The sequence below is a fragment of the Miscanthus floridulus genome, chromosome 19 (assembly GCF_019320115.1).
Source record: "Miscanthus floridulus cultivar M001 chromosome 19, ASM1932011v1, whole genome shotgun sequence".
In the NCBI taxonomy this organism is placed as follows: domain Eukaryota; kingdom Viridiplantae; phylum Streptophyta; class Magnoliopsida; order Poales; family Poaceae; genus Miscanthus; species Miscanthus floridulus.
In genome coordinates, this window is record NC_089598.1 from 90,956,558 (window position 1) to 91,028,268 (window position 71,711).

A 71,711-nucleotide genomic window follows, 5' to 3' on the forward strand; every position below is an offset into this window, starting at 1 on the left:
TTCCCAGCGGGGCTACGTGTGCTCGCCGTCGACGAGGACCGCGTCAACCTGGTTGTCTTAAAGAGAGTGCTAAAGGTTTGCGACTACAACAATGGTGAGTGATTCTTTCCCCCGATTCCATTGTGGTCGAGGCTGAGGCTAGCCAGATGATGAATCCTTTGAATTCCTTTTCATTTTCGTTTGAATCCTTGTTTCTTTCACCCCGATTCCATTGTGGTCGAGGCTGAGCTCAGATGATGAATCCTTTGGATGAATTCCGATCCTTTTCATTTTCGTTAGAATCCTTGTGGTGTGATGCAGTGACGACAGTGGCAGACGCATCGACAGCACTAGACATGCTCAGAGAGAGGAAGGATGGAGACGACCAGTTTGACGTGGTCATCAGTGACTTCTTCATGCCTAATGGCATTAACGGCCTCAAGCTCCTTGAGCTCATCGCCCTGGAGATGGATATACCAGTCATCGGTATAGCCCTTGCATTGCTCAAACTCAACTACTACCATTTTTATGTGCATAGCAATCTTCTGAGTTCGGATGCTTCTTAGAGTAGCAAACATGATTTGAGATAGGATCGGAGTTCTACTTGTTTTCAATATGGTTTTGGATTGACTCACTGAATAGGCCGTAAATACCTCTCTGTTAGCACCTAGCACGCAATGTCCAGTAGATCTGTTGATTATTGTTAACGACTCAATGTTCAGGTGTCCTCGTTGGCTAATAGGATACCAATGAATGGTTGTATGGCAATCATATGGCCTGATTTTGGGATGCATGTCTTCAGTTGCAAACTTGCAATCAAGCTAATAGGAACTACTAGTTTTATTTTGTTGTTTGAACTTTTTAAGCACTTCGGGTTAGCCGAACTGACTACTTAGTTTTGTAATTTATAGTTTGACTAGCATTATGCACGTACGTTGCAATGGGTATTGTTCCGTCCACTTGAGAGTTGAGAGTTGAGACTTCCCATCAAAATATATTTCTTAACTTCGCAACATTATGAGCATCTATCTTGTCAAGTATGCTAAATTGAAGATTTCCTCACTATAGGCAGACAAAGCAGGCCTAAGTGCAGCTTTCAAATTCTTTGATTTGCTCATTCTGTGGTAGTTGTCCTCAGTCCTCACTACTTGCTTATTTCATGTTCTCTGGTCCGAAAGTTCAGCATTTTGCCCCTCTATTGCAACCTTATTGGGGACTGATCTCTTTGTAGTTTGTACTAACTTCTCTTGACGGTCCAATAACAGCCCTTGCACTGTTGCTTGTAGCCTGCAAATTAAAAGGAAATGATTAAAAACATATGATTATTTAGAAAACAATTTCGACACATAATATATGGTGTCATCTTATAGATTTTCACTTCAGTACAACTCATGAATGGTCCACATCTGTCTTGGGGAAATGATCTTTTTTTCTTTCTACATGAACCTGACCAAACAAGCAAACACATAGAGGCAAGGAGTAGATGTGTAATATGTAGCAAATAATTCATCAAGTGTGGCGCGCGGAGGCAAAACCTGATATTTCTTTTACCTGGATGGCTACACTGGGGCCTCAGCTAAACCACAACAATTGGTTATTTTTGTCCCCAGCATACCCCCAATGATTTCACCATTAGTAAATTTAAAAGGAAGACATGCACGCATCGTTAGCCAAAAAGTGAATCCTAATTAAAAACACTTAAAGATTTTATACTCAAGATTCTATTGTGTCCAATGTGTTGCAACGGGAGCTAAATAGTTGACACTGGATACATGTCATAGATCAATACGAATAAGAGCAGCTCGAGTTCTCTTTCCCACAGTTCCATCAGACCTGACCAAATCTAGGGTTCACCTAATTAATTATCGGGAACAAATTATTTATGAGCTCTTTTACAGTAGTTGGGGGTATTTCTGGGTTCCTCTTAGTTCCTAAACAATTAATTAGCGCTAATTAATTTTATGAGTGGAAGGTTAATACGGTAATTGCGGCTCCCCTCCCCCCGCTACCCCTCCCCCACGCACGACCGAACCCGCACGCCTCGCCCACGCGCACCCGAAGGACGCAAGCAGTTCTGTATTGAGCGAGGCTTCCCTGCCGTCGGCCTTAGCCGCGGCCGCCTCGCCCTCAACCTCGCCATCGCGTGGCGCCGCCGCCACCGGCCTGCCCTCGCCACCACCGGTCGCTCCTCCCTCCTCCCCCCGGCACCCCTCGCCCACGCACACCGCCGCCGCCAAGGACGCTCCTCTCCTGCTCCACAACTACAAGGCGGCGACGCACACGCACGACTTCCTCTCGCTGTACGCCGCCGCCAAGGACGTGAGGTTGCGCACAAGACCTAGCCGCCGCCACCTCGCCCTCGTCCTCGCCATTGCTTCGGGGACGCCATCGATTAGCGCGGCGTCGTCCGGGATCGATCCGAGCACGCCCCTGCCGCGCTCCGCCTCGGTTCAGTTTGGCCGAACCTCGTCGTCGCCGGCCCGCTCGGCTCGATCGTGCTCTCACCGGACGCGATCGATTTGAAGGTGCGCACATCCGTTGCTCCTCATTCGCCCTAGCACGTGTCGTGGTCGCCTCGTGATCTAATGCTTCTGTATTATGCTTGCATCTTTTGGGCTCCTGTCTACTGTCTAGTGCTGAATCCATGTCTTATATTTGTAATCTTGCCGTTACCGTGAATCCTTGCAGCAAAGCAAATATTGACGCACAAGCAATACTCAGATCCAGGCAGTGCAATTTTGATTTGGGTAGCCACTTGGTGTTCCTCATAGGTTGCTGTGTTGCCAGATCGAAATTGGCCAGATCGGTTTGCCTTGTGTTAGATAGTTTACTCAATGTGTTAGTGGGGTCCCAAAAGTGCCAAATCGAAATTGACCGGATCGATTTGCCTTGTGTTAGATAGTTTACTCAATATGTTAGTGAAGTCCCAAACGATCTGGTCTATACTTTAGTAACCTACTCCGATCATATTAGTTAGCTGTTTTGTATGAGTGCCACCTTGGCAACCTGCATTCTTGGATTCCAATTTTATTTTTAGTTCTCGCTATTAACGACTGAATACCCACCTTATAAAGTAAGAAGTAATGCTTCTCAAAATCTCATTCCATCCTTTGTTTTAGTACATGGTTGTCTCACACTCTCTTATATTGCTTTATACTACTATTTCTTATGGGGAAATAGTTTTAGATTGTGGCCTCACTATTCTCTATTTTGCTGTAGGTTCACGGGAGGTGCTCTTTGTAATCCCAGTAACTGAGGTATGCACCAGTTTGAACTTTAGCTCTGATAACCTACCTGTCCCAATTAATATATGGACCTTCCTCCTATTTCTCTTCTACTAAACAGCAGCCAGATTGGCACACACCATCATCCTTTCAATCGGTTGGTGCTCATGCTGGATACTTGATAAACAATTTTAAAATCAACTTTTTAGTTGTAAATCTTCAGTTCCTACTATTTATTTGGCATATGAAGTCACACAGCACAGCTCATACCTGCCAGTATTTCCTATGAACTATATATAGTGTCTTCATAGGCCATTGAAATTTCTTGTTCCACAAAAACGTTTATGTTGGATCAACATAATAGTCCTTCCAATATTATATCACAAAAATTCTTTTCAGGACTATTACAGCATGATCACACTCAAAAGTTTCATAAATATTTAAACTGATACCATTTTCTTTGATTTTCCTATTTGGATTAGCTACGAGATTGGATGGACTGACTGCTTGTGTTTTTAGAGTTCTATCGCCATCAGTCTACATATAATCTGCATACTTATTGTGAGTATCTACGTATAATTAACCTCCCAGTCCACAAACTGATTGTAGCTGCCCACTGAAGCTCTTTGTTTTCCACATTTAAATTATTGATTTTTTGCCTTTCAAAGTTGTGTTCAATACTTAGTGCTACATTGATAGTGTGGCTATATTTACAACTTCAATGGTTTTGTATTATGCACTTATGTTATTGTTTTTCCCTTTAAATTTTGAGGCCCTAGACTAAGCTGATCAGCCTACTTCTACTGTCACAATATAATACTGCAAAACCATATCAACTTCTACCTACTTGCTTCTAAAAAAATCTACTTGCTCAAAGAAGCAAACAAGAAGATAGACTCAGATTACCATCATCATCAAATATAATATTGCTAGCTTAGACGTTGTTACGCCAAACTTCTTTGGAAGAAAACTGTTTTTGCACATCTCTTTTCTTGTTGGAATTTACTGTTCCCTATTGCATAATATACAAGCATCTGTACAGGAGGAAATGTCAGATCTTGAGTCTTTGCTAGAGTACAATGAAATTGTCAAGAAGTTGTTTGCTACTGAAGAAGAAGGATTTCAGTTCTATAACAACTACGGTTTTGAGAAAGGATTTAGTGTGAGGAGAAGCTATTGTGAGTGGGACAATGGCCACAATGAGATGACTCTTCGGAAGTTCGTTTGCAGTCGTCAAGGTTTCCGTGAAGAGAAGCAACTGAAGAGGGCGATTAAAAAGCGGAAGCCGCGGAATATTACCCGTGTTGGATGTCTTGCTAAATTTGTGATTGCACGAGATCAGACCACAGGGCAGTGGTATGTGAAGGATTTTATCGATGAACACAACCATCCGATGGCGCCAGCAGAGCTTACTTGTCTGCTACGTTCACATAGAAGAATTAGCGATGAGCAGAAAGCTGAGATTGTGGAGATGGAGAGTTCTGGGATCCGCAAACACAAGATAATGGATATTTTGGAAATGCAGTATGGTGGGTATGATAAGGTTGGGTGTACAACAAGGGACTTGTATAATTTCTGCCATCGCTATAAGGTGGAGACAATTGTTGCCGGTGACGCTCAAACAGTCATCAGTTACCTGATGGAACTTCAGCGTAGAGATCCTGATTTCTTTTTCAAGTACATGGTTGATGGGGAAGGACACCTGAAGGGACTATTCTAGTGTGATAGTCAATGTCTGCTTGATTATGAAGCATTTGGTGATGTTGTTGTATTTGATAGCACCTACAAAACTAATCGGTACAACCTACCCCTTGTTCCTTTTGTTAGGGTGAATCACCATCGAAGCACAGTTATTTTTGGATGTGGAATTATTTCTCATGAGAATATTGAGTCATATGTGTGGTTGCTGAGTACATTTTCCGAGGCCATGATTCAGAAGCATCCGATCTCCGTGATCACTGATGGAGACCTTGCTATGCAGAGAGCAATCAGGCTGGTGTGGCCGAATTCATCGCATAGGCTCTGCATATGGCATATTGAGTAGAACATTGTGCGTAATCTTAAGGATGATGTTGTCAAGGATGAATTCAGGAGTTTCCTTTATGATTGTTGGTCCATAGAAGAGACCGAGAGAAAATGGCAGGAATTTTTGGATAAGCATAAGGTTACAAATAAGGAGTCATGGTTGTATCAGATGTATGATATGAGGGAAATCTGGTGTGCTTCGTATCATGCTGGTAAGTGCTACTTAGGACTGAGGAGCAACCAACGGAGTGAGAGCCTAAACTCTAGGCTTCATATGCGTCTAGATCGTAAAATGACACTGCTTGACATGGTAAAGCACATGGAGCACTGCCTTTCAGGGCTACGCACAAATGAGGCAAAGTTGGACACTAATGCATTGCAATCTGAGGCATGCATAGAACCAGATGCTTCAATTATTGAGATAGAAGCCATGAAATCGTTCACTCCAACAATTTTCGCCACGGTGCAGTTCAGCATAAAGGCAGCCAAGAAGTGTTTTTCGATTGACATTCTAGATGGCGATAATATGAGTGAGTATATTGTTGGCAGGAAGGATAAAGGAGACATGATGTACTATGTCAAATGTCAATTTTGTGATGAAGGCAATCTGAAGGGAATTTCTTGTTCTTGTGGTAAGTTACAATCGATTGGAACCCCCTGCTCACACATCTTCTTTGTATTGGGTGATCTGGATGAAGACAAGCTTCCAGACTGTTGTGTTTTGAAAAGGTGGACAATGGGGGCGAAGAGTGCATTTCCTCCAAAAAGGAAGAGCACCATGTATGACTATTCCGAAAGCCTACAGAGGTACCGTGAGCTACGCAATATCAGTCAAGCTGCAGCCTTCGCAGCATCTCATTCACTTGAATCATATGAGCGGCTGAAACACGTTCTGCAGGATGAAGTTGCTATGAACCTGCCAAATGAAGGAGATAACAGAGGCAAGAAATATGGTCCGGTGCTGCCACAAGCCCCGGATGTTGCTTCTGTAGCGTTCAATAATGTGTTGGATCCCTTGCATGTGCCTGGAAGAGGGGCCCCAAAGAAAAATTGAAGTCAATTTCAAATACGAAGAAATCTAAGGTCAAATGTAGCCTGTGTAAGGATAAGGGTCACAATCGGCGAACATGCTCCATAAGAAAAGAGGTAGTTCATCTAAGTTGAAAACAGGCCATCTACGAGGCATGTGTAGTTATGACTGATGTTTGTCCTCTTCATTTGTAGGAATCAAAGCTCCCTGAAGATGTGCTTGATATATGATTTGCCAATGATGAGGCTTATCTGGTGGTCTTATCATTGTAATCCATAGAGAGGCTTCCTCTATTACTGTAGTCTTCTTGACTTTGTTGCTATTTGTAACTTTGTTTGTTCAGGACTTGAGTGCCTGCTAATTGTACCAGTTGCTGAATTATGGGAATAATTGCCAGACCTAGTTTTTGTTTCTGTGTTGAATTATGGGAAAAGTTGCAACTGGATTGTGGTTCATCTTCACCATGAGGATGTGCTGAGTCTGGTTTGAAGAAGGATGAGCCTTCATAATTCTATCTTGCTCCATAACATCTGACTAATGTGTTGGTAAACCATGGCAGAGAATAACAATCCCTGAAATACTGGAGGATGAGTGGTTCAAAAAGGGCTACAAGCGCCCGAAGTTTGATGAGAAATATGACACATCATTGGATGATGTGGATGCAGTCTTCAATGATTCAGAAGTGAGTAAATGGTGCATTTATATTTTCTATCTCATGCAAAATGTCACAGATATGACTTACAGGCTACTTTTCCAATTGTTATTTGACCTCATTCAGGAGCACCACGTGACAGAGAAGAAAGAAGAAGAACCCGTAGCTCTGAATGCATTTGAACTGATTTCAAGATCAGCAGGCCTAAATCTTGGGAACCTATTTGACTCGGAGCAGGTATGAAATGCTCCTGACTCCTCTATAGTAACCTGGAATGTTGAAAGTGAAATGTGTGACAAGCTTAAGTCACCATGATTTTCTAAGGACATAGCCTCATGGCTGTTATATGAACTTGAATTTCCTTTGGTTTTCTTAGTTTATTTTTTTTCTAATTATCATGCTTCTGCAACTTACTTTAGAGGAATTCAAAAGACAAACAAGGTTTACATCAAAATGTCCACCGAAAGAAATTGTATGCAAGATTGAGGAAGCTGCAAAACCTCTAGGATTTGGTGTTCAGAAGAAAAATTACAAGGTTCCTCCCTGCAACTCTATAATAACTGATTATTTTGATATATTCTTGAAGTCCTGACTTCTTGATAATAAGTACTAAAGCTTTAAAAAGATCATTCTGCGCCCGCCATTCTGAAGTTCTCTTTTATTGTGTGACCAGTTGAGGCTCGAGAAAGTAAAAGTAGGGAGGAAGGGAAACCTCAATGTTGCTACCGAGGTTATAAAAAATCATGAACTGCAAATAGTCTAAGAAAACTTCTTGTAGGGTTGTACCTAACATTTATTATGTATTTTTCATTCAGATACTGCAAGTTGCACCCTCTCTTCATATGGGTAGAAGTAAGAAAAGCAAAAGGTGACACTCTGGAATTCCAAAAGGTATACCTTGCATGCAAAGATCATGCCAACAAATGGAAACACACGTATTAATGTACTGAAGAAGTTACTGAAATTCACAATGTTACATTTTTTTCTTTTAGTGCCTTTTCTTATTTAGGAGGAAATTTAGCATCTTTCCTCTGAACAATATTGTTACTTAACTGTTATTTTACTGCAGTTCTACAAGAACCTTTCCAAGACCTTAAAGGACGTTGTCTGGAAATCTGAAGATCTGCAAATGCAACCTGCTTCTTAGCATCCACTTGGGAAGGAAGATGGCAAACTATTTGTGTTCCATCTTCCAAGCAAATTTTGCTTTCGTAGTCTGGGTCTGCAGTTTTGTTCACTGCGCTCTGTGTACCAGTGGGTGGCTTGGCATTTTTAGAGATTGCATTGCTTGTAGCCGGGATGAAGCCTATGCTATCCAGTTGGTTTTGTGAATATGGTGAGTTTTGTAAATCTATATGCCTATAAGTCATGTTGTAAGCTGCAATAATATGATCAGAAAACTGTGAAATGTAGAAGCCAAGTATGTTCTTTCTATGCTGCCCCATTTTCCGGCACTTTCCATGCATTCTGAATGAAGGAAAAAAAGGGGCAAACTCATTGATATTTGTATTTGGCCATCATTTCATTTTTAGGCTTGTCTCTGTAAATTGGGAGCCTTTTCTTTTAGGCTCCTCTTTGTACGCTATTCTTAAATGCGATGAAGTTTGTTATAAAAAACAGCATATACAAATGAGCGGCTGCCAAATTTTCCAAAACAAACAAAGCCGGCAACAGACTGCCAACCACGCTCTACGAAGGCTGTCGTCCTTCTTGTCTACGCTATCATGCAGCAACCATCGGTTGATAACTTGATATATGCTGGGTCAACTACCATCCTAGATGCTGGCAAAAGCATGCACATATTAAATCTTATCATATATCATAGAATGTTAGCCAACCATAATTTTCCCATCATGCTCGAACATAACACACTCAACACAAATGCGAACTAACACTCAGGATACACCACTGCATAAACCTGGAATTATAAGCTAGGAGCCCTGCTAATAGAAACACCTATGGCTCAGCAGATGCCATTGCTATATCAGTGTTGCCAGGAATGGTTGTATCAATGTTGGTAGGCATCAACATGTTGAAGCCGTCAATTGCCGTTGATATGATCAATGACGGTATCTGTGGGTGCCAGTGCAGTTCTTTCAAGTCTCTCTGGCCCTACTCATACAAAACAGTCAGTGACATGTGATTCACTCTTTACAAGCAACAAAACTGTGCAAGAAAAATGATACAGCCACAAAAGATGACGCCATAAGTCGATTAATTTCCAACAACGCAACTAACACAGGCAGGCAGGTTCATGAAAACAAGTCTGCAAAGTCTTCAAAAAAAATGAAAACAAGTCTGCACTCAGTGAAAGCCCATCTTCTTCTTCTTCTTTTCCAGATACCAATCATTATTGTTTGCTTAATCATGGAGTCAACGTTGTTCTTCTTCATCAAAGTAGCCTTGTTCTTCTTCCTCATTGTAGTCTGTTTCCATGTCCGACATGTCCTGCATTAAGTTGCTGTCATGTTATACATATATGATTGTATGAAGTAGTTTTTTTTGTGGAGAGGAACCAATACTCACGCCGTACAAATCGTCGTTACATCCTTTCACTAGGTACAGATGACAAATTTTAGTCTCCTCTTTTTCATGAGCAAGCACCAATTCATTTACCTCTTCTTGTCCATCAATGTGTACTAACCCAGTTGATGGCTGACTCCCAGGAGCAGGATTGAGGTAATACAAGTGTCCGTCTCCTCTGTATCCAAAAGGTTTCAAAGCCCCCAACATCGTGACAAACTCAACAGAAGTGGCTGGTTTTACAATTGTAAACTGGCCTAATTCTTCTCGACTATCGTAGTACTTCTTCATATCCGAATAAAGTTCCTTAACTGAGTGAAGGATAAATCGCATTACAACATCTTGCACGTATAGATTAGACGAATAAGGACAATTTGGCCACACGGAGTTCTTACACGGATACTGTACAAAAATTTCATATACCGGTCCACACTCGTTTTCCAATAATATATGCATGTATTTCCGTGGTATGTAGATCCCATCTTGTACCTGAAAGTGTAAAGATTCGAGGTGTTCAAATGGCTATCTATGTAATGCAAAATATGAAATACTAGCATACTGTAGTTACCTCTACATTCATGTTGGCACGGACCTCCTCTTCTTGGATCAAGGACAGGCCCTCCTCTTGTTCGATCAAGGACTGAATCATTGACTTCAATTTTGAGCGCTCATTTTCCAACTCCTTATCCATTTGTTCCCCTGCCTGCTTAATCATGGAGTCAACGTTGGCTCGCTCTTTCTTTATGTTGGCATCAACTTCTTCAAGGACCTTTGATAAGGATTGATTTAAGACGGCGCGTTCCTGCTTCATCTTCTCGGCAAAGGCAGCATGCTGATCATGTAACGCTTGCTTCAACAAGCGACCCAGTGCGACCTCCATTCTCATAGCAACGTCATTCTGCTCAATGGTTGACCCTTCGTCCAGCAGTTTTCGCTGAGAAATTATGTACCGCTCATTTTGTTGTCGCACTTGTTTTGTTCTGATGTCAGCGTCGGAACGGTCAAGCTGTAACTTCAATTTCATATCCTCGAAGTCCGCCTTTAGTTTGGTACCCATCTCGTCCCACTCCTTGAGGTGGTTTGCAAGATCCATGGTACCTGAAGTTTGACGTAGCAGTTTCGTAAATCCATCAGAACAGCATACATGTACTTGACGAACCAGTGATAAATGCATGAGGGAAGAACTGAACTTGCATGATATATTGACAAAGAAAGCGTGTAAACAGGAAAATAAAGCACTCAGTATTGTTGCTTTTGTTATCACGGTCGCATCCCATGATGCCATCAACCTACCATGGATTGTGGGGAAGAACTCAGTGGGAAGATTTCCATTTTGGTTAGTGTGATTCCATCAGTCTAAGTTTCAAAGCATGTTGCTTAGTGTGATTCCACCATTGTAGCCTATGCGGGTAACTAGATGCCTAAATCCAGGTAGTGGTCAAGATCCATCTAATCCAAAGATTACAAATATAACGGATCAAGAATACTATAGCAACAATATATTCATGAAACATGCTTATACTGATCTGAAACAAGTACCACGGGAGAAAGGAAAAGCACATCATCACGTGCTGGAGTTCAAAAACAGCACGGGAGAGAGCGAGAGAGAGGGCGGGGCGGGCACCAACGGATTGCTCACCTCGCTGCGAAGGTCGTGGAGGGTTCTAGACGCCGGTGACGTGGTGAAGGCGGAGATCAGCGACGGCGGCGGCGGGTAGAGCTCCGGGCGGCGGCTATGGCGTTGCGCGGCCTAGGGCTAGTGCTCGGGGCGGCTCCTTTAGGGTTAAAAGGGGGCGGCGCGGTGCTCTGGGCCTACTGTTTATTGGCACGGGCGTGGGGAACCTCGGGGGGTGCGGGTGCGTTCGACGGATCGGTCGGCGGTGGATTCACCCGGTTGATGCGGCTCAGCGGGGAAGAAGGGACCTGTAACTGGGCCTGCCCATCAGGTCATGGCCCAACAAATCCAATTGAATAAGGCAGTCAGCCATCTACACTAGTTTAGTCCCACCTCGCTCGCTGACCACGCAAAAACGCAGCATAAAAGAACCGTAGAAGTAGCAGCGATCGAACTACACAATACCTACTCTCACTCGTTACCTGGGCCAATTGGGTTGGCGCGGCCTGGCTGGGCTCCCTTCGTGGTCGAACCCAACCTAGCTGATGCTGGCCCGTGGCAACAATTTTTTTTGCCACCATTTATTTTAAAATTTAATTCTTTTATATATCTGCCGCTACGGAGGCTATCACCATTCATATCCACATTCTATGTATTTTATTTATTTTTCACCCTCCACAATCTTTTCCTCATCCATAATCCATGCTAATTGTTTTGAGTTGCGCTACTAATTTCTAATAAAAAGCCAGAACTTAAAAATAAGAAAAACTCGCGTTCACACTTTAAAAAACACATGGTTAGAGTGTTCGGTTTAAATTACTATCATGTTGGTCTATTAGTGCACTCGGACGACACGTGCAAGTGGCGACTTAGTTCCTATCATGTTATGCCTAGTGGTTCATCACTCTAGAAAGACATGAGACCGATCGATTCACTTTCCTATCATGTTAAGCATATTAGTACACTCGGAGTACATGTAAGAGTGATCGGTTCACTTTGGTTCATGTTAGGCCTATCAGTCATAACCAACAACTTGGTAGTCTCACTCGTAGGTATATGTCGTGGTGGCGTAGTGATAGTACCACGTCATAACCAACAACTTGGTAGTCTCACACGTAGGTACATGTCGTGGTGGCGTACTGATAGTGCCACGTCATAACCAACAACTTGGTAGTCTCACACGTAGGTACATGTCGTGGTGGCGTACTGATAGTGCCACGTCATAACCAACAACTTGGTAGTCTCACACGTAGGTACATGTCGTGGTGGCGTACTGATAGTGCCACATCATAACCAACAACTTGGTAGTCTCACACGTAGGTACATGTCGTGGTGGCGTATTGATAGTGCCACGTCATAACCAACAACTTGGTAGTCTCACACGTAGGTACATGTCGTGGTGGCGTACTGATAGTGCCACGTCGTGACCAACAACTTCGCCTGCAGTCTCGTCCTATCGAGTGCCATGTCATATGCCATCGAGTGCCCGATCGTGTCCACCTACTACCATGTTAGTCCTACTTGGACGTCACGTGACAATAGCGGCTTAGTTCCTATCATGTTAGGCCTATTGGTTCAGTTGCTATCATATAGGCATATATATAGGGACAAAATAGAGGGATATGTTTTTTTTCAAGAATTAGGAAACCATTCTAAAATGTAAGTTGATAAAATTATTTTTAATTTTTTTTAAGGAAGAAAATTATTTTTTAAATAAATGATAAAAAATGGCAAATACTACTATGTCAGGGCGTCGTACCGATAATGCCACGGCATGACCAACAACTCGGTTCAGTTGCTATTGTACATGTCGTGGTGTCGTACTGATAGTGCTACGTCATGACCAACAACTTGGTATGCAGTCTCGTTTTATATAGTACGAACCTCGATCTGCTTACTATTACTCGAGATCTTTTTCAATCGATCAGTCAACATCAACAACCATCCGTCAAACACGATCGAGCTTACGACACGTAATTAGCACGGACGGAGTACATACGTACGAATGTACGATCAACTACCTAGGTACGTAGTAGCTAGCCCCAAGCCGTGCCCGTGAAACACTGGCACGTACACGTACACGTAGACGTACAGCGGTAGATACATAGTAGCCTTTCGTGCACGTACACGTGACTGCATGATGCATGCTACCTTCTTTGTTCGTTCCTGCGACGTACACGTGACTGCATGATACATGCTACCTTCTTTGTTCGTTCCTGCGATGTACGACGACTGATGATGCTGTTCGTGCGTGCGTGCAGGTTTTGACGAACGGGAGCATGTATCATCGGCAAAGGCAGCACGTTGGTCATGCGAGCCACGTCGGCCCAATATGGCCCAATAGCGGCTTACCCTCTCTTCTCACCGTGGCCATTTCAGTTCCACTTTCCTAATTTATAGGATCTCAACAACCAGCGTACTTCTCTCCGTTCTCAGTTTGTTTCGGCAGTTTCCCTCGGCGGCACAGGAGAAAGAAGACGGCACAGTAATTCATCTCCTGGCAACGGCACCAGGATCGAAGGTAAATGATATACATCTCTCCTTCATATTCATTTGATGTATGCATTTGTGCTACTACGATGATCTCCATGATTCAAGGACGAAAACCATGTACTGCTATTGTGCCACATAAACATCATTGCAATTAGTACTAAGATGTACTGCTATTACACATGGCTTCTGATTTGTGAGACTACGAAAGAGCATTAGTGTCAACATATAGAGACAAACAGTAAAGAGTAATTTTCCTGATTTGAAACAGCAATGGCTACGACAGAATACAGAGGCCAGCCGAGTCCATCGTCTGGAATCGGCACCATGGATACGGCGGCAGATGGAGGCCAGCTCCGTACTCCAATCGGCAACCAGGTTCAAAATGAGTCAAAGATTACTGGTAAGTGATGCATCCCTATTCCAGTGATTAGATGTATGAATTTGTGTTTGTTCGGGCACTAGGATAGATCGGCGCCCACTTCCAAGTTTGCCCTGTTATTTTCCAACTAATCACTATTGGTTGCTGATGATGGAGATGACGCAGTGCTAAAAAAGACAACAGAAAGAAGTACAATTACAAACTGCTCACACGATAGCTGTAAATCACGACATAAATAAATGAAATTCACCTGGTAGGGCTGGAAAGATTTTCAGAATCGTCCTTCTCTACAAGCACGAGATCAAGCTTGTCAATGTTGACCTCAAATGGCTCTAATTGCACATTTGATACAGATGGTAACTGCAGTGGTAAACAAAAGAATTCAGTTACCAAAACTAACAAAAGTAAGGTTATTAACCACACCGTATATGCTGTTGTTAACTGCAACTCAGGATTATTACACATGGCTTCTGATTTGTGAGACTACGATTGAGCATTAGTGTCAACATATAGAGATGAATAGTAAAGAGTAATTTTCCTGATTTGAAACAGCAATGCCTACGGCAGAATACAGAGGCCAGCCGAGTCCATCGACTGGAATCGGCACCATGGATACCGCGGCAGATGGAGGCCAGCTCCGTACTCCAATCGGCATCCAGGTTCAAAATGAGTCAAAGGTTACTGGTAAGTGATGCATCCCTATTCCAGTGATTAGATGTATGAATTTGTGTTTGTTCGGGCACTGACCTCAATTGGCGCCTACTTCCAAGTTTGCCCTGCTATTTTCCAACTAATCACTATTAGTTGCTGATGATGGAGATGACGCAGTGCTAAAAACGACAACAGAAAGAAGTACAATTACAAACTGCTCACACGATAGCTGTAACTGACGACATAAATAAATGAAATCACGACATAAACAGTGAGACCAGAAGGAGTCAGAGTATTCATTAGATACGTAGTAATACAAGACAAGGATTGAGAATTGTAGTATCATACATTACCCAGAGCCAACAAGCCCCTATCGAAGAAAAGGATAACACCAAGGAATGAGAATAGGATGCCAAACCCCACGAGACCTATGCCAATCTCTTCACATTGAAACATGCGGAATAAAATAGAAACTATTAGTACTTCAACTTAAAGAGGCAAATAGATGAGATCAACAAATATGAACAAGTGACAACTATAATATAGCAACAGTCTTTTCAGTAATCAATGTAGAACGAGAGTTCTGGTAGTTTATTATTAAATTGTAAACAGGTAAGGCTAATGCCTGCAAGTTTGAGAAATAAAGGAAAGGCTAATGAAAGCACATGGATTACTTTTACTAAGTAACAATCTTAATTGAAAATAAAACATTACTTTTGATTTCACTAATCTCGTAGGCCATGGCCCCAGCAGTTGAAGATAGCAATACAGTTTCACTTCAATGAACCACTAACTGAACCTGCAAAAGATACCAAATATTAGTTTCTTAGAAAGCAACTTCAGTCAACAACTGAAGAAAGGAAAATCAAGCTCATAAGACTCCAATATTGAACAGAGTGCAGGAAATGTAACATGAATGCGGAGCTAATACAAAGAATAACTTCATGGAACCATCGTGTTAACACAACTGCGACTGTACAACTCTAATTTGCTTAGCTGAGAAGACAGTCTACCGCGACTGTCAGTCAGAATCCCAAGTTCAACGCAATTACCACATTCTATTGCCCACGAAGTACAACTAGAGTAGGTGGGAAACAAAATTCACCGGAACATATCAAACGTTGGCAACTTGACTGCAGCATGGGCAAGCATCTGCCAACAATGCGACTCCAGAGAGAGAAACAGCAAGGCAGCTAATATACAGAGAGTTACAAGCGGGAGGGTGGCGACATCTTATCTTACCGTCATCTGGAGCTTCCCGACACGCGCTGTGTCGACGGCGAGCGCGGGAGGCAGCCCCAGGCTCACGTGCAGCGAATCGCCATTGATATCTGGGACGCCCACGCTATGATAGTTAGAAGGATTAGCATTCCTTTTTCTAGGCACAAACATTGCAGCGAAGTGTAAATGGTGGAATAAAATTTAGACAAACAAACAAGAACCAAGATATGCAAAGGAATATAGTAAAAGGGCACCAAAATGCTGAAATATACGTAAATACCATGTTGCATCTCCTTGACGGCGAGCCCCTCGATGTGTTTCCAGTAGCAGGTTAACAATCCCTACTTGCACTGTTATTCCATCTGCAAAAGAATTGATCTTTACAAACTAAAATCTATAAAGTCAAAAGATTAAATAAGTCTAAAAATTTACCAATGCCCTGTTGCTATCACTGTGGTAGAACTGGTATTCCTCGCCTGCTGTTGCATTGCTACTATCCTTCAAAATAAAAACAGACTCAGTGAAAACCTATTTTTGCACATAACCAGATTACAACTGCAGCATTCATTATCAACATTTCTTATTCACATCATTTGATGCAGTTGACAGTGGTAGCATGGTTCATACTCAAAAAGTGCAGGGAGGGACCAAGAAGCAGGTAATTTCCATATCCAATATCCAGTTCCTATTTTTGTGCAAGTTGCCTTTGCATTGTTAGCAACTTATCATCGACCAACTGGTTATTGCAGAAATATATGCATTTAATAAACTCATCTGTGAGTTTTGTAAACGCTGTAAAAGCATTATCGAGCGACCACAAGGATGCTATTAAGTCTATGGGATTTGGGGGCTACTTCATATGCCAGGGACGTGTCTCAGAAGACAAATGATTGACAAAATTGCAAACAGATACGAAATCAGCAACCAATGCTTTTTTATATGTGGTAAGAATGTTCCTATTTATCTAGAGGATGTCAGGGACATAATGGGACTCCGGATTGAAGGCATAGATGTTTTTAAACATGTAAACCAAGAGGAGGTCAAAGATGAAGACAAAAAAGTGGACATTGAATTGATGAAGAGGTATGAAGATGCAGACCACCTTCTCACGATAAGCAAGTTGAAACAAATGATGATGAAATCAGGCACTCCGGATGATGACTTCTATAGAATATTTGTCTTGTTCACAATTGGTGTCATTCTAGCACCAAACGTGAAGCCCTATGTTAAAGCTAGTTATCTACCCGTGGTTAGAAAAGTATCAGACATTCCGAAATTCAATTGGGGCCAATTCACTCTGACCCATTTATTAACCTCATGTAATAATTACATAGTTAAGAAACGAGCCAACATACAGGGCAATTTGACTTTGCTGCAGGTCAGTTCTATACGCTACAACCACCTATAAACAATGTTTACTTTTGGTCTTATGTATTTTTTGCATTGTGTTAATAGTTTTGGTACTGGGAGCGCGTCATTGCATACACCAAGTACGGGATCAATTACGAGACAATCCAACCACCACTGATGGCGAGGTGGACTGAAGACAATGCTGGTCTTCGATGGCATGCTTTTAATCAGGCCGGCCTAGATGGAGGAATTGTAAGTTTCGAAACATACCATCAATATACTGTTGTTCATACGCATAAATCCTAACTATCTTATTAATTGTTTCCAGCTTATGACGCGCACTACTGGTCAGACCACCAAGCCAAAAAATATAAAAACAGAAACATCAATGTCAGAACAGGCGCCAACACGCGAGGAGGGTCTAAGCAACAAACAAGTATGTATCACAACTATTTATGTAGACAACCTCGTTTGTGTGCCTAATTCATTCTTTCCTATTTATGAAGAAGCAATTCCTTGAAGAATGGGCGAACAACAGCCAAACGGACATTGCACTAGCAATGGAAAAAAATTATGGATATAGATCACAAATATGATAGGAAAATATTATCACAAAACGAGGAGTTAGCTAAGATTAGAAAGGAGAAAAGGCTGGACAACAAACTGGAAGCTAGGGTGAGCAAGATAGAAGATGATACTGCACAAATGAAAATGGATATCAAGGTAACCAGCGTGAGTACTCATTTTCGGTTCCCATCCATACTTCATTGTCTAACACAATTTCTCAAAAAAAAACAGAAAACACAACAGGTACAACAACAAATCCTTCAGCTACTGCAAAGTATTGTTGACCCATCTACGCCTACATCTGCACAAGGTCAGCCGTCTATGGCTACATCTTCGCAAGTTCGGTTATCTATGCCTACATCTGCACAAGTTCGGGTATGCAAATGTGGCTTCAGTTGCTTTGTCTAATGTTGGATTTGATATTTTGGAATTTAACAAAAAATACAAACTACAGGAATCACCACAGATACTAGTCAAGAAGTCAGAACCAGATGGCCCACTGCATTTCTCCCATGCACTGGCAAGAATCAATGCTGAAGCACACACTGGAACAAAAGATAAGATGGAAAAGAACACGCAACAGCAAAACAGCCCCTCCACACAACACCAAGGCGACGCCTCTACACACATCACACCAAGAAAGCCAATTGTCGACAATGATTACAAAGTGAGTCCAATAGACACAGAAGCCGGATGCTTCATACTAATGAGTTACGACCATGCTAAGGTTGTACAAATAGGTGACCATGTTCTTACAGCCAAACAGCTACGCCCTAATTTCATAGATGGCTTTATATTAGATGAGGTAAACTGATTTCAGGTCCTTTTTGTCCACAATAACATGCAAACACCTACTATGTACTAATAACTCCACCCTTTGCAGGTCATAAATGCCTATGTTGATTTTAGCAACGTGGAGACTGAAGAGGCATCATTCATAACAACTTTTCAAGCCAGGAAGTTGGCTACAGATAAACTGGGTGACCAACGACTGACATTTAAGAAGTTAATTGCCAACAAATGTGTTCGAAGGCATTTGGTATGTAATACTAATTTTGTTTGGACACTTTTACTTGACATTTGCATTCAGGATAATATCCGTATTTATTTTTCAGGATAATATCCGCATTTGGTATGTAATACTGATTTTCAAAGTTTTTTCAGGTTTTCGTGCCTCTCCATATAAACAAAAACCACTGGGCTCTACTAGTGCTAAATTTTATAAAGAAAGAGGTCCAGCTACTTAACTCCTTAGCCTCAACCCGAGATGAAAACCAAGAGAAAGCATTGGTAAGTACAACGTAACACGTACCACCTATTCAATTACAATTACAGTTCGATCAAATTTAACATCTATCTCACCATCCACTAGGTGGAAAGCATACAAGAATGCATTGATTCTTCGGGCAACGATGGCTTGGTTAACTTGCACGCCTGGAAACGAATTCCTTATCATAACATACCGCAACAAACAGACGGGTACTCCTTTTCCCTTTTCTACATTAATGTTCTACTTAAATTACTAATTCTTATGTTCATTGCAGTCATTCATGCGGGGCGTTCATAATATTTTATATGCTAGCATGGGATGGAGAAAAAATGGCCTTTCATTTCACAAACGTGAGTCTTACAATCCTTGTTAATTCCAAATATCTACAGACTCATTCAATAATTGTTCTATGACAGTGCACAATTTTCACTTGTATAGACACAAATGCAAGGATTCAAACGGAGAATATGCACGAGGTTGCTCCTTTCTGATCGCAACATGAGACGACAACAATCGTACCAAAATCCTATCACGGTCTGAACTTTTAATTCATATTAAAAATGATCCAGATGCATCAACTTATACCAGACTGTACAAAATATGCTGGGTCTAACATTTTTCTTGATGATTCTTAGGAGGAAGAGTACTATGCAAACAATCCGGACGAACAACGCCAGCACGAACAGGCTGAAAATTCAAGCGATGTTCAAATAATAGAGACTAAAACTCCAAACCCTGAGGCTAGCACGAAAGAAGGGAAACGAAAAAAAGGAGGGAAAGGAACGAAAGGAACAGGATCTGAAAAAGGAACAGGAGCTCAAAATAGGAAAAGAGGACGACCGCCAACAAAATTAGTTGTCAATACTCCTCCTACTGTCGCAGATGAATTTAGTAGCGAATCTATCGCTAAACGAGTTCAAAGGGCTAAGCATCCAGGGAAACAGCAGACCAGCCCTTTTAGGCCTTTTTAGAACTAATGTGATGTCTATTTAGTAAGCTATATTTGATCTTTAGTTTGTCCAGATGACTAGAACGATGTGTGTTCAGACCTAAACGATGTGCTGAACTAAATTCATGTGTGTTCAGGCGCAAATACTTAGTCAAACATTTTCTTTAGCAATTCCTGCAAATATTTGCGGCGGTAGACAAGGCTACCCTCTACAACAAACATATGCCCCCATGGGAAGAGGTGTAAGTAGATGCAAACCGTGCACAAGACAAGAACGGCTGAAAGAAGATTAGAGGACTCAACCTGAACCCCAGTGGAGAAGAAGTCAAGATAGGATAGAACAGCCATTAGCGCACCAGCTCGCAAACAGGCCGTTGGGTGCTCCAGAGAGATCTTCTTAAGGGCCTGTAGAGACTGAGAAGGCGAGTAAAGTAAATGTGTTAGCAGCACCTTGATCATTTTTTTTAGATAATGAGGATGACTGATCATATAGAGCGAAAAAAGAAGGAAAGGCACCACCTGCTCGGCGAGGTCCATGTACTCTATGGTGAACAGTCGAGCAAAGAAGCTCTGCTCTGATCCTCTCCAGCATCCGCCGAGGCCCAGCTTGGTGTTTTTTCCTAGGTCCATGACAATAATAATTACTACTTTCATTTCTCAACGAAGCGAGATGTATAATTAGGAGTATTATATACATAGATCAAGTGCAAGTGCAGCAAACACCTTTCTACAAACCACCATGCTCACATACTCACATCAAACCCATGCTGCTGGTTACTACGTACTACTAGCAGGCGAGGGAGACACAGATCCTGGACCGGCCTAAACAAAACACAACATGGCTTTTTTTTAAATCTGTCAACGAACTGCTACAAAATAATGTGCCGTGTCATGCGGGGCCTCCTCTACAGTTAGCTTTAGCTTCACCACATCATGAAGCTACACTATGCTCTACGGACTGGACCGCCTGGACGGCCTTTCATCAGAAGTTGCACAAGTGCATCTGATCTCCCGGTTGGCACCCTGGATCTAGATGATGACCTGCATCTTTCTTCCTGTAATCACCACCAACCGCGGCCCAAGTCAACAAGCAAACCCGACCTATATGTGCATTCCAAAACTTCTGCTGCCATTTTCAGAATACATGCTCCGAGATTCAGGATGCTTCTCTTCTATTCAAAGATCCAACAAAATCGTCACAAAATTGCATCAGAGAAAGAAATCATTCAAAAAAAGATTAAAAAACTCTTCACCTCTTATATTAATATGTTGAATATCCTTATCCTTGCTCAACTCTTACGTTTCTTCTTCACTTTGCCCTATGGTAGCTGTCTTGCTACTAGTAGTGCACTGTGGAGATAGCCTGGTTTTTTCAGTGTTCAGGCACAGAAGTGCATCATCTTCTGCAGAAAAATAAAGTATACCCCTGATGATCTTTTGCCTAGTAAAATTCATGAAAACTCAATCAAACAGGTTATCCTTATGAAAGATTTAATCATCTTTTAAGAGGGAGTCCAGTCTCTATAGAACAAGAAATACAATTCCTAACTTCCTGCAGATTACCATGTAAAATTATTTACAAAAAAAATGAAAGTATAGAAATATGAGATACCTGTCAAGCTTTGATCTGAATAGCTAGATGTAGGCATTGCACCACCAGTGTGTGCAGGTATTGATACAGTAAAACTTTCAGATCTATCCAATTCCTTACGAAACACTTGTAACTCTACCTAAAAGAACAGGAAAAAGGTAAAGATAATATGTTACTATTATTTCCAATGTATATTTGGTCTAGTGAACTCTAATGAAAATTCTTGCCACAACCCACAAGTGCTAATAGCAAAACAATAGCAATAAAGCCTACTATCCAAGCACGCTGGGTAGGCTGTTACTGGTAAAAAAAACACTACATATGCATTTAGAAAGAGGAGCAACCTTGGTAACTCTTTTTTCTATGTCAAACTTTGAACAAAAAACATTAAGATGGCATGACTTCTCTGGCTAAAAAAGGATTGTAATGCATATCAGTAAAAGCATTAAGATACTCAATTTCAAATATTGATACAATTCATAGTGTATCTCATCGGTTAACAGATTCTTCTGTTTGGTCTGATTTGCTTAAAGTCAAGGATATCTATCTGATGGGTACCGACATCTGTATGAAAAATGGAAACCTCACTAGATTCTAGAAGGATAGATGGCTTTATCAACAACCTCTTTGTTTGACAGAGCCAGAGCTTTTTGAACTATGTGAGAGGGTTCAAAGTACTAAGTGGGCTCGACTCGTCACAGGCTAACATCACTTCGAGATGACCAAGCCAATCAAGCTCAGGTCAATAAGAAATTGCAGGTTCAGATCAATAAGAAATTGCAGGTTTAATGCAGTGATTGCTAGACAAAACTGACAGAACTCCTATATTTAGTGAACATTTGGCTCATGAAGTGAAATGCAGAACAAAATCAGCAATTCTATACAAATTCAACAATCCAGGAATACTTACAACGTGGATAACTTAAGAACTAGGGAATCGGTGTATGTACCTGCATCGGGGAGAGGTTGCTGTTGACGAACTGGGCGACAGTCTCCTTCCTGGCCGTGAGCTTCTGGCAGACCTCGCCGTCCTGGAGGCAGCTGCGGATCTTGGCCCAGTTCTGCGAGTCCTCCACCCTCCTCTGCATCCAGGTGGAGTAGTCCCCGAGGCGGTACTCCTTGTACCCCCTGCCGGAGACGACCCACCCGACGCCGTGGTTGGTGACGACGAAGGCGAATACGGTGAAGGCGAAGAGGAGCAGGATGAGGAGGAAGAGCCAGAGGAGGCACGAGGCGAGGCAGAGTGCCCCCGCGAGGCCCGTGAGGGAGAGCACGAGGAGGAGCACCCCCAGCGCGATCACGGGCCGCTGCAGGAACCCCCCGCCCCCTAGCGCGATGAACGGGACCGTGGACGCCGCCGGTCCCGGATCTCGCCTCCTCCACCATCTTTGTGGCGGCCGATTTGAGCAACCTCGGACCGCCGCGGACGCGCGCACCACGCCGCCCGCACCCTCCCGGCAGCTGGGTCGGCCGCCGCCGCCGGGCCCGGATCTCGCCTCCTCCACCGCCTTTCCTGGATCTACGCGGTGCCGCCATTCGCCAGAGACTGGTGAGAAGCTTCGCATGCTCTGGCCGCCCTTGCCCTCGCCCTGGTAGTCGGCGCCGCCGCAGCCCTGCCTGGCCCTCGCCCTCGCCCTCGCCCTAGCAGCCAACGCCGCCACAGCACACACGAAGGAAGAACAAATAGACAGACGAGAGTGGCTAAGGTTGAATTCGAGAAATAAACATTTTACAAACTATACTACTTCAATTATTCATATACTACTCAAAGATTATTTTACTATTATAAATTTACTATTCTACCCTTAATTACATAAAACAATTTCAAAAATAGAATTATCCCCTCTTTTCTTAAGGGCTGATCCCACCAATTTTAGTATGCACTTAGTGCATATGGTCCCACCATTTAGTATGCACTTTGTGCCTATCTAATTGGTTCCTCTTGGTTCCTCTGTCTTTTTAGCCGTCGGATCGGCCCTCGTGAGCCATCTATTTTCCGACAACCATTGTAAAAATTCTCATTATTTATATATAAGTTAGAATCAGAACTGTAATGGCAGCTGCTCTACTTGTGATTGCACAAAGTGCCGAATACAGATAATGATAGTATGCTGAAATGAAGCTTTGGAAATGCATCATATCAATCATCGTAATAATAGAAGTTTCAGAAGAGCTTTATTACTTTCCTTGGATAGGTACCGAGAGAGTAATAAGAGGTATAGAATTAACTAAAGACTTGGTCCTCCCAAGTTACTATCAGTTATATCTATTGGTACCTCTCCATGACATGCTTTGCTAGAATACATACACAGACACCCAATATCGAAATGTGTAACCACACTGAAAAAAGAAATGCATTTCCCTAGGTGAGAGACGTCTCAGCATACCTTTGCTCCTTTAAATCAAAACTGGATAACCGATTTCATCAGCTCCAAGTTTTAACAGCTCAATGCCTCATTCAAGCCCCTGGTACCATGCCTCATTCAACACCATCGTCCTCTTAGATGCACTACTTTTTTAAATGTCAGGTTTATTCAAATTGTTTGTGTTCCAAACAAAATGATAGTTAGATATATGCAAACCAGATGCTAAGATGTTTACTTCTTACTACATATAAGCTCTCAGGATCACCGGCTCAGGTGAGTCGACCACTCATCAGTCTTGTCGACCACGGCCGAGCACAACAGAGGCTGTCCGACCACACACACTATGGCTCTAGGTAGAAGAAGAGGGAGAACAGAGCATACACACAGTACAAGCATCAGCGTTGGCCGGAGCCCTATATAAGAGATGGCAAAACTGAACTCCCTTTGTTGAGTTGCAGTGGCAAACTATATATACAACTATATCCATCTAGTCCCAGTACAGCTGCACTGCTACAACAGTGACTAGATAACACCACAGGACTGACTTCTGCGCTTGTCCCTGCATGTGGCTACAGTCCGGTATGTGAGCCGTTCGGCGCCTGCCTCTACAGCGGCTACAGTACTACAGCAGAGAGCATTTTTGGCACCGCCTTCCCTTGCTGTGTGTTCATACAAGAAAGCAATAGATTATCTAACAATTCTTCCCCTAATCCTATTGCTATCCCTTATACCCCCTCCATACTGATCATCTCCTTTAGCTCCGTGAGTCGAAGACGTCCGCGCGGCTTGGTGAGGACGTCCGCGAGTTGCCGACCAGTTTCGACGAACTCAACGACGATCTGCCCTCCATCAACACAGTCCCTGAGGAAGTGGAACTTCACATCGATGTGTTTGCTCCGGTCGTGCAGAATCGGATTCTTCACGAGGGCGATGGCGGGCTGGTTATCGACCATCAGTGCTGGTGGGTGAGCTTCCACGCCGGTCAGCTCGCCCAGCAGCTAGCGCAGCCACACAACTTGGCACGCCGCTGTGGCCGTCGCTACGTACTCTACCTCGCACGTAGATAGCGCCACCACCTTCTGTTTCAGCGATAGCCATGAAATTGGAGCCGACTCGAGGAAGACGAGCACTCTAGAGGTGCTCCGCTGTCCGTCGATGTCCCCCGCCATGTCTGCATCGCTAAACACAGCGAGCTGTAGCCTACTCCCACCGGTGTTAGGGAAGATGATCCCCTTATCCACCGTCCCTTTGACGTAGCGCAATAGCCGCTTCACCGCAGCCCAGTGATCCTCTCTAGGATCCTCCATGAAGCGACTAACGTAGCCCACGACGAACGCAATGTCCGGCATAGTGTGGACTAGGTAGTGCAGACCGCCGATGATGCTCTGGTAGAGAGTTGCATCCACCTTCGTCGTGGTGCTGACCTTCGTCAGCTTCAGTCGCTCCTCTATCGGAGTCACGCATGGCTTGCACTCAGCCATGCCGCTCTGCTCCAACAGCTTCGAGGCATACGTGCTCTGATCGAGCGTGAGTTCCTCCTTCCCCTATTTCACCTTAATGCCGAGGTAGTAGGAGAGTGTGCCGAGATCGCTCATTCAAAAATGAGCCGCCATCTCACGCTTGAATTTGTTGATGTGCTCCGTGCACGCGTCGGTGATGATCAAGTCGTCCACATACACGCCGATGATGAGCTCCTCCTTCCCCTATTGCCGTGTGTAAAGCACGTGCTCGGTTGCGCACCGCTGGAACCTAAGCTCGCCCAGCGTGGCGTCAAGCTTGGTGTTCCATGCTCATGGGGCCTGTCGTAGCCTATAGAGCGCCTTGCGCAGTCGGAGCACCATGTGCTCCTCTCCCTTGATAGCAAAACCTAGAGGTTGCCTGACGAAGACTGTCTCCGCCAGCTCACCATTGAGGAAGGCCGATTTAACGTCCAAGTGATTGATGCGCTAGTCCTTTGCTGCTGCCAAGGCTAGTAGCAAACGGACAGACTCCATGCGCGCTACTAGCGCAAAGACTTCCTCAAAGTCTATGCCCTCGCGCTGAACATAGCCTTAGGTGCCAGGCATGCCTTGTGCTTGACAATGGCGCCGAGCTCATCCCGCTTGACCTTGTACACCCACTTCAGGCTGATTGGACGGCATCCTGGAGGTGGATCGACGAGCTGCAATGTCTCATTTTTCTCGGTCGCCTTTATCTCCTCCAGCATCGCCCGTTGCCTATTTCCATCGCGCTCGGCCATCACGAACATGGGTGGTTCCTCTACGCTGACGAGCAGTAGCTCTTGATCATTAAGCAGCCGACCAGCCAGGCCTGAGGGCCCTGTGCCACCGACGATGTCATCCAGCCTGCGGAACCGCACCTCCCCACCTTCGTGGAAGGCATCCACGAACTCAGTGATGTCACTTGGAGGTGAGGCGAACTCGATCAGTGTTGATGGAGTTCCCTATTCTACCTGAGTGCTCGGCACCCCGGTTGTAGTGCTCGGCACTACTCCTGGACAGCTCGTCACCACTCCTGGAGTGGTGTGCACCCCTCTTGGAGTGCTCGGCACACGTCTTGCAGTGGTCGGCACCACTGCAAGACCCCTCAGCTCCGCTACAGGAGTGCTCGGCATCCGTCCTGGAGTGGTCACCACCACTGCAGAACCTCCCAGCACCACTCCTGGCGTGCTCGGCATCCCTCCATAAGTGCTCAGCACTCCTCCCTGAGTGCTCGGCATCCCTCCCGAAGTGCTCGGCACCACCCTAGGAGTGTTCGGCTCTGTTGCTGGAGTGCTCGGCACCCCTCCCAGAGTGCTTGGCACCTCTTCCCCAGTGTCTCCACCACCATGGATGACCAGGTGCTCGATGACAAAGGTGCTGGTGAAGCCGCCAGCTTCCCTCGTGCTCGGACTGCTCCAGTCCCAAGCCGCCTTCTCATCGAGCACGACGTCGCGCGAGACAAGTACCTTGTTTCCACGTGGGTTGTAGAGCCAGTATGCCTTGGTATCCTCCACGTAGCCTAGGAACACCATCGGTGTGCTCCTGTCCTCCAGCTTGGTGAGGATTGGCTTCGTCTTCCTGACGTAGCCGATGCAGCTAAATGTCCAGAGGAAGGACACGCTCGGCTTGCGCCCATACCAAGCTTCGAACGACGTCTTGCCCGTCAAGGCCTTGGTCGAAGCACGGTTGAGGATGAACACCACCGTGGTCACCGCCTCACCCAAGAACCTTATGGGCATGCATTTGGCCTTCATCATGGATCGAGCCATGTCGACCACCGTCTGGTTCCGTATCTCCACCACGCCATTCTGTTGTGGCGAGTACGACGCGGTGTGATGTCGCACCACACCCTGATCCGCGCAGTATGCAACGAACTCCACCGAAGTGAATTCACCGCCGCGATCAGTCCTCAGCACACGGAGCTTCATGCCGCTCTTGGCCTCCGCGCGCATCTTGAACTTCTTGATCACCGTCGCCGCTTCGTCCTTGCTCGTCAGGAGTTGTAGCCACATGTAGCGACTACAATCATCCATGAGCAGGAGGAAGTACCGCCGACCACCATTTGTAACTAGCGTGATCGGCCCGTAGATGTCGCCGTGGACGAACTCGAGAGCGTCCTTCGCGTGATACTTGGCCACCTTTGGGAACGGTAACCTCCTCTGCTTCCTAGCCAAGCAGCTGTCACATAGCTCGCATCAGTGCTTGATGTGGGGTAGCCCTCGAACCATTTTCTCCAACCAACCAAGCGCGTCGAAGCTGAGATGTCTGAACCGGGCATGCCACAGCCATGGTTCCTCGGTATGCCTTGCCGCCAGGCACATCGGCTGCTCTACCTTTAGGTCGAGTAGGTACAACTGGTTTAGAGACCTCTTCACCTTGGCGAGAAGTCGCTGCTCCCGGTCCCTGATCCTAAGGACTCCGTCCTTGATCAGTACCTTGCTACCGCGCTCATCCAGCTGACCAATGCTGATGATACTGGAACGCAGCTGCAGGATGTAATATACATCCGTTAGCGCGCGGTGCTCCCTGTTTTGGCACCTGAAGATGATGGTGCCGCGCCCTCGGATAGCCACCCTTGAGCCGTCACCAAACTTCACCGTACCGGTAACATCGTCGTCGAGCTCGGAGAAGGATGCCTTGGAGCCCGTCATGTGGTTGCTAGCTCTAGAGTCCAGGTACCACCGCTGCTCCTGGTCGGCGCCAACACGTCCGAGGTGGACTTAGGCGCGTGGTTCATCGAGGTTGACAGCCTTTAGGGCCTTTCTAGGTCCTTGCATCGTCGTCGCCTCTTCTTTCTCCTCGGCCTCGACGTCGTGCAGTGCATAGAACGTCGCCATCAGGATAGTGGCCTCATCATCATCATCAGCTTGCGTCAGATGAGACTCAGCCTTCTTCTCCTGCTTGCGATTTGGGCACTCCCGTGCCCAATGGCCCGTCTTCCCGCAGCGTCGATAGACGTTAGGGTCGACCTGCTTCTTTTTCACCGAAGAAGCCTTGCCACGGCGTTTGTCATCGCCATCGTGGATAGAGGAGGCTACCTCGGAGTTCCTCCGAGCAACCCACTCCTCCTCTGTTAGCAGCAGTTTGCCACTGTCCTTCGTTGCTGTCGCCTGCTCCAAGCGCTCGTCCACCGCCCGTAGACGGCCTGTCACATCCTCAATGGTGAGGGTGGACAAGTCCAGCATCGTCTCTATAGAGCGAGCGATCTGGATGTACTTTGCTGGCACGGAGTGGAGGTACTTGGAGACTGTCTCCTCTTCGTCGATGGTGACATCGTGGCTCTTCAGCTTGCTGATGAGCGTCTGCAGGCGGAGGGAGAAATCCTCCACCGTTTCACCATCCTTGAACTTGAGGTTGGCGTACTCCTGCTTCAGAAGCTGGGCCGTCGCCTTCTTTGCGCGATCGGAACCGACGCGCATCGTCACAATAGCCTCACACGCCTCCTTAGCAGAGCTCTTCGCCCCCAACGGCTCCCTATACTCCGCCGGTACAGCAGCGAGGATAGCCTCCAACGCTGACATGTCATCTTCCTCATTTTCGGTGCCCTTGTCAACAGCATTCTAGAGCCATCGGGCTCTGAGCTTGACCTTCATGGTCACCGACCACTCTCCATAGCGTCGGCCAACTAGTGCCGCTGACTTCCTGCACCATGCGAACAACGACCTCAGATCATGGTTGGACAGCCATAGTAGTGCCACTGTTGTCTCCCATTTCCGAACCGTTCGTCATCGCCAGCGGTTAGTCCGGCGACGGCGTTTGTACGGCTCTGATACCACTTGTTAGCCCACAGTATCACCGGCTCAGGTGAGTCGGCCACTCACCAGTCTTGTCGACCATGGCCGAGCACGACAGAGGCTGTCCAACCACACGCACTATGGCTCGAGGTAGAAGAAGAGGGAGAACAGAGCATACACATATAGTACAAGCACCAGCGTTGGCCGAAGCCCTGTATAGGAGATGGTAAAACTGAACTCTCTTTGTTGAGTTGCAGTGGCAAACTATATATACAACTATATCCATACAGTTGTCCTGCTGCAACAGTGACTAGATAACACCGTAGGACTGACTTCTGCGTCTGTTCTTGCATGTGGCTACAGTTCGACAGGTAAGCCGTTCGACGTCTGCCTCTACAGCAGCTACAGTACTATAGTAGGGAGCCTTTTCGGCACAGCCTTCCCTTGCTATGTGTTTATATAAGGAAGCAATAGATTATCTAACAATTCGGCTGAGCTGGATTAAAGTCGGCTGGTCGTTTTCGGTTGATTTGTTGTGAGAGAAAAACACTGTTCTGACTGGTAGATGAACAATGTTTTGTGAGGAGGAAGCAGCTGGCTCCAACCAGCCGAACGGACTATCATGGTTTGCCAATAAAGGATATTGAATGAAAAAAGCTAGATTTATTACCTGAACTTCCTTGATGCATGAGTATTTCAGAACTTCCGTGATGTATACGTATTTTAAAATACTTCTTCATTGCTATGATCCCTGTACCTGTACGAGATAGCATCGGAAGATGCAGTAGTAGTTGTAGCAGCTGTCCAACCGGGGACAGGGGCCTGAACCGTTTCTGGCCGGATTGTTTGTCATATTTACGTAAGCTATCAGCAGCCGGAATGATTCCCGGGTCAATCCTCGCTAAACGAACAGGGCCTTAGGGTGATCATCGGTGGCCAGGGAGCCCGGCTCGACCTCTACGGTCCATGTCAATCGCAACAGGCCACCCGTTGGTCCGGACAGCATGAAGCGGATGGGCGAGGGGGCAGCGATGCACGGACGCCGGATCCAGTCGTCGTTACGATCGGCTTCGCCGCCTCGGTAGAGGGGAACCGGATGCAACAACGGAGCTATGAACAGGTGCAGTGAGGCAACATATTAGATACCAACCAACCAATTTGTGTAAAGTTAGAAACTACCAATTAAGACCACTATATGTTGATCCAATAGATGGGGTGAAAGGGTTTAAGCGTAGAAAAAAGGCTGACGGGTGGGGGCTTAAGCGCAAAAAAATCTCACCTCTCACCCTATCCATTAGATCGGTATCTAGTGGTCCTGATTGATAGTTTCTAAATTTATACAAGTTGGTTGGTTCACACGTGATACGTTGCCATGTAGTGAGGAGTAGCCGGGCGTGGCTGCGTGGGGCAGTAGATGCTGGGTCCTCCTTGAACAGGCTGAAGGACGGCGGACTCGGTCGGCAGCCCGTCCTTGACGACATTGGAAGGATCGATTACACAACCATGCTAGGCTAGCACGTCATAAAAAGGATTGTTTTGTTATGGCAGATGATATGGCGGTGATCGTCGGCTAACACGGATGTCATAGAAAATCACGGCACGCCGAGAGAGAGGAAGCGGACGGAACAGGGAGGGTGGGCGACATATCAGTGCACAGCCAAGACTCACGATATGATTGAGGGGGTGATTGATTTTTTGTTGCTGGTTTTTGTGACTGTTTCCTGTTTCTCGATATTCGTTTTTTGGAAAGAAATAAAAGACAAATCTGAGAGAGATGAATGGGGAAAGGTGGGCCACAGAGGAAGCCTTCTATTTTCTTCTTCGTCCGGCCTATTGAAGAATAGTGCGTGTGCAGCGCTGGGACTGTGCACCCATGCTCCCCCATATGCCTCCCCCACCCCTCCCACCGGTGATGCATCCCTCTGCTGATCCCCTCCGGTGATGGGAGGCCTCTACGACCTGGACATTGGCATAGGGCTGGAGATCGAACTTCTGGTGGATGGTCGGTTCCGTCTTCCCTTCTCCTCAAGTGATATTGGTTTTTCCTTTTGGTTGCGAGCTTTGGTCGTTCTGTGATAGGGCTCAATGCGGATTCAGTTGGCCTTCTTCTCCAATCCTGCCTTGGGGGGTCATCCATGGATTTTCAAGTTGCTCACCTCTCGGATTGGATGTATCATTTTACCCTCTCTTGCGAGAAAGTTGGTTTTCCTGTTTACAAACTTAAGAAATTATGTAGCAAGGAATTCTCAGTTTTCTTCTTCCTTTGGGGCAATGGAGGCCCTGATTGGGTAAAAGATTTTGATCTTTGGCATCAGACCAAAAGGAAAAACATGTGGATGTTGTGCGCTCTCAAGCTGCTCCTTCATCAGGCAAATCTTCAGTGTTCAAACGCCTTTTGTTTTCGAAGAATTATCATGAGAATTATCTATCAGTGCCTGCTAGAATGAAGGATCGCCATCTCTCTCACTCTTCGCGATGTCAACTTTGCTTGGTCTCCAAGGAAAGCGTGGCATCAAAAGCTTTCATCACTGGCTGCTATAATCTGAGCAATGAGGACCCAGTGATCGTCAAGCTCGAGCCCCTGGTGCACAAGGATGATTTTGGTTGCATGGCCAATGAGCTTCGCAAGTTCTCCAGAGAAGTGCATCATGTGCGTGTCACTAAGATCCAGCCTTGTCCTTTAGGCGTCAGTTCGGTTTAGCAGTCCTCTGGAGCGCGAGAAGTTTCTTGGCCCGGTTTCTCCTTTGGAAACTACAACTTGTCCGTTTGCAAGCACGATGTAGTAGTTAATGCAAGGTCTTTTGATCTGGATTGAGAAGCCTGGATGATATGCTACTTGGATTTCCAGAAGGTCTTCGCCATGTTGTTGTCATTGCTAGGGCAATTTCTACCATTGGCATTGTTTGGTACACTGGCAAGACTCTAACAACCTGCCCAAGGTCATGTTGAAAGTTTACCTCAACGACGACGTGAGGATCCCATATTTTGTGAAGGTGAATGTTCGGCTCCCTCCCAAGGGTCGTTCATGGGCAGTCCCCGTCATTGCTCTAAAGAAGAAGAGTGTGCCAGAGATACTGGATAATGAGGCTTTTGTCACCTATTCCTCTAGCAAGATCAAATTCTACCCTCGACAGACTCTAACATTGGAGGGATTTACAACATGAACTTAGATGATGAAGTTAACCCAGAGGGTGAAGTTCAGGATGGTATCGTAGAAGTGGTGGAAAAAGTTGCAGAGGCAGTTGGCAAGGAGTCAGTCTAGCATGGGAATTCTATATAGTTCCTTCACCTATGCCATTTATCACTCTAAGAAGGAAATAGTGATCCTAAAACTTGACTTTGAAAAGGCTTTTAATAAGGTTGAAAACCAAACTAACCTGGAGGTTCTCAAGCACAGAGGTTTCACTAACAAATGGGTCAAGTGGGTAGAAGGCATCCTAAATTCTAGAACCTCTTCTGTGTTGCTAAATGGAATTCCTAGTAAACCTTTTACCTACAAAAGAAGGGTTAAACAAGGAGATCCTCTATCTCCTCTCCTTTTTATTCTCACAAATGATCTGCTACAATCCATCATTAACAAAGCATGGAAGCTAGGGGTTCTGTCCCACCCTTTAAGTGAGGACTTTGGTGGTGACTTTCTAGTTGTGCAGTATGCTGATGATACTTTACTCATCCTCCCAACCAAAGCCAAAACCCTTTTCAACTTAAAGGATCATATCTTTCTCTAATTCCACTTGCCTTCATGTAAATTTCAACAAATCTTTTTTGGTGCCAATAAATGTAGAAGACACCCAAGCCAAGCATCTAGCAGAAACATTTGGTTGAAAGGTTGGAACAATGCCATTCACATACCTTGGCTCGCCCCTAGGCACCACAAGACCTAGCTTACAAGAATTCACCCCTCTTCTTTCAAGAATAGAGGGCAGACTTGGAGGAATCAACAAATTCCAAATTCCATTCACCTACCTTGGCTTACCCCTGGGCACCACCAAACCTAGCTTACAAGAATTTAACCCTCTTCTTTCAAGAATAGAGGGCACACTTGGAGGAATCAACAAATTCATCTCCTATCATGGAAGGTTTATTCTGGTAAACTCTGTGTTCTAAGCCCTACCAACCTTTTACATGTGCAATCTTCAATTACCTCCATAGATCATCAAACAAATAGACAGATACAGAAAGCATTGTCCTTGGAGAGGGGGTGACATCAACAAGAAAGGTTCATGCTTAGCTAACTGGGAAATAGCCTGCAGAGCAAAAGAAGATGGGGGCCTAGGGATGATCAAAATGAAAAACCAGAATTGAGCCCTACTCATCAAGCATTTATGCAACTTCTACAACCATGCAGAAATCTCATGGGTGACCCTAACCTAGACAAAATTGTATAACACACATGCCCCTCCCCATGCAAGAAGTCCATGGGTTCTTTTTGGTGGAAAGATGTTCTCAAATTAGCTGAAGATTTTAGAACTCTGACTCACTGTATAACAAACAAAGGAAATTCAGTGATGTTTTAGCAAGACAACTGGTTTACCTCACCCCTAAAAAGTATGTTCCCCCAACCGTTTTCATTTGGAATCAAGCCAAAAGAGTCAGTAGTTTACTTCCTAGAAGCTCAGATAGATAGAGTCTTCGACCTGCCACTCTCCTCCTAGGCTTTAGACCAACTGGATTCACTCCAAGACCTTATTCAGGGAAGGAGTTGGACGCTTGACTTAGAAGGCAGTTGGAAGTACATTTGCAACTTAGAACTCTACTCGGCAAAGAAAACCTACTCCCATCTACAAGGTGCTCTGGAGGGCTCACCTCTTTTTCCTTGGCTATGGTCCTCTTGCAAAACCTTGGGAAGCATAAATTCTTTTTCTGGCTGCTGCTCAGAGATAGGCTTAATACTAGAAACCTACTAATTAAGGAGGAAGAACAAATTGCTGAAAGACTAAAATTTTGTCCTATGCAATAATGACTGTGAAGAAACCAGTTTCGATGTCTTCTTCGAATGCCCCTTCAGCACTACTTGTTGGAACTCCCTTTCTATTCATTGGGACATTACTTTGTAGCCCTTAGATACGGTGATCGAGGCCAGAACCTCTTCTAGTAATCCTATCTTCGAGAGTTGATGATCACTGCATGTTGGACCATGTGGAAAACATGAAATGGAGTCATCTTTGACAATGATACGTACAGCCTCAAAAATTGGAAGTATATCTTTAAAGAGGAGCTTGGATTGGTTTGCATCAAGGCCATAGTCAGAAACTAGCTCTAGATTTGTGGTGAGAGAATTTCCATTAGAAGATGTATCTCTTTTTTCTTTTGAGCTTTACAAGCTTTGTAACTGTGCATACACCCTTTCTTTTTCATACATATATATAAAAAAAATTAGGTATGGGCCTCCCTTGGTGAGGCTTCAAAAATAATCGCATGAATCACTTGACCAGAAAATTCGTTCGCGCGTGGAGAGGAGAAGAATCGCCAAAGGGTGGTGGGTTTGGTGCTCCTTGGTCGTTCCTAGTCGACCTAGATATTTGCCTTTTTTTAATTGTAGATAGAGATACGTTAGTTTGTTTGTAATCTTTAATTATTAACTGGAAGTTCATTTTTTATAGTTTCACACTTATGTGCGTCACTATTTGTTCACAAGAGTTAGGTAGTGTACGTTGAGCCAACCACTTAATGCTACACAAATTTTGATGTGTGACATCGGAGAAACATGGCATTGGCTAGTTCACACCACAAACATTAAAATTTGCGTAGCATTATAAAATCGCAGTTATCTGCTATCCTATTATATGCCATGTTTATCCGATGGCCCATAGCAAAATTTGCCTTAATATTTTTGTTTTAGTTTCATGTACGCTAAAGTTTGCTCGTAAGGTCTATATGAAATTCAATTTTGTTATTGGTACATTGGATGTTACCATTTTTCTTACACATTAGATATTGTTGACTTATAGTTTCATAAGTTACAGTTTTTTGTAAGTCCCACGTACAAGCAATCAATTTTTTATATTACCGTTTGATTGCAAGCGCTAGTTGTAATCAAGAAAAGTCTTTACTTTGCTGTTTTAACTCTACTGTTTACTCATAAGAACTAGGTGATCTTGTTGAGCTGTCTACTTAATTTTCTGGTTTGTACTTGTCATACACTACAGTTCTTTCATAAATTCTACTGGTTTTTGTCATTCTGTACTTATATGTATGTTACTATTTGTTTGTAACAACAAGACGGTATTAGCATTACCACTTTTTCTTGTCGTTTGTAGTTGCATGTACGCTGCAATTCTTATAAGCCCTACATGCAATTGAATTTTGTGATTTATAATATTGTATATTGTTATTTGTTCTTAAGTGTTGGATGGCATCAAGTTGATAATTTAATATTGACCCTGTTAGCTTCTATGATATGATTTATATGTAAGCTCCACATGATTTTCTTGTCATTTGTAGTTTTGAATATTACCATTTGTTTGTTGTCGAACTGATCACTTATTTTTTATTGTTTTACGGTCGTGGCCCACATGTTAATGAGTTTTTATTGTTTATAGCTTTTTATTATTTCTTCGTAGGTACTAGGTGGTGTCGTCTTCACCACTTAATTTTGTCTTCTCTAGTTTCATATGTTACATTTTGTTAGTAAGCCCAACATGTAATCGATTTTTTTTGCTATATCAAGTTTTGTACATTACCATTTGACATTAAGCTCTAAGTGGTGTGGAGCTGTCAACTTTTTTCAATTTTAGTTTCAGATGTTACATTTTTTGTTCAAAATCCCTACATGCGATTGATTTTTTGTAGTTTGTAGTTCATGCATCACCGTTAGTTCATAAGCACTAGGTGCAATGAAGATTGCTACTAAATTAATTTGTTGTTGTGCTATCAAGGTAGCTACTTGGTTTTTTTCGTTTGGAGTTTTTCTGATGTCGATCAAGGTAACTACTTGGTTTTTTTATTTGGAGTTTTTCTAACGTCCTTCCAGTTTCTTGTGTCAACATTGGTTTTGTAAGCACTTCGTAAACTGAATCATCCATGTCATTTGTGGTTGTACATGAGTTAATATATCTGGTCTAGGTGCAAAACCAAGATAATGGTTACACATTGTGGTTAAGCTCCATTCATTACTCAATGTAACAGGTAATTTTGATTTCATGAGGATGAGGGGAATAACTATTACATAATAGATTTGTCAAGTTTCTCTTATCAAATTATTTGAAAAAAAGTGACCATGATTGATACATGCCGTTTTGACGTGTGTGTCATACATTTTTTTTCAAAAATAAGTTTATGAAAATGAAAAGAGGACAATATGTCAAATGAATAACACGAATGATACATAAGTGTTTGACGTCTAGTCTACCAAGGTTATTGGCATGTGCATTTCATAACTAATCTCTTATGTTCACCTCATGTCATGTAGTGCTATCTGCGAATGATGAGATGGAGACTATGGTGAAGGCGATAAAGCATGGAGCTTGTGACTATATGGTGAAGCCAGTACGCCCTGAAATGGTCAAGAACATATGGATGCGTGTGGTGAGGAAGAGCAAGAGTAATCCAAGGAACAAAGTCAGCAGCAGAAATGATAATCCTAGTCAAATGGTGCAATCTGTGGATGATGAGAATGGTGAAAAGGATGATGCAAAGCACACCAGGAAGCATTGGAAGAAGAACAGAAAAGATGGAGATGGTGCTAAAAAGGATGAGAACATATCGACCCAGAAAAAGCAAAGGGTCGAGTGGTCTAGTCAGCTGCACTCCAAGTTTGTGGAAGCCATCAATCACATTGGCATGGACAGTACGATCTTACTTTTCATTGATTTTTCTATCAACATGAAGCTTAATTAATATGTTAAGTTTGTTTCTAGTAATAAATCTTTTGTTGATATAATTGCAGAGGCTGTTCGGAAGAAAAATACTCGAAGTGATGAATGTAGACGATATCAGTAGACAGAATGTTGCAAGTCATCTGCAGGTTTTGGTTATACTCTTATGCTTGATTCCTATGTTTGAGTTCTTATCCACTATCTTATTATTAAATATATTTGTATCAAACTCGCTCCTGCCCAATTGCCGTCTCAAACTTAATATTTATGTTTGTCACCAGAACTTGTGTTTGCAACATTCTCATGGAACTTCTGTGTGCACCACATAAATAGTTCTAGTGCCATACACACATATGTTGAGTTTTGGCATGTGTGGAGAACCACAAACCCTCAGTGGCAATCACACATACATTTCTAGAGTTAATCAAACAGCAAAACATTTTCAGCTTTTGTTTGTGTCAAATTTTTCCCTTAACAAATGTACTTGTCTATGTTATGATATCAGAAGTATCGTATGTACTTGAAAAACTGGAAAGAGGGCACACTCAAGTACTCAGCATTTGTGGATGAACAACAAGCATGGCTGAATGGCAAGACACACGTTGATAGCAACATGAGTGTACCAGAATGTTCATCTACAAACATTTCAAATGATCATCAACCATTGGGCACAAGCATGCGCTTTCCTTCATCTCGTTCTGGCATCTCCTATGCAAGCAAATTGCGTGCCAGTATTTTGGGGTCAAACAAAGGTATTCCATTTGATCCTGACAGCTTCTTTGAAGAAATAGCAAGTGGTGAGATGTCGGCTTGTCATGTACCATTGCAGTCTCCTGAGTTGGCAAACCACCCTTCGGTTCAAATGCAATCATTGTCTACTGACCTAGTGGCTCCTTCGAGTCATTTATCATTACAGTCACCTGAGTTAGTGAACCAACCTTCAATTCAGATTCAGTCATCTTCTGTTGGCATGTTCAACCAAGTTGCCAGGGAGCCTCCCCAGTTTACCAGATTTAGAAACTCTAGCAACTCCTGGACAACTGGTGTGTCGTCCAGTTTCCATGAAATTGGTCAAAATGTTGGAATGTCTGTTGGTCCATCGCAAAGAAACAACATCTTCATGAACCAGTTGCCAAGACTAGTAGCCTCTTCTCAGAGTGTTCCAACTTCTAGAAATGAATATCAAAACCAAATGGCAGGAGTCATAGGGACAACAACACCAATGGTAAGCTTCAATGAGCAGGCAACCCTAGCACCATTCAACTTTGGAAGCAACGGAAGCTCTACAGTGATGCCAATTAACAACTTTGCTCCAGGTAGTTCTTTAAGCACTAGACCTGCATTGTCTAACCTTAAGATATGTAATTCTGTCATACTGACCCAAATGCCAAATGGTGGGGGTACAACTGGAAATCTCCCTGAAGGTGGTACCGTTGGTCATCAAACTGTTGGTGATCAAGAGAATAACAACAATCAACTCCCCGTGGCAACAAGGGAAGTGCAGATTAGCAATTATGTTATGCCAGCCCAGATGCTGAATGGTGGGGTTGCAAGTTGCAATCTCCCTAAAGGTAGCAACATTGATCTGCATCCTGTTGGTGATCAAGTGAATAGCACCAATGAACTTCCCACAGGAACAAGCGAGGCACAGAATGGAGCCATTGATGACATAGAGGCCTTTTTCGCCGATTGGATTAAACAAGTAAGATCTTTTTTTATCATTTTCCTGTCTACTTATTTCACAATAGGCTTTACATGTGTAATTGATGACTACTTAAGTGAGATTTATCTAACTCAACTTCTTTTCTCACAACAGGATTTACTCAACAATGATGATGCTTTCTTCAATGGGAACATGGAGTTTGCTCCGTGATGTAAATTTAATGGGAGGAAGATGTTTCTGCATTTGTGTGTTTTCCCATCTTGTGACAAATGGTTCTTGTGTGTTGTACATTGTATGTGCAAAATTGTGCTATTTGGAGTAGGCTAGCTAGGGCCTAGGAGCAGGTCCCTTCAGTGGAATCACATGTGTCATGTATTATAGCTATGCAGATAAGCTCTTGCATCTTCTGTAGGTTTCAACTTGGTGGGATTAAGTTTGGAGGGAGGTGTGGGTCTACCTCCCCTGCTAACCCGATCTATACAATCTTTGGTTCTGAATTTGGATCAGTATTTTTTTTCACACAGAATAACCTAGTTGTTCTTAGGGATCTTATCTTAATTCCTTGGGATCATAAACTAGGTAATGTCAGATGGATCTAAGTTTGGAGTATGTGTTGGATAGCCATACAATTACTGTTATTTTCTCGAAATATGGATAGCCCTAATCTACATGCGAAACAGAGAGAAAGTGTCGATATAGCGCCACTGTTCCTTGCTGAGCTCAACAGAAGAAGCAATACAGTTAAAAAACAGAAACTGAACCAAGAGTCCAAGACTGGCTTGGTCTGCTGGCCAGAGGCCTGCACGATCAGTCGATTCACTGGTCCGGTCAGGTTTGAGTCCCAGCATCTACACCTCCCCTTCCTAATTGATAAAGGGGGCTTGCTTTGTGTAAGATTTAGCAGTTTCTGATGCTTAGTGCGTAACTTATTGATTTTTTTCACCTTCTGTTAACTTGCCCTGTTGATCATCATGTGTAAGAATACAAATTCCTTTTTTGTCCTTTATTTTTTTCCATGGATCCAAATATTTGTTTTCCCTGACTGTAACAGCAATGGCGCCTTGTCAGGAAGATGTTTCCGGCATGTCCTGATGATACTGATCAATCCATCCCTGAATGATGTCAACTTCTTGTCTCCTTTGTTCTATAACCCAGTCCGGATCACCCTTTGTTGAAGATCTGAAGTCTAAATGATGTGCACCTGATCACCGTGACAAATAACTGCCAATAAGTGAATCGGGGGGAAAATGTTGCTACTACAGTCTTACATTTTTCTTTCTGCAATTTATTGCTTACCTTTCTCTGTGACAAGGGCAATGATACTGGATGAGATGTTCTTGAGCACCCTGGTTGCAACACAAGGGAAAGGGCATTACAGATACTCCAGCGCATTAAAAATGTTTCTGAAAGACTTAAATTATGCTGATGAATGATGGGAAATAAAAAGAAATGATCAGATAGACTTACCCGCCTCGACTCCATGGGTCTCGCATTCCGTTGGAGAAGATGATGTTGCTCCCAAACCTCTTGAGCACCTTATCAATTTTCTGCAGGAAAATGTGCAATGAAGCACCATATGAGCATTTGATACGTACCAGCAATTGTTTCCACTTATGGTTCATTCCTGCAAACTGAAATTCTGAAACACCACTTACATATCCACTGTATTCAGTTGTGATCCAATGCGGTCTCGGTCGAACCCCCCAGCTCTCGAAACATTCATCTGACCTTTCATCATAGGTGAAGGTGGATGGTGGGAACATGCTTTCGTTGGAGACCGTCATGGGCATGATCATCTCTGTACAGGCCTGCAAGTACAGGAGTATGTTACAATCTCAGATTCTCATTGTCGTCACTATTCACTAACATGGTATTACTTATCTCTCAGGTTTTACCTGCCATTGCCAGCCATCGAGGCCATGCGGGTCGTCTCCATCCTCTATGTTATTGCAAGTCTGGTCTCCTGTGTAGTTGTAGTACAAGCTCGCCGCTGCGAATGCCTTTTCCAGGATATCTGCGCCTGAGGGAAACCCATCGATGATCTTGCACATCTGCAGATGTTTTCATGTGAAACTTCATGATGGGTAGAACTGAAGTGCAGATTCTTGTTACAATGATGCAGGGTTCCGTCTGGCAGACAGTTCTGAAACAAATGCTCAGAAGAACCGAAGAATAGTTCGTGTGGCAATTCTTAACACTTCATGCTATGGTTAATTTTTTTGACATGTGGGTAAAATGGAAAACCTCCTTGACAGGGTAGGCAGGCAGATTCTGCAGGAAATTGGCTGGGGTCGGATAGTCCACCATGGCAGTGTAACTGAACGCTGTCCACAGCCAGTTTCGGATTGAATAAGCGTACTTCACTGTCCTGAAATTTGAGTGAAGAAAAAAAAACTAATTTGAGCTGTACTGTATTTAAGGTATCATTAATTTTTTTTTGAAATAAAAGGCAGAAGCTCTGTCGCTCAATTAAGTAAGGAGTAAGAGTTTTATGTACAGGAGGCACCCCTGGTGCCAACACTACGGTCGTAAGACCGGAAAGGAAAGACATGTCCCATGCCTCCAAGAAAACAGAATAAATGGTTAGTCATCATCAGTTCATCGGTTTAGCTTAGCATCCTTGTCATGATGATTAAACACGCCTGTTGTATTAGTCATCGAATGATGTATATAAGCCACTAGAAAACCTATAGCTGCTTGCGTAAACATGATAAGCTTGCAAACAACTATTATTTTCCTGCTGTGTATACTATCCATCCCTTGATTGCTGCCTGCAAGTCACCTCATTTCTTGCCTAAATGTTTGGCTAATGCTCGACTTACTTGCACTTCACGCAACGCAACCCATTACTCAAGCATTACTTGCAGGCAGGAACCAAAACCAGTAATTCAGCTTAACGAGCTTACTTGCAGACTCTGAAAAGTTTGCTGAGGTCCAGGAGCCCATTGTCTGTGGACCCCCTCTCGTCCAGGACATCCCAGGTTCCCTTGATGACACTGAAGCAGTTCAAGCTCTCAGACTGCATACATTGGTTGCAAGCTACAATCAGTCAACATCTTAACAAGAAAAATGGCAATTTGCTGCTGATTAGGACAATGACGAAAAAGCATCAATCTGACAAAGATGTCACCAGTACTCTAGCAGTACAGCTACTTGGGTTGCTTTTTGCCTTCTTTACGCTCGGCATGCTAGAAATGGCAGCTTCCTTTTTTAGAAAAACACTCAGGTGTTTCAGAAAAAAGAAGAGTTCTCTGAACCGCAATACAATTTTCATGTAGGTCGAAACGAGATTTGCAAGCACCTATTGCTAGTAAACTTGGGAAGTTATGTGACTCAAGTAAGCCTAATAATGCACAGTTTGAGTATCGCAATCGAGCTAATAAAACACTGAACTATCAGTCTTGACTCATGAGGACCTGATCTAGCTGCATTATTGGCATGTACCATTTCAATCAATTGAATTAATTTTCCTGTTTGTGAACAATACAGAGACAACTGAGAAGGAGCAAGGTGTCAAGTGCAGGTGCAGCTATAACCAACTGAAAACGCTGAGCGAGCGCTCACTGGTCCTCTAGCCGCCTGCAGGAAAGACCGAAAGACATGCTAACCGATGTGTCCTTACATGAGATTAGTGCTATTGATTCAGAGCCCACGCTACAGGCTAGCAGAGTAGAGTGTCCTGGAGACCTGGGCACACAGGTCAAAAGGTGTCGTTTGCCGTACGCTATCCGGGACATTGAGCAGATATTTTGATAAATTTATGTCATCAGAAGTCAGATACAATTAGAAGCTGTCACTGAACCCGGACAAGAACAAACTTCAATCTTTAAACCCTATATATACAGAAGCATATAATTTTGTTACCTTGAAGTCCTGCGAGACCGCCCATCTTAGAAGCTGCTCCACTGGTGGTTATGTAGTCGAACTGCAGGGAATTGGCGCGGAGGACGCTTACTGCCCCAATGGTGACGTGGGGGTTACTTTGAGCCTGAAACCAGGGAAGTCCAACAGCTGTCTGAACAAAACAACGGAGCATCAGTGTTGAAGCTACAACCCATATAAACAAAAGAGATGAGTTAGTTTTTTTTAAGTATCCCATCAACCACGTCCTTAATCGGACCACGCAAACAGGTACATACACAATTGAACACGCCCAACGGCCCTCCGTATATAATATACTACCTAAATAAACAGGCAGGATCATTCACTTGATTCTTTTCTTCTAGGATAATTTTAACAGGATCCAGATCCGCGTCCCAAGGAAACATGACAAGTAGTACATGTTCATTCATGTGCATTCCTGGCAAAACAGGATAGATGGCTACGGTGTAGTAGTCCCGATCAAGATCAACAATGGCGTAGCCCAATAGGCCGGGCGTTTTTGACTTACTCCGCCGTATGAGCCGCCGAAGACGACGACGGGAGCGGCCTCGGCGGAGAGGTTCTTCTTCGGCTCCTGATGAGGATGGCGAAGTCGGCGAGCGCCTGCGTGGACGTCAGGTAGCCCAGCGTCTCGGCCGACTTGTACGAGTCGTTCCCGAACGGCTTCGACTCCCCGTAGAACCGGTGCTGTTCATCAATAATGACGAATTTGCAATGGAGGAAACGGTTTCATCAAAGCTCAGTTGCTGCAGCGTTAGGAAAAGCACGCGCACGGTTCAGACGAGCTGAGAAAACTAGTGCTTGAGTGATGCTGGATTAGTGTGGTGTTTCTGTGACGGTTTTTTTTTCTTCTTCTTCTTCCAGCTCTTGTATATGACAAAGCAATGCTAACGTCAGCAAAGAATATGTCAGGTCAGTGTTACTGACAGCGAAAGATTTGTCTTGGGTAGATGTGGATTGTGGAGCCGAAGATGTGGTTTCTAAGTAAGCAACCATGGTTACAATTACAAGTTGGTACGGTACCTCGATGAAGACGAGGAGGGCGCCGAACTTGGGCGCGATGTCGAACATGAATCCCGTGTTAGTGGCGAACCACTCGATGTCGCCCTCGTTGCCGGTTGTAGACGAACAGCGGCCCGGCGCCGGCGTCGTTGCCACCGCTGGGCCTCCGCCAGAAGGTGTCGTTGAGGAGGTACTTCTGGCGGAAGACCATGGACGCGTTGGGCGTGAAGGTGAAGTGGTCCAGCTCCTGCGCGAAGTAGTGCGCCGTGAAGGGCTTCTTCGCCGCGGTACCGTTGGCCGCGCCGCTGCCGCTGCTGCCATCGGCGGCCGCGGCGACGAGCTCACCGCCGCCCCTGATGCTGCTGCTTGCCCGCTGGCGCTGCAGAGCTTGCAGGTGCAGAGGAGTGACGGCCGGGAAAGCAGCAGGCTTCTTGGGGGTGGAGGACGACGGCCGCGCTGCTGCTAAGGTTGGTGCTGCCGAGAAGGACGCGAGGAGTAGCAGAAGTGGCAGGAAGCAGGCGCGCAGAGGAGGCGTTGACGATGACCAGGCAGCTGGTGCCGCCATTGTTTGCCGTCCTCTCGTCAGTCGTCACTCTTGGTGGGGATTTTTAAAAGGAAGGCGCACGGGCGGGAGGGCGGAGGAGAGTCAGACGAGGACGATTGTGCCTTGTTTTTGAGGAAAAACACGATTTTGCCTTGTGATTGACGGAGGAGGTTGTACGTTTGGCCCGGTGACTCGAGCGAAGTTTGGGAATTTCGTAGCGGTTTTGGGGATGGTGTCGCCCGGATTGGCACGAACACGAAACGGTTGTCAGTCACCGCCTTGGACCGTGTCGCCTAGCTGCTTCTTGCTTACGCCGCGTTGTTGTGTTGAAATCGTAATGATTCCTTTGTAGTTGTAGGTATCTTGTGCGCCTTGCTTTTGTAAAAAGGTACGGGTATTGCACTATGTCGAGGCAAAGTGCTCTGTGTCGTCCTAGTCGTGACACTGTTACAGGACAGTGGGCCGGCCAAGCGAGTCGATACGGTGCGTTCGTTTTCACATCCGACGGCCGAGAACGACCAGGAGCAGTGCCCCCCTGTCTGTTCAACGATGGCGCTCATGAGTGACGAGGACCGCGCCCCGCGCATGCATCGTAGGAGATGAGCTGGTAGAAAACTCTTTTTTTCGAATACGCAAAAGATCTATGTATCTTTATAATTAAGGTAGAAATATTTAATACGGACAACGTGCTTTAACGAGCGCCCTTTTCAGGGGAGTATTCGGCTAGTCTTATCAGCCAGCTTATTCGCTGGCTTATAAGCTATAGTATAGTATTTTTCTTTCTTAAAAAATCAGACATACAAATTAGCACCAGCGGCTTTACGGCCAGCCGAACAAGCCCCAGGATTACCGCAGTTGACTGGACACCGAGCTGGTAGAAAACTCACTGTGCTGCGCATGCATCTTCAGTCAGCTGGAACAGTGCAACAACGACGGCGACGAGCCAGCCGACCCGAGGTGTATGGCCCTGCGCGACTGGCCCGTAGCATCACCGGCCATTCCTGCCAAGACCAGTCCTCATTGATAGTGGAAGGCGCGACGGTTCCTTCTGGGAGTGCGTGCGCTGGGGCATGGCATGGGCCAAGCGTTTGGGTGCAAGAAAAGTGCTTGTCCCTGTTGAAGATGGTGTGCGGACTGCGGTGAAGCTCCGGTGCTCCTAGGAAAAACAAACGCAGGGGAGACGACGACGCCAACGCGGCTGCGGCGAGCACACATTCCGGGGGATTGGCTTCGTTTTCGTTTTGCCCCGCCGCCCCGCCAGATCCAGTGGAGGAGCGCCGGGAATCCTCGCGGGTCCACCGCTGTCGCCAGTGTCCGCTGCGATAAACACCAGTGCGGCACACGTCAAAGGTGGTTGGGCTGCGTGCGGGTGCGGCAGAGGGATGGATGGATGCGTATTCGCCTGCGATTTTGAGTGTGACCATGACCGGAATCTGGAACTGCCAGACCGAGGCTCGTTCGTTTCGCTGAAAAAAAAAAAGCTAAAATACTGAGAAAAAAAACACTGTTCTAACTGAAAAAGATGAATTATAAAAAAAACGAACATGTCCTGATTGGGTTGGTTGATTACCTGTGCTAACCAGTGACTACCGAGTATACTGACTGATGAGTGGATAGCCGCCTGATCAATGCCGCATACTCCCACGGACAAATTTTAAATAAAATCAGGCACAATTCTGCTAGACACAATATAAATCCGGTCTAGTTATTTGCTCCCATGTATGTAATTTAATCGCTATAGTAAGATTTAGCCTGTGTTTGGCTATTGAGGAGGCAAGTCGCTATATAAATGGCACAGCCCACAATTTAATACACTGGTTTCAACCCGTGAACAAGGTAAGATGTTTGGTTTGAGAAATCTCTCTATTTTAGATGAATGCATCATAAATTTATTCTTCAAATTTAGTAAAATATTGACTTCATTCTTTGTACCAGTAGTAAGACTTTATCTCATTTCTGAAATCAAATATAATATTAGTGTTTCTTTCGTCTCCAAAGGTTGTATATGCTTCCTTCCTTAATCCTTATCATCAATTGAAATTAATACGATATTCTACCGGTTCATTCAAAAATTTTGCACAGGCCATACTCCCTCCATGTTCCTAAAAGAAAAGGTTTGGGTTGATCATTAGCAATATAAATCGTGAATAACTTTTAAGTTGTTGAATTTGAAAATATGAAAACCATATTAATAGATTTGTCTTGAAAAATACTTTCATAAAAATATACATATATCACTTTTCAATAAATATTTTTTATAAAAATAAAAAGTCAAAGTTATGCTTTGAAGATCGTGTCGCCGTCCAAAACAACTTTTTTAGGAACATAGAGGGAGTATGGTAGCACGGCCGTGCTCCTTTCCCGCTCTAACAGCGATATCCATAGCCAATAAGAGAGCTCATAGTAAACAGAGTTGGAGTATACATTTCACCATTTGTATTTATACTAAATTTGCAAGCCTCTCGTTAATATGTGTGTATGCCTTTATAGTAAGAAAACCATGTCCTCGTAGTCTGAGGGTCATTTTAAAATAATGAGTATTTTGCAGTGTATGTATAGGGGTGAGTATGTCGAGTTTACAAGTTTAGAGTATGTTTGGATCGTGAGTGAGATATCGATGACGTGCAAATATTCCACTTTTATATCTTAGTGTTTGTTTTGGAGACATGTAGGATATAGAAGCGTCCTAAGAGAAAATATTCCTCTAAGATATTGTTCCTCCTCCCTCCAAAATTGAGGCCGATTCATCCCTTCCTGACACCTTCAATCTCCGTTTGCACGTTGATGTCCTCTCCCTTCTTCCTCCTTCGCGTCCGAGATCCACCTCTACCACTAGTCGATCCGACCATGTTGCGGCATACCCCTGTTGTCCAAGCACCACTATTGGTCGGGCTACGCCAAGTGGACCACTCCACACCGCCATCGGTTCAGCCTACTGGTGCTATTCAAGCCCCATTTGTGGCCATTAGTCGGGTCATGCTGGTCGGGAGCCTCTATCCTACCGCAAGTTGAGTTACATCGGGCAGGCCCCTTCGCTCTACCACGAGCTCAGAACAAGGTGACGCACGCCAGTCTCTGGCCCCATGCCCTTGACAGCTCTTCCCTTCTCTAGACAAGGCTGCCATGGCCTTCTTCTTTGTTTTGTGTGGCCGAGATCTTGGGGCCACGAACGGTAACTAACAGATCTGGAAAACGCCATTCATCGTGTCCCTCCCTAGCCCTGCCACCACCCTCCCTGGTCCTCCTACTACCAAACACGATACACACACGTATGAATAGGATCATCTCATCCAAAAAAAAACTAGGATGAACCAGTTTGCCATACCTCGTCCATAAACCAAACACTACCCCAGTTTTCGATATCACTGACGGTTCAAAATCCCCCTTCACTGCCGGATTTTGAACCGGCAGTGATGCTCGCTGGCTACTACTGCCAGTACTTCACCCGGCAGTGATAAGGTTTAGAAAAACAAAAAAAAGCAATCCAACAAGCATGCTGGCTAGAGCATGCTCGTTACCGCCGCTGCCGCCACCATGCTCGCTGGCTACCGCCGCCACTACATCAAGCATTTCATCCAAGAAAAAAATTCATACATCACAAAGGACGGATTCAACACATCAGAAAAACTCATCCACAAATCGATTCGTGCATCGCAGACGAAGGAGAAGGGTTCAACACATCACAAATCAGCCCATCCACGGATCGATTCGTACATCACAGATAGAGGAGCAGGGTTCAACACAAACAAAATAACTCATCTACAAATTGATTCACACAACATAGAGAAAGGTCCGGCACAGCTCCTCCGCAGGTCCGGCACAGGTCCACTGCAGCTCCTCTCCACACCACAGATGTAGCGCCCCTTTGTGCCCCCTTCAGCTCCTAGAAACCACACGAGGTGAGCCGCGCGAAGAGGCAGGTCATTAGGAAGGCGCAATCTACGGACGGAGAAAAAGAAAAAAAGCGAGGACGAGGATAGGCCAGGGCGACTCACCTCGGATGGGACCTTCGACTCCAGCGCATGCGCTCTAGGCCTCCATCCGTGGAGCTACCGGAGCGCACGGAGATCTGGGGAGGAAAGTGTGGAGGCGTGGGGAGATCTGGGGAGGAGGAAGAAGCCGCGCCGGGATCCCGGCCGCTCGCCGGCGCCCACGACGGCCTCGCGCCCGCGGCGGCCTGATGCCTTCGCCGCGCCGGCTTCCCGACCGCTCGTCGTCGGCCGCAGCGAGGTGGATTTGGAGAAACATGAGAGAGAGGAGAGAGCGGGGAGAGATTCGGCAGAGAAACATGAGAGAGAGGAGAGAGAGCGGGGAGAGATATGAGAGAGAGGAGAGAGAGCGCATGGATTCGGCGGCCGCACAGTTAACTAGGATGAATTAAAATTTCGGGTCCGAAGCTATGGATCACTGCCTGTCTGTGAGATGCAACCGACAGTGATACACATCACTGCCGGTTTTTATTACCAACCGGCAGTGATAATATATATCACTGTCGGTTTGTTTGAAAATCCGGCAGTGATAGTTTTTTTTTTTCTTACGAACCGGCAGTGATGTATTTATCAGTGTCGATTTTAAAATTCCGATAGTGATAGGGTCGACAGTGACAGCTGATTCTGGGGTAGTGAAATGCAACCGGCCTTAGTCACATCCTTTTTCTTTTAACACAAAAAACTACGAAGGCAGAGCATGGATCTAGTAGGTTGGATAGGACACCTCTAATAGTAAGAGTCATGTACCACTCTTGAATACAATCTCATCATGATGTATACCTACATGTGAGAATCATGTAAGGGTGTTCCCAACAGATCAGCTACGTTAAGAGCAGCTGCCATTTCTCGTCTGACATTGAGAAGAGAGGAGGCTGGAAAATATGAGTCCCTAGTCTAGCACGGTTTCTAAAGAATCTAGTCTATGCTCTCCTAGGTCCATTCGTCTTTGCGTCAGTTTTTTGCTTTTTTATTCTTTTTTGGTGCTAGGTCAGCTAGCGAAGTCGCTAGCCTCGCTAGTGACGCCCTAATAGAGAGAGGAGCTATTTTCCATACATTTGGGATGCACAAAGAGCTTAGCTCTTCTATTCCTATTAGTTCAAAGGATTTTTTTTTTGTGAGACCTAGTTACAGACGCACACGTTTACATACATGAGCGCACACTCACCTCTATGAACGCACGCACACACACCCTACCCCTATGAGCACTTTCGAAGAACTAAAGTCGGACCGGCAAATCTCAAGATTGACGAAGTCACCACAGGCGTCTCGCCTACCACTGAAAGAATAGCGTCGTTAAATCCTGAAATAAATCCATGAAAATACGAGCACTCGTGTCAAGTTAGAGACTTGAACCTGGATGGACAAGTGCCACTACAAAGAACCCAACCAACTGAGCTACGTCCAATTTACTAGTTCAAAGGACTTCTTGCTCTTGCTTCTCTGCGTGACATCTAATACTGGGTTGGAACCGGTTATTGGAGGTATCTTAATGCTAGTTTAGAGCTAGCCATTGAATATACGCTAACTGAAGCTATTTTATTTATTTATTCAAGTCCGGCATGGGATCCGTGGAGCCAAGGGCGATGGTGTGAATGATCCCAACCTTTGACCTAGAACAGCAAAAGGGAGACAAAATTTAGAACAACATCACATGAACTGCTCAGCTCAAAGATACTCCAAAATCCAAATCCGCAAATATATTTCTGACAGGGTCCACCGTACATTCTTGCGAGAAATAAACAAGAAGATCAAAAGCAATCCCGCTTCATGTGAAGACAGAGAGACACCAAGGTCATGTTTAGTTCCAAAAACTTTTCTCCAAAAATGCTACAGTAGCCATCACATCGAATCTTACGATATGTGCATGAAACATTAAATGTAGACGGAAAAAAAAACTAATTGCATAGTTTGGTTGAAAATCGCGAGACGAACGTTTTGAGCGTAATTAGTCCATGATTGAATACTAATTACCAAATAAAAACGAAAGTACTACAGTAGCCAAAATCTCAAACTTCACCCAACTAAACAAGGCCCAACATGCCGAGCACTCGGTAGAAAAGTAAAAAGTTGTACCGTACACCGTAGCTATAGTTGTCGGATACACTGGCCACAGCAGGCAGCAGCTCCGTCCCCTACTCGCCGTGTCGTGGATTTGTGTCTGCAGACACCAGGCAGGAGATGCGCCGCCGCTGCAGCGGAGCCGCAACCGGCCAGTCAGTGCTGCCTGCCACCTGCCAGCCACCACGTTGCGGCGCAGTTCTGGCCACTGACAGTTGACGCACCAGCAGCTGCATCCACCGTCCGAAATACTCGAAGCTCCAGCCGGACTACCGGACACTTCTAGCCTCCAAATGTCCGGACGGATATCGACCTAGTCCGTCTCTCTCTGTCTCACTTCAACTTGTAAGTGTACCTCACCCTCGACACCGCATCCGCCGCTCCTCGTGTCCGGATGGATGGCCGCGTAACCCACCCCTACCTCGCAAGTACACCCTAGCCCCCACTATGCCCCGTTCCTTCCCCTTGACCCCCTTCTCTCTCTCCGCGTGGGCGGGACCCCGAGCCAGCCTCTAGCTCGCCGCGCCACCGTCCACCGGTCCCCAGCTCTGCCACGCCCCATCCCCTGGCGCCCAGCCGCCCGGGCCGTGCGCCCATCACTCATTGTGCCCCCATAAAACACTTGCAACATGAAACACTTAGATGCAGCATATGTCGGACATACTGTTGCAACATATGTGTGAAAATATATATAACATCTAGATAAAACACATGCAACATGTGTGTAAAACATATACAACATCCTGATAAAAACACTTGCAACATGTGTGTGAAACATATGCAACATCCAGATAAAACACTTGCAACATGTGTGTGAAACATATGTAAGATCCAGATAAAACACTTGCTGCAACATACGTCTGAAACAGATGAAATATTTTTTTAAAATGCTTGTAACATACCACTGAAAAACACTTACAAAAATATGCAATATGTGCTACATCCCGATCTACTTTTGCAACACGCATATGTAACAATTGCATCATACATTTGAAACACTTGAAACATACATTTGCAATATAGGGGAGGGGAAGGCCGGGGCCAGCGGCGAGCGGCGGCGCGCGAGCACCACCAGCACCGCCCATGTGAGTGGGTGCCCTTGGCTCGGCCGGGGAAGACCTAAGGCGCCACGGCACTGCGCCCCAATGGCCATGGCGCGGTCAACGACACGCCCAATGGCGATGGGCGACGGGCGGACGACGAGGGAGCGAGCGGCACAAGTGATTGGGACGCAGGTGAGCGGTGCAAGGAGCGAGGGTGCGTAGCGCAGCTGACGATTGGGGAAGGGCACGACACGGTAGCCCTATGAGTGCGCGGAGAGGGAAGGGGCAAACGGATGAGCGGCCACGCTACTTCGAGGCGGCTGAGCAGTTAAGCATGTGTGGGAGTGGGGATTTGTTTCTGAGATAGGGCCCACTCCTGTGGAACCGCGTCTGGACGGGAGTCACGGAAGGACGCCTGTGTTGGATCATTATCGAATCATAAGAAACATTCATTACTACACAAACTTTACTGGAGGCGGGCGTTTTCGGTTTTCCACGGCGGGCAAAGCCGTCCGCCGCGGCCTAGAGGCCACGGTAAATCATGGCTTAACCGCGGCGGGTGGCCTTGCCCGCTGCGGTTAGCCGATTTATCGCGGCGGGCGGTGTAACGTGCCCGCCGCGGTAAATATACTTTTACCACGACGGGCACGTTAGGATGCCCGCCGCGGTTAATCGTTTAAAAAAACAAAAAAAAACCAGGAACCTACCGGCGAGCCCATTCTTGAGCCCATCGACGAGCCCGTCCCAGCCCAATACTGGAGCCACCGCACCTCGCTGGATCCGCTGCAGGGGTCTCCTCCTCGCCGGATCCGCCATCGGATCTGCGCCGACGTCGCAGGTTGGGGCCGTCTTGCCATGGATCCATGCCGCCGCCGTGTGGATCCACGTCGCGGGAGCATGGAGTCGACGCGGCCGGCCTGGATCCGCTGTCGTGTGGATCCACGTCGCAGGGAGTCGACGCGGCCGTCTGGATCCGCCGTCGTGTTCCCGTCCCCGCGCCGCGCAGCACCTTGCCTATGAGAGAGAGAGAGATGAGGGAGGACTGAGAGGAGCGAGAGGGTGGGAGAGAGAGGGAGAGACATACCGGGCGCCCTAGATCCACCGCAGACGCCGCCGCGCAGGCCTCGCCGAGCGCGCCTCGCTGCCGCCCTACCTCGCCTCATCTTGCCGAGCGCCGCCGCGCGTGCCTCACCGCCGCCCTGCCTCACCTCACCGAGCGCCGCCGCGCGCGCCTTGCCGAGCCGAGCGCCGCCAGGGAGAGGAGGGGAGGGGGCACGTCGCCGGGGAGAGAGGAGCGGAGGGAGGAGGGCCGCCGAGAGGAGTGTAGGGCAGGGGAGAGAGTGGTGCGGCGCGAGAGAGGAGGGGTAGGGCAGGGGCGAGGGAGAGAAGTGTGGTGCGGCGCTGAGGACTCACAGTGAAACCCTAGGCTCTTGTATATATACGTGACCTCGGAATTGGACCGTATCTGGGCTCTGGATCGGGCCGTATTTACTGCGGCGGGCCTTATAAAATGCCCGCCACGGTAAATATGGTATTTTCCGTGGCGGACATCTTAAGGTGCCCGCCATGGTAAATCGATTTACCGTGGTGGGCAAAAGTGCCCACTGCGGTAAATAAAAATACCCGCCGTGGTAAATCGTGGGATTTACCGCAGCGGGCAAAAATAGGTGCCTGCCACGGAGTGCAAAAGTGCAACGCTGTGCAAAATCGTTTATGTAGTAGTGATTTTCGCTAGATTCATGTGAATGAAACACACTGCACGCGCAGCTCACAAGAGACATTCTCATGAAATGACTTGGTATCCAACAATCATACTATGACCCACATCCCTACTCTGCAGCGATAGTGTGAGAGACTACGGGCCTGTTTGGGTTCCTTGGGCTCGGACTAAAGTTTAGCCCTTAAAATGGAGGGCTAAAGATTAGCCTCTTGGGGTGTTTGGATACCACGTCACCTTTTAGCCCACTTTAGCCCACCTTGAAGAGATTAATGGGCTAATAGAGGGCTAAAGATTAGGTGTCCCCCTAGCCCTCCTGTTTGGATTCTAAACGGCTAAAAGAAGATGGCTAATCTTTAGTCCCTTGGATCAAACATGCCCTATGACTTGTTTCATAGGGTTCTCTCGAGCTCTCGCTCCATGTTATAGTACCTGAAGAGTCACAAAATATGGATTCTTCGTCAGACTCTTAATTTTTTCACGAGGAGAGAGAAAGACGGTTCCTAGCGTTACTATAGTTACGGTGCAGGAGCAACTGAGAAGTTGTAAACAGGCCCTATATAGCAAGGCAACTTCGTTGGTTCTAGCATCAACTAGCGATAATGTAACACGAAGTTTCGTCTCATGTGGAAGGGGAAAGGGCGCTCCGATTGCAGAGGTCGACGCTCACACACAACTGGTCCAGCATATGAAGCCTTCCTCTCCCTCTCTCTCCCAAACGTTGCAAGAGACTAAAGAGTGAATTCTTATATGCATTAAAACAATAGCAATCCCTATATGCCATACAAAAATGGGCATTTCCTTAACACCATTATTTTAGTTTTCATTGACCTGTTTGTCATTCGGTTTCTCTTAGGTTCTATTTGGTACATCTTTTCCAACAGTTTCAGAGTTGCTTTTACCAAATTGGTGAAAATGGAATAGCTCTTCAAGTGGAGCTCCTTAAGATCCAATCTCACAGGGGTGGACGTTAGGTGGAACTAAGAGCATCTCCAGGAGTAGGAGAAAACTTTAACCCAAAAACTAGTTATCGGGAGATATACAAAACATGTTTTGAGATTTCGAAAGTCTTCTCTCTAGCTGAACGAGAAAATCCAATCCCCAATGAGAAAACTAGTGGATTGGAGGAGGAGAGGTCTCCCCTTTATTTATGGGGTGAGAGACTATGATTTTTTTTATTCAAGGTGGGAGACTATGATTTAAGGGACTCAGAAAATTTTTTTCTCATTAGGGTTAGGTTTGGGGAACTTTTGGAGCTACAAGATCTCCAAAAATAACAGTTTTTTCCTCATTGGGGGTTAAGAAAGGGGGACTGCCGGAGATGCTCTAAAAATATCTGCTTCTCTCAGCTCTCTATCCAAGATGTACTATAAAAAGTTGTTTTATCAAGCGTTTTTTTTTCTTCCAAAAAAGCTCTAGCTCCACCTGTGTAGCTGAAGCAAAAAAAAAAAAAGCTGCTATACTAAAAGAGGCATTACTATTACTCTCATAACCTTTCATTCATGATTCATCCAAGAGTGTTAAGTTTTTCTGATTCTGATGAGAAGTGAATAACTGAATTGGCTTTTCACCTTTGTCATCTACTTGCCACTGTCCCTGTGATCGTCCTGTGCGTTATAAGGAATTTTTTTTTATTTTTTTCATAGAACAGATGTTAACTTGTCTTGACTGTAACACAGCAATAGCACCTTTAGGATACTTGCGCCATGTCTTGATGATACTGATCTATCCATCCCTGTATAATCTCAACTTCTTGTCTCCTTTGTTCTATAACCCAGTCTGGATCATCTTTGGTGCAGATCTAAGGTCCAAATGGTGAGCACCTGACCACCGGGACAAGTAACTACACATATTCTTATTGGGCAGCATCTGGAGATATCAGCATTGCACTTCTTTAATTCCAATGGATGGTTATCGACTAGGTTTATTGGTCTTCATTAGTTAGAACTTTACTTCCCGCTTTGTTGTCCTAGTGTCTACTTGTAAGCTTGTGATCCTTGTGGGTTGTGTGCTGGTCGCTGTACCAAACTTTGTAATAATTAGCCTGATTCTACCCTGAGGTAGATGAAGCCGGATATAAACTATCCTTTATCTAAAAAAAAAGGTAAACTTTCAAAAATGCCACTGTGATCTTACTACATTTTTTCATCCAGCAATTTTCTTGCTCACCTTTCTCCGTGACAAGGGCAACGATGCTGGACGAGATGTTTTTGAGCACCCTGATTGCAACAGAACAGTAACCATTACGGTGTACCCTAGCACAGTTGTTATCTGAAGACTGAAGCTTTATTGACGAATGATCAGACAAAATGATGAAACGGTCCAGATAGACCTACCCGCCTCGACTCCATGGGTCTCGCATTCCGTTGGAGAAGATGATGTTGCTGCCAAACCTCTTGAGCACCTTATCAATTTTCTGCAGGATGTTAAGCAAGGCAGCACCAGATGAGCAATTTACATATACCAGCAGCAATTGTTTCCAATGAGGGCTTATATGTACACGCGCTGAAACTCTAGAAACAACACTTACATATCCACCATATTCAGTGGTGATCCAATGCGGCCTGGGCCGAACCCCGAACAACTGGAAACACGTGCTGGACCTGTCCTCGTAACTGAAGGTGGATGGTGGGAACATGCTCTCGTTTGAGGATGACATCGGCATGATCATCTCTGTGCAAGCCTACACAGGAGTATGTCACAATCTCTGGTTCTCAGTGTTGTCACTAACATTTTACTAGTACTTAGCTTGTCTTTCAGTTTATTGTTTATATATACCTGCCACAGCCAGTAACTGAGGTCAAGAGAACGGGGGCTGTCTTCGTCCTCTATATGGTTGCAAGTCTGATCTCCTGTGTAGTTATAGTACAAGCTCGCCGCTGCGAACACCTTTTCTAAGATGTCCGCATTTGCGGGGAATCCGTCAATGATCTTGCACATCTGGATAGGCTTTCGTAAGAAATAATAACATGTTAAGTACAACAGAAGTACAGCTTTTGTTCATGAAGATGGAGGGTTCAGTTTGGCAATTTTGTTGAAATGGGAGAAGTGGTTGCAAAATGTGGTTAAAATGGAGAACCTCCTTGACGGGGTAGGCAGGCAAATTCTCCAGGAATTTGGCCGGTGTTGGATAGTCCAGCATGGCAGTTTGGATGAATGCTCTCTGAAGCCACGCTTGAATTGAACCAGCGTACTTCACAGTCCTGAAAATTGAGTAAAAAAAACAATGCAACAAAGTCAAGTTGTAGCAGACTTATATACGGGTCTATCATCCCATATATGCAGGAAGTGATGGACATATCAATTTTCTCAGGTTATGAATGTGGATTTAAAAACATATATGTAGAGTAATTGGCAATTAACATCTATCACAACCAGAAAGAGATTTCATATTATCTATACAAGTATTGTGTTACAATACGAACAAAAGAGAGAGGAAAATATGTAATTTTGATTAGCTATAGCTCTCAAATTTATTCACAAATTTCAAATACTTGTGTCTCTCGAAATTACTGGCTCGTGAAGGAGCACGAGTTGCTCTACCAGTTTTTTTATATTAAGTCAAGATGTGCGTTATTCTAGAAAATACAATAGGTCCAGTTGCTATTACTATCGATGTTGCCAAATTAACGGTCATATGCTTATGTATTGTGTTTAAGAATTTTCTAAGATGTGCTGTTTTTGCTAGCGCATTTTGTGACGATTAATATAGAGTATACAAAATGAGTCTAATTAGTAGTCACATATTAAAACTGCTCACCACCATTTGGATAATCTCCCTGAGATATAGTATATATTGGGTAGTGGTTAGTTATCGACCAACCAGCTAGGATTTAGCGCTAGTTTGTACTTGTATTATTTACCCAATTGGGTGGCTGATAGAAATCTTATAGTTGTTTACATATGACAAGAGTACAAAAGACACAAATGCTTGCAAGTCATCTCATATATTTTTACCTGACAATGGAATCCAGTACTCAAGTTTTACTTGCAGACAAGACTAAGACTAGCAATAGAGCTCTCAACCCCTCACAATAATCAAGACTATTTTGAGTTTCAAATGAACTTACTTGCAGGCTCTGAACAGTTTACTGAGCTCAAGGAGCCCCTCGTCATTGGAGCCCCTCTGATGCAGCAATCCCATGTTGCCTTGATCACACTGAAGCAGTTCAAGCTCTCAGACTGCAAAATTAATTGAAAATCACAATCAGTTGATATCTAAGAGAATTAGAGAAGATGGCATTATTTAGCCTGAGATAAAGACTGACCTAGCATTATTACTCAGATAAATATCCGGGCATGTGGTACGTTTTTGTGCGTTATTCACGGACTGTGTCGGGATCAAGATACCCCGTGTGTCTCAGGGCACCGATTAGTTAGCCGCTCGAGTGGTTCAAGCCAGCAGGAGCCCAACAACTGTGGCCCATTTAAGCCACACGGGACCTAGGCCATATATCAAGACAAGCGGTGCACCACGACCTCTCCATCTCCTTCCACCACACGCTACACAACCGCTCTCGACCTCTCCTTCGTCTCAACCCCCGGGGAGGGACAAGGAGAGATCGGGCCGCGGTCAAGTATGTCTGCCCTTATAGGGACAGGCACGCTCCACTCACTCTACCAGGACTGAAAGGACAACCATCTCGGGGGCTGACGTCATCCCTGCGCGCCCCTGCACGGACAAGACAACACCAACACATGGTAACGACCGGTACGGCATCCCACCGTCCAAATCCAGCGCGACAAGACGGACGTACGGCCCCACCAGCTACGGGATGGGGCACACGACCTCAGCCTTGACTTTCAAGACCGGCTAGGCCACCGGGGACCTCGACCTCGCAATCCAGGGTCGAGGCCCACGGCATCACGACAAGCAAAGGCGACCGACGACCCGGGAGCGGCTACCTGCTCCCGCACTATCGCAACGACACCACCAGGGGAACAGGAGACGATGATGAAAGCCACGACAAGACCACGTCGCACAGGACAGTTGGTGAACCACCACCGTGCCAACAGTGCCATCACGACTGACACTGTAGCATCATGTCACGCCACGCCACGATGTGGGAGCAAGACCACGGCGACCATGATGATGACCATACTTGAACGTGCGATGACGCTAGGAGAAGACAGGCTTGCTTGCATGCCAAGTTTACTTTCTCCTTCCCTCAGGCTCACGACCACTCGGTCGGGAGAACCCCCCTCTCTATATGTAACCTAGCCCCCGAACTCTATACAAGGGCAGCCAGGCATCCCTTCTGGTGGACGAACTCTCGAGACTTCATTCAAGCATTCATTCACCTCACTCCTCCTACCTCATTCCCTTAGCTTACACACCCTCATTGTAAGACATCAGAGCACTTGAACCGAGGAACACGAACTCGAACCATTTCTGAGACTGGACGTAGGGCTCGGCCCAAACCAGTATAATTCCTTGTGTCTTTGAGTGCTACCATCGTCTTCCTAGAGCAGCGCGACACACGTATAAATTCACTAGTCGGTTTACAAAACACCGACAGAATGTGTTGCACTACGAAAAAAGGCTTTAGAAAACAGAGCCCTGATTGAAAGAGGCGAACATTTTAGGTGCTCTATAAATGGCTAGGTGGGCCCAGGCAAACACCAGCCTATGTTAATCATTTATAGAGACGGACTGTCCCTGTAAATGATTATCTTGGGGCAGAAATGTTGTAGGCATCAAAGAAGAGCGGTGAGCTTGTTGTGGATGCCACATTGCCACTGCTTGATATCTGACTAGAAGGGGTTGAACTTGAAGCCGAGCGCTAGATCCTTCTTCCTGACCTACTGCCCCCCTCCACATTAGCGCAATAGAATCATGAACACGAGTGCCATCATCCAGAAGCCATGACACCATTCACCATCCTTGAGTGCTAGATCAACTCCAGCCCCAACTAGATCTAATAAATGGCTACGCCACCATTGTCGCTGATCCAAGTGGGGACTGAACCCACGGATGAGGACGACAGTGGTCGGTTTGGAGGGCTAGATCTAGAAGGTGACGGGGTGGGTGGTGGGTCTACTTTGGGGCAGTGGCTCCCGAGGTATGGTGGAGGATTCGTATAGGGGTGGTGGGTACACAGAGAGAGGAGAGAAGGGGATCCGACTGGAGTTGGATGGAGAGGGTGTTATTTAGAGTTTTCCTTGGGCCACTCAAAACAAATGGGTCTTGAGTGTATTTATTAGAGCTGGGCCACTTAAGAGTGTCTCCTTTGAAAATAGATTTCTAGAGTTGTGTTTTCCCTTTTGGCCACTAAATGATTTCTAGAGGCGGTAGATTGATTAATATGACCGCCTCTATAAATAAATTTGCTATCTTCTAAAATTGTTTATGCAATAGTAAATTTTATACGATTAAGATAAATTTTGGAACCAAGAGAGTACCTTATAGTCTTGCGAGACAACATTGTAGAAGCTACTCCAAGGTGTTATGTAGTCAAACTGTAGGATTGGTGCAGAGGATGCCAAGGCCCCAATGGTGACATGGGGGTACTTGAGCCTAAACCAAGAAGCTAGCACTACAAACAACAAGCATTCCATCAAGTACGACATCAATTAAAAATGGATGAGTTTAATTAGCTCACATCCTCACTCTATCCTTTTACATGTTTTGAAAATCATCGAAATTGGAAAATTTTGAATTTACAACAAACCAATTTAATTTGATGCAAATAAGGCTCAACTCTTCCAACAGGAATAAATTTGAATTTTGAAAATATTTAAAAAAAACATTGATGCAAAATGGTGTGCATGCTTGAGTGCCTTGATTGTTTGAGTGAAGCATTGGGGGTATGAATCCCTACGTAAATTCCAAATCCAAAAATACAGACTTGCCCTTTATTCATAAGCCATTATGGGCTCAAAAACCTACCCCTCCCATTCTTTCTGGTCTAGCATAAAACCATCATCTCTCCTTCTACTTCATGTCTTCATCCTCCCCATTGGCTGTCTCCCCTTCTCAGTCCGATCCATATGCATCACCCACCACTTTCCAACCTTATTACGGCCCACAACCCATGCTGGCCTAAACTACATCACAACCATGCCCACTCTTTAGACCACCCTATTATCCCTTCTTTGCCCCCGTCTGCATATATAGCCGTCGTGTGGCATCCATGTTTGGTATAGCTACTAATGCATGGACCTAGCAATCAACTTTATATTCCCCATCATGATTTTTTACCTCTGCACAATAGCACTGACCACGCAGCTGTTAAGTCTCCTACTCACCTTGTCCCATCTATTGTGACAAGAGCTCCATGTAAGCTCGGGTCTTCACTAAGCCTTCCCAATGGCTCCACACTTTGGCTAAGGCTTGCCACCACCCATACCACCATGCAATAAAATGTCAGTTCTGGCTAAGGCTTGCCACCACCCATGCCACCATGGAATAAAATGTCGGTCCTGGGAGAAAATATCTCCACTCAGTGAGCTCGACTGTTGCCAGCTATAGATAGGGGCCCTAGATGCATGCATCCCTCTCTTTGCACAAAGCATGAGTTGTAACCATCTCCTCTGCTCTCCTCAACCCCCTCCAATGGAACTAAACGCCATCACTTACTATGGATATCCTTCTCTATTCCACACTTTAGCCTAAATAGCTCTCGGCCAATCTCCTTGACCCTTTATCCTCCTTATTCACCTCACATCTTTCCTCCTGGCTCTTGCCCTTCTACTTTGGCCCAATCCCACTTGCCATCTCCCATTGGACTCTAACGCCACTAATAACTACCAGCGTAGCACCAACACACTATAGAACCCCTTCCCTCTTCAGTAGCATTCACTACAGCATGCAGACACCCCCAAGCCCCTTAACATAGGCCAAAACTGATGAGGACATGGCACCTTCGGATACGAACAATGATTATAAGGTGCGCTCGTTCCTACATTTGCATAGTGGCTTTGGTTATAATTCACTTGGTTCCACATGTACATGTCACTATTTGATTGTAGGTTCAAATGTGTTTCATAATGGAAGTTCATCAAAGTTGAACTTTTGGTTCATCGGCAGTCCGACAGTGCCTCATTGGGAAGGCCATAACTCATCCATCCGGAGTGCGATCGAGGTCAATGAGCACTTGATGGAAAGCTTGTTTGATAAGCTTTTTAAATAGATCTGGTTCCATCTCAATATCACATCGGCAAGGCCTCCAAATCACCAATATATTCTATCGCTATTTCTGGCGAGAGCTATACTGTCGTCATGGGCTTGTTAGACATCCTTGGGACCCAGGCCCAAGTTGGAGCACGCCCCAAGAAGATGGAGACTGCCTAAGAGATGGCCTTGGATGTCCTCCTCCTTGGCCACCACCTTAGGAGGCCAGCAAGGACGTCCAAGCCAAGCCAGAGGCCCAGTCCAATCCGAGTTCGAGTCTGCCTCAGCCGTTAGGACCAGTCTGCAATAAAACGGACGCCCAGGACGCATCCGAACTCCGTTTTTTATGATCCATATATGGATGGAAAGATAATTTCATAAGGAAACCAATGGAAGTGGTCCCACATCAAAATTCCATCAGAATCAATGGGAATCATCGAAACAAGTTGATGTCCAGAATCTGTCATGGCGCTGCGTCGTCGTCTTTTGGGCCGTTGGGACTTTTAACGTGTTGGGACACCTTTAGGACGTGAAGAGGGATCCTTGGACGTCCCTTAGGCTATATAATCAGTAGCCACCACCTACATTAGGTTTTGGGTTTTGTTTTAGATCAATCTGTCATTGAACAGTCGCCGTTATCGGTTTGCAAGACCCCAACTTCGAGTGCTTAATCATTCATCTGCAATTGTCACTTTAATTGAGTTGCTTTTTATCTTGTTCTTGCTTGTGTTCTTCGATTCGCAGCAGGGATTAGCCTTCTTGGCGAGGTCAACCGGATTGTGACACGGTTGATAACCAGAGGAGACGTGGTGCTAAGGTTGCAGGGTTTGGGTCTTTGTGATCTAAAGCCGGATCGGCGTGTCGCTCTCCGAACAAATCATTGTTTATCTTGAACCTGACGGAAGATCGGGATCCCCGTTCCCATTAAAAACCCTCTTCTCCCATGACCTCACATGTGGTGCCACCACCCTTCCTAGCTTAGTTGAGCACGTCATCACTCTAGTCATTAATTTGTAACACCATGCGTCCAAAATCTACTTACGACCTAGCTCCTCATACAGAATGGCCCTACATATGTGTAGCATCTCTTACACTTTCGTCTTCACTTCGTGTAAAAGGGTTAATCGATCTGGAGGTGCTACATTTGGAGCGATAAGGACTATAAGATGACCATCACCCTCCTAAACTTCCAAGGTGGTAATAAACCCGCCAACTACAACAACACATGCATGGACCAGCTATTATAATCTACTAATGAGGTGGGGCTTAGTACCACCTTGGAAGTTTAAGAGAACGAGGGCCAACTTATAATCCTTGTCGCTCCAAACATAGAATCTCCAGGTTAACCCTTTTACATGAAGCAAGGACGAAAGTGTAAGAGAGGTGCTAAGCGTATGTCGGCATGTTCTGCATGAGGAGCTGGGTCATAAAGCCGATTTTGGATGCAAGGTGTTACATTGACTATCATCAAGGGCCCCATCACTAGGTTTGCCTCATCGAGCTAGACCAAATGGTGACGGGTTGGCCATAGTCGAGTACAAACGATGCCAACGACAAGCATTCTAGTGAGGATGTGGTGGGGTAGGGGCATCAAATGTCTCTATGTGACTACATCTGTGCCACCCGCTTGAATGCCTTTCGAAGCCATCACCTCTCGTCATGTTGCCCTGATTTCTCTCTGCATCAACATGACACATAGGCCCCACTGCTCATGCCATTGCCTATTATCCATCGCCACCCTATCGAGCCACCATGCACTTGGCCCACTAGACTATACACACACCTTGTCCTCGGCCCATAGCCCATGAGCTATGTTAATATCACATTCATCCTAGGTTCTTGGTCAAGATTGACTGTATAAACACATTAAGGCCCCTAGTTTGGGTTATGGTGATTAATGAATGCAAGTTTATGTGGCTAATATGTTTGTAGAGTTAATGACAAAGAGTTAATCACATTGGAATTTTGGTTTTCTTGGCCCTCGGTGATGGATTAAGTGTATGGCACAAGAATATTCGTGAAAGGCTAAGAACAAGGTATTGGAAGTTTGGTTTTCTTGGCCCTTGGTGATGGACTCAGTGTATGGCACAAGAATATTTGTGAAGGCTAAGAACAAGGTAGTGTCTAAGTGTTGACTTGGTGTTAGGAGCACATAGATATACTGTTAGAGTTTTTGTTTATCTTTGGCCAAACTACTAATGGGGTCAAGATTAGTAGCTTGATCAAAGATGGAGTTAAGAGCATTTTTTAAGCACATATGGGAGGTACTTCGAGCAAAGTTGATCAAGAATGTCCGGAACATATAGATTGTAAGTCAAACATCTCAAAGAAGTTGAATTGTACGAAATTGGACTTTAAAAATATCAAGAATTGGATTTTAAAGTGCACCGAAGCAGGTGACACTGTGCCATACTAAGTGTTAGCCTGTGTTACTTACCGATGTGTCGACCGGTGGATGATCTAGTTGCAATTATAATTTCAATGTGGACATGCTTGTTGGAGTGCACATTATGATTCAGTGACATCTTAGTGCGGTCGACGGATTATCCAACATTATATCATTGTGCAATGGATAATTCAAGTTGACATGGTTACTAATGTGCACCATGTGATCCACTAGATACCTCAGTGGCAACAACATATCATCTGGTGTGAAGAATATTCAAGAATTTTCAACAGTAGCTATTGGAAAAGCAGGAAGAATAAGGTCACCGGGTAATCTGGTGCTCCTCAGTGAGGCACGATGGATCGTCTGGTGATAACTTTCTTTGTAGTCTTTTCCAACATCTAGGAGGGTTTACTCATATATGGAGAGGCAATGTGATGAGGTTGAGGGCACTTCTAGTTAAGGAGAGTGCTTAGGAGTGATCTTGGTGTGCATCCTTATGCTCTTCACTTGGAGGCTTATCAAGTGAAGATCAAAACTTGTTCCTCTTGGAGTTTGCCATCTCTTAGATAGCTAGATGGAGTAGGTGATTGTGTATATGGAGTTAATTGTTGGAAGACTCCTACCTTTGAGCTTGGTTCTAGAGTGGAGAATGTATACTTATAGTGGATCCTCAACTCAAGGGAGCTCAACCATTATTAGTGTATCCTCCAATAACATGGATTAGGGGGTAGTGGCAACTACTCAATACCACATGAACAATATGGTTCTTTCTTGTCCACCTCTTTCATTCATAAGCATTACATTCATTGCTTCTAGGTGTGCTTGATACATATTGTGTGAATCTTTTGATATACTTGATTTGTCTTAGTGTGATTTAGTAGCTATAGGTTTCATTCTTGGAGAAATTTCTAAGGACTCCATGGTAGTGTGTTGTAACTAAGGACATAGCTTAGTGTGGATCAATGATCTTTTGAGAATAAGATGACAAACACATTAACCATTTGCGTGGTTTAGAAATGACTTACTACCACCATAGGAGCCACCGAAGACGACTACAGGTGCAGTCTCGGCTGAGAGGTTCTGTTTAAGACTGGTGATGAGAATGGCGAAGTCGGCGAGCGCCTGCATTGACGTCAAGTAGCCCAGTGCCTCTGCTGAGTTGTTCCCAAACGGTAATGACTCCCCGTAGAACCGATGCTGGCCATGGTAGCAGAAACGGTAACCTAAATATGCAAACATAAACAAATCACAGTCGTAACAGAATTGGGATAAATGATAGCTTCTTTGTCTTCAAAATGTATCCGTATTAGATAAAACCAATTCCATCTCGTTTAATTCAATGTTTTAAATCTCTGACGAAAACATTTATCCGAGCCTCTCAAACAGCTAATAGCAGAGCTAAATGTGTTGTACATGGATACAAGTAGGTTGACCTATCTCAAATAGCTATTAGCGGATTACAACCGCGGTTATAACCGGAGATTTAAAACTTTTTGTTTTAATTGCATTATCGTAACGGGAAGCTGCAGGACTGGCAGCCTGGCCAATCGATTTCTCATATATTGGCCCATGCATGGAGACGAGGAAGACAACAACAGTGAGCAATCCGGCAGGTGTCTTGTCAGGTGAGTTGGGCACTGTCTCACCTAGCAAGTACAGTAATATGGCGTCTTGTTGTCTCGTCATGAAACTCGTCATTTTTTTATTTCGTTATTATGCCAAATAGCAAATATGTATGATCTGTTTTAAGATGATTGTCTTCGACAGCGTGCACAAGTATTTGTACCTCGATGAAGACCAGGAGGGCGCCGAACTTGGGCGCGATATCGAACATGAAGCCGGCGTTGATGGCGATCGACTCAATGCCAATCTCGCCGCCAGTGTACACGAACAGCGGCCCGGTGCTGCAGGTGCCGCCTTTGCCGCCGCTGGGCCTCCTCCAGAAAGTGTCGTTGACGAGGTACTTCTGATAGAATACCGTCGACGCGTTGGGCGTGAAGGAGAAGTGGTCCAGCTCCTGCGGGAAGTAGTGCACCGTGAACGGCCCCGCCGTGGTGTCGGTGCCATCGGCGGCAGCGGGGACGAGCTTAGTAGCGTCCGGGCTGCTTGCTGCTTGACGCAGACGCTGCTGCCGACGAGCCTGCTGCAGGTGCAATGGACTAATTGGCGCGAATTGATTGGGGTTGGAGTGTGCCGGCAGTGCCGCTGCGGATGGTGCATGTGAGAAGGCTGCAGCGAGCAGAAGCAACAAGAACGAGAGCATAGGAGGTGCCGCCATTGTTGTCCCTCCGTCCTTCACTGCGGCGCTCTATTTATTGGCATCACTCTTCGTGCAGTGTGATGTATAATAAGGCCCCCTTTGGTACTGCTCCGAGACGCTTCAGCTCCCGCACTGTTCATGACTGTAGCGTGTCAGGGAGAAGCAAGAAATTCGAGCTTCACCGGCTTCATGAACAGTAGCCGTGCTACAGCGAGAGGGAAAAGGTGGAGAGAGAAAAACAGCTCCGGTCCACAGTGTTGCTACAGTGCGTAAACAGTATTCCATATCAGTGTGTCAGTCGGAGCCGGAGCGGCCTAGAGCCATACCAAACGGCGCCTAACAAGGTGCAAAAACAAGAGGTCACGACGAGGCTGCAGGCGCGTTGTTAATTTCTGCTGATTAGCCTTGTTGAGGTCCTATATGGGCCTGTTTGTTTGCCTAGTAGGAGCTAGTCTAGACGGACGAGTAGAGCCTAGGTATTCTCAGACAAGCTAGATGGGCCTAGTCAGTACAGATGTTGTTTGTTTGCCTGCGCTCCGTTGGAGGACTCACATGTCAGCCACACCCACCATTCACCTACGCCGGCATCGGTGCCCGAGCGAGCCGCGTCCGGGAGAAACGAAATTTCCTCATGACCTGGCCCAAGGATGCTTTGGATTCTGTGCTGCACAAGCTCCTACAAAGTCCAGGCAAACAAACAAGCGAAGTTGCATCTCTGGAGCCTGCCCTTGGCTGCCGTGCAGGCAAACAAACACGCCCTATATGACTGGGCGTCTAGTCCGATGACCTGGTGACACAAGCAAAGTTTCTAAATCGTCGACGGCTTTGCCCATGACCCTGAATAGTGGCACACAGCGTAGAGCTGCCTCGTAGAGGGCTCGTTTCCAGGGACCCTGCTCGTTTCTTCTTCCTCCCCACATATCCCCTCCTTTTTCTCAACTGCCAGGGGTACTTTATTGCGCCACATAGCTTGAAGCCGGTTCATGAACTGTAACTAGTTCGTTTCATATTTTTCTAATTCAAAATAAAATATGAATTTTTAGGGATCAAAGCAATTTTTTATTAGTTTAGATAGAAAATATAAAACCATTTATGAAATGAGCCAAATTTGTTTGGTTTCAATAGTTTATGGGTATCCATTCGGTTTTGTAGTTTAGGATTAAAAATTAGACCGATGCGCAACTTGAAGGTTGAAAATGTACTTTAGATATTCACTCATAAAGAAATATTTTTTCCACACTACACTTCAACAAGAACATAATAACAATAAACATAGAAGAATCAACAATCATATAGGTTAAACGATAGAGAAAGAGTATTTACTTATTGCAAAATGATAACAAAACTCAAACAACAACAATAAACTCTTATGATATAAGGGCCGAAAGAAAAGCTCCAATAAAGACCATCATTATTGGTACGAAACATGTGTCCCAAACATATGTATATATCTCAACGAGATGTGCACATGTACCGCTACTCCCATCCCAAAGATGCATCCTCAAAGCTCATGTACATGAGAAGGGGAACACGCATATGAAGTTTATGAAAAACCTCATCAAACAAATTGCTTTAACAAAGCTATTTTAAATCAAAGTTTGATTAAGCAACAAGTTTAACCACCAAGGTAATCAAAATATCAGTTACTTAATAATTGTACTGTAAATGCAAATGTTATAATGCAATATATGACTTCTTTACAAGCAAAGGGGCAAAGGGCTGCAACCACATTGCTCATTTTGACCTGTGTTATTGTACTAGTGCTTATTTGTAACACCCTCGGTGTTACACTATAAACCATTTACTAAAACATGTCATGAGCATCATGTTTATGTGTTAATGCATGTAATAGAGTGTGTAGATCAATTTCTGTAACTCAAAACGATCAACAGAAATGCGAAACGAAAGTTGATTCGATAGTCATGTTATATCACTTGGGGTTTAAAACCAATTTTTATTAAGCAAAAATATTATAGAACATGTATGCGATACTTAAATAAAGTTTGAAGTACAAACTTTGTAGATGACAGTGAAATATTTGCGGTCGAAAAATGATATTACTAGCTAATATTTCCACTATCTTAGAAATCGTAAATGGAAATCAAATTCAGATCTAAAACTTAGAAATTTTCAAGTCTACCGACTGTTAGACACTGCTATGTTTAGCAATTTATGGTGAGAGATTGGGTTAAGGAGTGGTGTAGTGTTATAGCTCGATTTGGTAGGTGGAGGTATGGCCCCCGGTATCCACAAGACAAGATATGGGCCGCACCATCAGAGGTGACCCGACACACAAGATCAAGGTGTACACGGCGCTGCTCGACGTGCATTGCAAGATATTGTATAGTACCAAATAGGATACTTTCCTTATAACCCTATCCCTCCAGAGTATATAAGGAGAGGCAGGAGTCCCCTAGTCGACATCTCGATATATCTCATATCCAATATAATACACCAAAGACACAGGACGTAGGTTATTACGTCGATCGGATGGCCTAAACCTATCTAAATCGCTGTCTCTGCGCCTTGTGTCATCATCCGGTTCTTGATTACGCGCACCTCCACCGACAAATCTACCATCACGGGATACCCCTCGGTGGACTGTCGAGCATCTTTTATCGACAGTTGGCGCGCCAGGTAGGGGTGTGCGCTTGATCCATGGTGGGCCAGATGGGATCTCAAGATCGACGCCGCTCGTGGCAACCTGACTTACTGTGGCGGGGTCCTTTAGCAGCCCTACGGGCTCGACATGCGGGGCATGCATCACCTCCCAACGACATCGGTGTATCAAGCTTCAGCCACAACATGCATCAACGCCGAAGATTTAAAAATAGCATTATGTCATCACGTGATGATCTACACCGCTATGCAAGCTAATTATAGCTTTCCATACGTCATTAGACACACCACAGGAATGAGACTCCTACTCTAGCAAACCTATCGACGAGCGCGACTACTACAGACTACATGGACTCGGACGATGCATGTACCATGCAGGCTACTTGGATTCATATGTGTATTCATGTATGTGCGTGAGCCGCATACACACGTACAGCGACATGCAAGCCAAACCAATCTTTATTTCTTTCATGTATACGTACATCATACAAGCATGGCAACTACACCTTTGTAATGCCCACGGTGTTACATTGTACAGTTTTTGCTAAAACACTGCATGAGCATCGTACTTGTGTGTAAATGTGTGCAATATAGAGTTTACATCGATTTTCAGAACTTGAAACGTTCATTTGAAACATGGAACAAGTGTCACATTTCTTGCCTCTTCATATTGTTTAGGGTTCTAAGCGATTTTTTGTCGAACAAAAATACTAAAGAACGTTTATGTGAACTTTGATAAAGTTTGTAGTACGAACTTCATAGGCGACGATGAAATGCGTACGGTCGAGGACGAGGTTCGCTAGCTAGTATATCAAGTAGGTCGGAATTGGAATTCGACGCGAAACCATTCGAGGTTTATTCATTTCACGTTAAGTCTGTAAATGGGTCGACGCAGCCATGTTTGGCAATTTTTGTAGAGCGATCGGCTTAGGAAGTGGAGAGTTGTCATGGGTTAGGTCGATAGCCCTACGTACCCTCTTGTGTATAGAAGAATTGGTTTGGCATTTGGACCATCGGGTAGGATTTTTTCAACAGCTTTAAAAAGCGTGCACGTCACATAGTTTAAACAAAACCAGCGCTGTTCACGGTCACTGCCTCTGCCTGGCACCGCTGCTGGCCACTAGCGAGCACTGCCATGCCGGCCGTGTCGCCACTGCTGCGCTTGTGTGGGCACACCATGCGCGGGCCGCCGCACTGGCCGTCGCCGCCACTGGCACTGCCCTACTGACCACGCCGTGTTGCTGCCTTGGCGCGCCGCGCAAGCTCTCGCTCATGCCCTGCCACGCGGTCCCGCATCGCCGCGCTGCGCTGCACCGCCGTCACGCCCGCGTGCACCCACCCACGCGCATGGCCATGCTACTGGCCTAGGTCCCTACTGTTGAGCCCAGGCATGCGCTCGCGCACTACACCGGTGAGCCCGGCTGCTCTGCGCCATCGTGTCCGCTTGCGCCATTCTACTCGCCACCGCTCACCGAACTAGTGTCGCTGCTCGCCAGGGGCGCTCACGAGCACCACCTGCGCGTCACTATTGTCGTTGACGTAGTGCAGCTACACGTGCGTGGGATGGCCACCTAATTTCGCCAGCATGTCCGTGTCCGCTGCCATGCTTCATCGCTACCTTCCCAGACCTGCCATCCTCTACGGCGATTAGTGTTGAGTCGCCGTCGACGTGCGTGCGGTGTAGTGTGGCGACGTCTTGTGCACGCCTAGCTGCTCCCCATCGCCCGTGTGCGCTTGTACCTTGCATTGACGGCCCCGATAGTGTCAAGCCAAGCCATGCCTAACTCCCCTGTCTCCGCTGTCGCCATGGCCGGCGGGGCTGTTTCTTTTGATTCGTCGTGATGGCAGCACTATAATTCAATTAGTCGCGTCCTCGGCTTCGCTGGGTAGCCAACCATCCAATCGACCCCACCTCACTGCTTGTGATCCCGCACTGTGCCTCAATTTTGGAGTTGTCGCTCCACCGGGCCCTTAAGACCGGGGTGGCCTGCGCCGTCGGCAAACCACGTACCCAAAGCATATCGTTTCAATTCCTTGCGCTAATAGCCTGGCCTCCACCGGCTAAGCACCCTATGCACCTCGGCCGAAGCACTACCGTAGTCTAGTCTTCCATGACGTGGCTGTGCCATCATCGTGCGTCATCGCACCGCCAGTGCGCACGTGGCTAGCTTAGCCCGGGCCATCTCCGACCGAACCGACGCCTCGACTATTTCCGTGGATAGTCCCTTGAGCTCACTAGCTAACTTGTTTGCTCCATTTTTGCTGTCGCTCACCGAAATGCCTCGTCATGGCTGTAGGTTACCCGCCAATGGGGTCCGACGTCGCTGCAGCGTCCCGGTTCACATTTCCTTTGCCTGGCGCTTCGTGTTCACTCCTAGGTAAGGGTAAGCTCTGTAGCTAGGACAGGGAAGGGCTGATGCGGCCGGCGCAGCCGCCGGTGCCAACGTAGCCGCGTCGGTGTGTGTGCGGGTGCCCATGGGGGTGTCGCTGATGTAAAGATAGAATATTCTAAGGGCGTAGCCATAAAACAGTAGACTAGCAGAACAGTGCCTTAGCGCTCGCGGGGAATACAGAGTAGTTCGAGGGGTTTTTTGCTTATTTCCCGACGCGCGGGGGTCCTTCCCGCTGCGGACCATCATCTGGCTGGGCCGCGCCCCCGCGTGGGCCGCGTGATTGAATTTCGTTTTCCAATTTCTAGTAAAATAGGAAGTGTTTATTCAATAAAGTTTTTAGCTGAACTTGGATAAATTATAGTAAATTGTGTAGTTGTCCAAAAATAGTGAAACCAATTTTGTTAGATTCACAAAATTACCATCTACTTGTTAGTACAGTTAGATTACTGTTAGCTATAACGATGGTAGGGTCATAAATTCAAACTAAAGAGCTTAGTATTATGTAGATTAATATTTGTAGGAATTTTTGTGGTAAATTGGTGTTATCTATAGCTATGAAAATTTTACGGTAGGCTCACTAGGTTAGTAGGTACTTGCTGTAAATTTTATAGCCCTAGGGTAAGCTAATAAGTAGAGTAGCTATTATCCTTGTTTTATCATATATAGCGTAAATTAGCAATTGGAGTAAGAATACCTGTAGTTGCTATAATAACGTATGCCATACTTCACACTGTTATTGGTAACAATAGATAGCTTAGTACCATGGTTGGTAGCACTAACTTAGTAGTTAAACAGATGTACTTTTATTTTAAGAGTTGTTGTTGCTATATTACTAAGCATTACATCATCATTTCATGCATGTAGATCACGAGCTAGTAGAATTCGTGCCCGTCGACGAATAGGAGTACGACAAGGTGATTGAGGAGTATGAGGAGGAGATCCTTGTGCAGGAGGGAGCCCCAGAGCTGTTTGGTGCTGACCTTACTGACCCGTCGCCTGCCCAAGGCAAGCCCCAGTGCATAACCCCTATTTTAATGATCACTGAATATATATATGTGATGTGCATTTAAGTTATAGGTATTTTATAGAAACTATATGCATAAATATATCTACCCATGAGTC

At 45.3% G+C, this 71,711-nt stretch overlaps 3 protein-coding genes, 2 long non-coding RNA genes and 4 pseudogenes across 5 annotated transcripts; 4 read left to right on the forward strand and 5 right to left on the reverse strand.

Moving 5' to 3' along the window:
* The first annotated feature begins 4,251 nt into the window (after positions 1-4,251).
* Positions 4,252-6,488, forward strand: LOC136526350 (protein FAR1-RELATED SEQUENCE 5-like; annotated as a pseudogene).
* Positions 6,489-6,498: 10 nt separating this feature from the next.
* On the forward strand, positions 6,499-8,286 carry LOC136526351 (CBL-interacting protein kinase 32-like; annotated as a pseudogene).
* A 997-nt stretch (positions 8,287-9,283) lies between these two features.
* Positions 9,284-10,526, reverse strand: LOC136526352 (uncharacterized). Its single transcript, XM_066519045.1, has 4 exons — positions 10,002-10,526; positions 9,858-9,922; positions 9,437-9,776; positions 9,284-9,358 (listed from the first exon to the last, which is right to left on the reverse strand). Exons 1-4 carry the CDS (start codon positions 10,524-10,526, stop codon positions 9,284-9,286), a joined length of 1,005 nt encoding a protein of 334 aa, XP_066375142.1.
* Positions 10,527-18,911: 8,385 nt separating this feature from the next.
* LOC136526799 (uncharacterized) lies at positions 18,912-19,755 on the forward strand. The gene is made up of 3 exons (XR_010776586.1): positions 18,912-19,188; positions 19,254-19,329; positions 19,418-19,755. It is a non-coding gene; the product is annotated as an uncharacterized lncRNA (long non-coding RNA).
* Positions 19,756-20,654: 899 nt separating this feature from the next.
* LOC136525340 (uncharacterized) lies at positions 20,655-22,622 on the reverse strand. Its single transcript, XR_010776495.1, has 3 exons — positions 22,470-22,622; positions 21,182-21,331; positions 20,655-21,100 (listed from the first exon to the last, which is right to left on the reverse strand). It is a non-coding gene; the product is annotated as an uncharacterized lncRNA (long non-coding RNA).
* Positions 22,623-24,883: 2,261 nt separating this feature from the next.
* LOC136526353 (secreted RxLR effector protein 161-like) lies at positions 24,884-25,192 on the reverse strand. The gene has a single exon (XM_066519046.1). The coding sequence runs from the start codon at positions 25,190-25,192 to the stop codon at positions 24,884-24,886; it is 309 nt and encodes a 102-aa protein (XP_066375143.1).
* An 11,348-nt stretch (positions 25,193-36,540) lies between these two features.
* Positions 36,541-38,790, forward strand: LOC136526354 (two-component response regulator ORR24-like). The gene is made up of 4 exons (XM_066519047.1): positions 36,541-36,889; positions 36,989-36,993; positions 37,423-38,619; positions 38,734-38,790. The coding sequence occupies exons 1-4, from the start codon at positions 36,541-36,543 to the stop codon at positions 38,788-38,790; spliced, it is 1,608 nt and encodes a 535-aa protein (XP_066375144.1).
* A 704-nt stretch (positions 38,791-39,494) lies between these two features.
* On the reverse strand, positions 39,495-44,307 carry LOC136527925 (uncharacterized; annotated as a pseudogene).
* A 10,198-nt stretch (positions 44,308-54,505) lies between these two features.
* LOC136529218 (uncharacterized) lies at positions 54,506-65,595 on the reverse strand (annotated as a pseudogene).
* Between the last annotated feature and the right edge of the window lie 6,116 nt (positions 65,596-71,711).

What these genes read in the sequence shown, in the direction of transcription:
- LOC136526352 (XM_066519045.1), bottom strand. Translation starts at nt 10,526, where the DNA reads ATGGATCTTGCAAACCACCTCAAGGAGTGGGACGAGATGGGTACCAAA. An exon ending in GTGCCAACATGAATGTAGAG is followed by an intron (nt 9,923 to 10,001) that starts GTAACTACAGTA and finishes TTACACTTTCAG; the next exon opens with GTACAAGATGGGATCTACAT. An exon ending in TTGGAAAACGAGTGTGGACC is followed by an intron (nt 9,777 to 9,857) that starts GGTATATGAAAT and finishes TCTATACGTGCA; the next exon opens with AGATGTTGTAATGCGATTTA.
- LOC136526353 (XM_066519046.1), bottom strand. Translation starts at nt 25,192, where the DNA reads ATGGAGGATCCTAGAGAGGATCACTGGGCTGCGGTGAAGCGGCTATTG.
- LOC136526354 (XM_066519047.1), top strand. Translation starts at nt 36,541, where the DNA reads ATGGTGAAGGCGATAAAGCATGGAGCTTGTGACTATATGGTGAAGCCA. An exon ending in TCGCCGATTGGATTAAACAA is followed by an intron (nt 38,620 to 38,733) that starts GTAAGATCTTTT and finishes TTCTCACAACAG; the next exon opens with GATTTACTCAACAATGATGA.